Below are 72089 nucleotides of genomic sequence, written 5' to 3' on the forward strand. Positions count from 1 at the left end.
ACATGGAGGAGTTTTCTGCAAATCTGTAAATCCTGGGATAATAGTGTTGGGGAACGTAGCAGAAATTCAAAAATTTTCCTACGAATCACCAAGATCTATCTATGGAGAGACCAGCAACGAGTAGAAAGAGAGTGCATCTACATACCCTTGTAGATTGCTAAGCGGAAGCGTTCAAGTGAACGGGGTTGATGGAGTCGTACTCGTCGTGATTCAGATCACCGATGATCAAGTGCCGAACGGACGGCACCTCCGCGTTCAACACACGTACAGCCCGGTGACGTCTCCCACGCCTTGATCCAGCAAGGAGAGAGGGAGAGGTTGAGGAAGACTCCATCCAACAGCAGCACAACGGCATGGTGGTGGTGGAGGAGCGTGGCAATCCCGCAGGGCTTCGCCAAACACTATGGGAGAGGAGGAGGTGTCACGGGAGGGAGGGAGGCGCCAAGGGCTCAGGTATGGATGCCCTCCCTCCCCTCCACTATATATAGGGGCAAGGGAGAGGGGGGAGGCGCAGCCTTGCCCCTTACTCCAAGAAAGGGGTGCGGCCAAGAGGGGGGGAGGAGTCCATCCTCCCCAAGGCACCTCGGAGGTGCCTTCCCCCTTGAGGACTCTTCCCTCTAGGGTTCCCTAGGCGCATGGGCCTCTTGGGGCTGGTGCCCTTGGCCCATGTAGGCCAAGGCGCACCCCCTACAGCCCATGTGGCCCCCCAAGGCAGGTGGCCCCACCCGGTGGGCCCCCGGGACCCTTCCGGTGGTCCCGGTACAATACCGATGACCCCGAAACTTGTCCCGATGGCCGAAACAGGACTTCCTATATATAAATCTTTACCTCCAGACCATTCCGGAACTCCTCGTGACGTCCGGGATCTCATCCGGGACTCCGAACAACATTCGGTAACCACATACAAGTTTCCTTTATAACCCTAGCATCATCGAACCTTAAGTGTGTAGACCCTACGGGTTCGGGAGACATGCAGACATGACCGAGACGATCTCCGGTCAATAACCAACAGCGGGATCTGGATACCCATGTTGGCTCCCACATGTTCCACGATGATCTCATCAGATGAACCACGATGTCAAGGACTCAATCGATCCCGTATACAATTCCCTTTGTCTATCGGTATGTTACTTGCCCGAGATTCGATCGTCGGTATCCAATACCTTGTTCAATCTCGTTACCGGCAAGTCACTTTACTCGTTCCGTAACACATCATCCCGTGATCAACTCCTTGGTCACATTGCGCATATGATGATGTCCTACCGAGTGGGCCCAGAGATACCTCTCCGTTTACACGGAGTGACAAATCCCAGTCTCGATCCGCATAAAACAATAGGTACTTTCGGAGATACCTGTAGTGCACCTTTATAGTCACCCAGTTACGTTGTGACGTTTGATACACCCAAAGCACTCCTACGGTATCCAGGAGTTACACGATCTCATGGTCAAAGGAAGAGATACTTGACATTGGCAAAGCTCTAGCAAACGAACTACACGATCTTTGTGCTATGCTTAGGATTGGGTCTTGTCCATCACATCATTCTCCTAATGATGTGATCCCGTTATCAACGACATCCAATGTCCATAGCCAGGAAACCATGACTATCTGTCGATCACAACGAGCTAGTCAACTAGAGGCTCACTAGGGACATATTGTGGTCTATGTATTCACACGTGTATTACGATTTCCGGATAATACAGTTATAGCATGAATAAAAGACAATTATCATGAACAAGGAAATATAATAATAATACTTTTATTATTGCCTCTAGGGCATATTTCCAACAGTCTCCCACTTGCACTAGAGTCAATAATCTAGTTCACACCGCCATGTGATTAACACTCACAGGTCACATCGCCATGTGACTAATACCCAAGAGTTTACTAGAGTCAGTAGTCTAGTTCACATCACTATGTGATTAATACTCAATGAGTTTTTATGTTTGATCATGTTGCTTGTGAGAGAGGTTTTAGTCAACAGGTCTGAACCTTTCAGATCCGTGTGTGCTTTACAAATCTCTATGTCATCTCCTAGATGCAGCTACCACGCTCTATTTGGAGCCATTCCAAATAACTGTTCCACTTGGAGCTATCCAAAATTGTTGCTCCATTATACGTATCCGGTATCTCTACTCAGAGCTATCCGGATAGGTGTTAAGCTTGCATCGTCGTAACTCTTTACGTCGAACTCTTTATCACCTCCATAACCGAGAAAATTCCTTAGTCCACTAGTTACTAAGGATAACTTTGACCGCTGTCCTGTGATCTATTCATGGATCACTCTTGTACCCCTTGACTGACTCATGGCAAGGCACACTTCAGGTGCGGTACGCAGCATAGCATACTGAAGAGCCTACGTCTTAAGCATAGGGGACGACATTCGTCCTTTCTCTCTATTCTGCCGTGGTCGAGCTTTAAGTCTTAACTTCGTACCTTAAAACTCAGGCAAGAACTCCTTCTTTGACTGGTCCATCTTGAACACCTTCAAGATCATGTCAAGGTATGTGCTCCTTTGAAAGTATTATTAAGCATTTTGATCTATCCTTATAGATCTTGATGCTCAATGTTCAAGTAGCTTAATCCAGGCTTTCCATTGAAAAACACTTTCAAAATAACCCTATATGCTTTCCAGAAATTCTACGTCATTTCTGATCAACAATATGTCAACAACATATACTCATCAGAAATTCTATAGTGCTCCCACTCACTTCTTTGGAAATACAAGTTTCTCATAAACTTTGTACAAACCCAAATTTTTTGATCATCATCAAAGCATACATTCCAACTCCGAGATGCTCACTCCAGTCCTTAGAAGGATTGCTGGAGCTTTGCATACTTATTAGCATCTTTCGGGATTGACAAAACCTTCCGGTTGTATCACATACAACCTTTCCTCATTAAAATCGTCGAGGAAACAATGTTTTGACATCCTATCTGCAAGATTTCATAAATAATGCAGTAATCGCTAATATAATTCCAACAGACTCTTAGCATCGCTACGAGTGAGAAAATCTCATCGTAGTCAACTCCTTGAACTTGTCGGAAAACATCTTAATGACAAGTCGAGCTTTCTTAATGGTGACATTTACCATCATTGTCCGTCTTCCTTTTGAAATCCATATGTACTCATTATCCTTACGACCATCGAGCCGTTCTGCCAAAGTCTACACTTTGTTTTCATACATGGATCCTCTCTCGAATTTTATGGCCTCAAGCCATTTATCGGAATCCGGGCCCACCATCGCTTCTCCATAGCTCGTAGGTTCATTGTTGTCTAGCAACATGACCTTCAAGACAGGATCACCTTACCACTCCGAAGTGGTACGTGTCCTTGTCGTCCTACGAGGTTTGGTAGTGACTTGATCCGAAGCTTCATGATCAATATCATAAGCTTCCACTTCAATTGGTGTAGGTGCCACAGGAACAACTTCCCCCTGCCACACACTAGTTGAAGAGACGGTTCAATAACCTCATCAAGTTTCCACCATCCTCCCACTCAACTCTTTTGAGAGAAACCTTTCCTCGAGAAAGGACCCGATTGTAGATACAATTCATATTGCTTTCGGATCTGAATTAGGAGGTATACCCAACTGTTTTGGGTTTCCTATGAAGATGCATTTTATCCGCTTTGGGTTCGAGCTTATCAACCTGAAACTTTTTCATATAAGCGTCGCAGCCCCAAACTTTTAAGAAACGACAACTTAGGTTTCTCTAAACCATAATTCATACGGTGTCATCTCATCGGAATTACGTGGTGCCCTATTTAAAGTGAATGTGGTTGTCTCTAATGCCTAACCCATGAACGATAGTGGTAATTCGATAAGAGACATCATGGTACGCACCATATCCAATAGGGTGCAACTATGATGTTCGGACACACCATCACACTATGGTGTTCCAGGCGGTATTAATTATGAAACAATTTCCACAATGTCTTAATTGTGTGCCAAAACTCGTAACTCAGATATTCATCTCTATGATCATATCATAGACATTTTATCCTCTTGTCACAATGATCTTCTACTTCACTCTGAAATTACTTGAACCATTCAATAATTCAGACTCGTGATTCATCAAGTAAATATACTCAACATCTACTCAAATCATCTGTGAAGTAAGAACATAACGATATTCACTGCATGCCTCAGCACTCATTGGACTGCACACATCAAAATGTGTTACTTCCAACGAGTTGCTATCTTGTTTCATCTTACTGAAAATGAGGCTTTTCAGTCATCTTGCCCATGTGGTATGATTTGCATATCTCAAGTGATTCAAAATCAAGTGAGTCCGAACGATCCATTTGCATGGAGTTTCTTCATGCATATTCACCAATAGACATGGTTCGCATGTCTCAAACTTTTCAAAAACGAGTGAGTCCAAAGATCCATCATCATGGAGCTTCTTCATGCGTTTTATACCATTATGACTTACATGGCAGTGCCACAAGTAAGTGGTACTATCATTACTATCTTATATCTTTTGGCATGAAAATGTGTATCCCTACGATCAAGATTCAATAAACCATTCCTTTAGGTGCAAGAGCACTTATTCAGGTTTAATACTAATCTTGATGGTAGAGGGAGCGTGCGATGTTAGATCAAACTTGGAAACACTTCCAACACATATCGTCAGCTCACCTTTAGCTAGTCTCCGTTTCATTCCGTAGCTTTTATTTCGAGTTACCAACACTTAGCAACCGAACCGGTATCTAATACCCTGGTGCTACTAGGAGTACTAGTAAAGTACACATTAACATAATGTATATCCAATATACTTCTATCGACCTTGCCAGCCTTCTCATCTACCAAGTATCTAGGGTAATCCTGCTCCAGTGGTTGTTCCCCTTATTACAGAAGCACTTAGTCTCGGGTTTGGGTTCAACCTCGGGTTTCTTCATTGGTGCAGCAGCTGATTTGCCGTTTCATGAAGTATCCCTTCGTGCCCTTGCCCTTCTTGAAACTAGTGGTTTCATCAACCATCAACAATTGATGCTCCTTCTTGATTTCTACTTTCGCGATGTCAAACAACGCGAATACCTCAAGGATCATCATCTCTATCCTTGATATGTTATAGTTCATCACGAAGCTCTAGCAGCTTGGTGGCAATGACTTCGGGAAAACATCACTATCTCATCTGGAAGATCAACTCCCACTCGATTCAAGTGATTGTTGCACTCAGACAATCTGAGCACAAGCTCAACGATTGAGCTTTTCTCCCTTAGTTTGCAGGCTAAGAAAATCGTCGGAGGTCTCATACCTCTTGACGTGGGCACGAGCCTGAAATCCTGATTTCAGCCCTCGAAACATCTCATATGTTTCGCGACGTTTCAAAACGTCTTTGGTGCCTCTACTTAAACCATTGAACTATCACGTAGTTATCAAAACGTGTATGTCTGATGTTCGCAACATCGACAAACGACGTTGGGGTTCAGCACACTGAGCGGTGCATTAAGGACATAAGCTTTCTACTGATCGCATAATCGCTACTATCAACTTTCAACTATATTTTCTCTAGGAACATATCTAAACAGTGGAACTAAAGCGCGAGCTTACGACATAATTTGTAAAAGGTCTTTTGACTATGTTCAGGATAATTAAGTTCATCTTATGAACTCCCACTCAGATAGACATCCCTCTAGTCATCTAAGTGATTACATGATCCGAGTCAACTAGGCCGTGTCCGATCATCACGTGAGACGGACTAGTTAACGTCGGTGAACATCTTCATGTTGATCGTATCTACTATACGACTCATGCTCGACCTTTCGGTCTCCGTGTTCCGAGGCCATGTCTGCACATGCTAGGCTCGTCAAGTTAACCCTAAGTGTTTTCGCTGTGTAAAACTGTCTTACACCCGTTGTATGTGAACGTAAGAATCCATCACACCCGATCATCACGTGGTGCTTAGAAGCGACGAACTGTAGCAACGGTGCACAGTTAGGGGAGAACACTTCTTGAAATTTTGTAAGGGATCATCTTATTTACTACCGTCGTCCTAAGTAAACAAGATGCATAAACATGATAAACATCACATGCAATCAAATAGTGACATGATATGGCCAATATCATTTTGCTCCTTTTGATCTTCATCTTCGGGGCTCCATGATCATCATCGTCACCGGCATGACACCATGATCTCCATCATCATGATCTCCATCATCGTGTCTTCATGAAGTTGTCACGCCAACGACTACTTCTACTTCTATGGCTAACGCGTTTAGCAATAAAGTAAAGTAAATTACATGGCATTCTTCAATGACACGCAGGTCATACAAAAAATAAAGACAACTCCTATGGCTCCTGCCGGTTGTCATACTCATCGACATGCAAGTCATGAATCCTATTACAAGAACATGATCAATCTCATACATCACATATCATTCATCACATTCTTCTTGGCCATATCACATCACATAGCATACCCTGCAAAAACAAGTTAGACGTCCTCTAATTGTTGTTGCATGTTTTACGTGGCTGCTATGGGTTTCTAGCAAGAACGTTTCTTACCTACGCAAGACCACAACGTGATATGCCAATTGCTATTTACCCTTCATAAGGACCCTTTTCATCGAATCCGTTCCGACTAAAGTGGGAGAGACTGGCACCCGCTAGCCACCTTATGCACCAAGTGCATGTCAATCGGTGGAACCTGTCTCACGTAAGAGTACGTGTAAGGTCGGTCCGGGCCGCTTCATCCCACAATACCGTCGAAACAAGATTGGACTAGTAACGGTAAGCATATTGAACAACATCAACGCCCACAACTACTTTGTGTTCTACTCGTGCAAAGAATCTACGCAATAGACCTAGCTCTGATACCACTGTTGGGGAACGTAGCAGAAATTCAAAAATTTTCCTACGAATCACCAAGATCTATCTATGGAGAGACCAGCAACGAGTAGAAAGAGAGTGCATCTACATACCCTTGTAGATCGCTAAGCGGAAGCGTTCAAGTGAACGGGGTTGATGGAGTCGTACTCGTCGTGATTCAGATCACCGATGATCAAGTGCCGAACGGACGGCACCTCCGCGTTCAACACACGTACAGCCCGGTGACGTCTCCCACGCCTTGATCCAGCAAGGAGAGAGGGAGAGGTTGAGGAAGACTCCATCCAACAGCAGCACAACGGCGTGGTGGTGGTGGAGGAGTGTGGCAATCCCGCAGGGCTTCGCCAAGCACTATGGGAGAGGAGGAGGTGTCACGGGAGGGAGGGAGGCGCCAAGGGCTCAGGTATGGATGCCCTCCCTCCCCTCCACTATATATAGGGGCAAGGGAGAGGGGGGAGGCGCAGCCTTGCCCCTTACTCCAAGAAAGGGGTGCGGCCAAGAGGGGGGGAGGAGTCCATCCTCCCCAAGGCACCTCGGAGGTGCCTTCCCCCTTGAGGACTCTTCCCTCTAGGGTTCCCTAGGTGCATGGGCCTCTTGGGGCTGGTGCCCTTGGCCCATGTAGGCCAAGGCGCACCCCCTACAGCCCATGTGGCCCCCCAGGGCAGGTGGCCCCACCCGGTGGGCCCCCGGGACCCTTCCGGTGGTCCCGGTACAATACCGATGACCCCGAAACTTGTCCCGATGGCCGAAACAGGACTTCCTATATATAAATCTTTACCTCCGGACCATTCCGGAACTCCTCGTGACGTCCGGGATCTCATCCGGGACTCCGAACAACATTCGGTAACCACATACAAGTTTCCTTTATAACCCTAGCGTCATCGAACCTTAAGTGTGTAGACCCTACGGGTTCGGGAGACATGCAGACATGACCGAGACGATCTCCGGTCAATAACCAACAGCGGGATCTGGATACCCATGTTGGCTCCCACATGTTCCACGATGATCTCATCAGATGAACCACGATGTCAAGGACTCAATCGATCCCGTATACAATTCCCTTTGTCTATCGGTATGTTACTTGCCCGAGATTCGATCGTCGGTATCCAATACCTTGTTCAATCTCGTTACCGGCAAGTCACTTTACTCGTTCCGTAACACATCATCCTGTGATCAACTCCTTGGTCACATTGCGCATATGATGATGTCCTACCGAGTGGGCCTAGAGATACCTCTCCGTTTACACGGAGTGACAAATCCCAGTCTCGATCCGCATAAAACAATAGGTACTTTCGGAGATACCTGTAGTGCACCTTTATAGTCACCCAGTTACGTTGTGACGTTTGATACACCCAAAGCACTCCTACGGTATCCAGGAGTTACACGATCTGATGGTCAAAGGAAGAGATACTTGACATTGGCAAAGCTCTAGAAAACGAACTACACGATCTTTGTGCTATGCTTAGGATTGGGTCTTGTCCATCACATCATTCTCCTAATGATGTGATCCCGTTATCAACGACATCCAATGTCCATAGCCAGGAAACCATGACTATCTGTTGATCACAACGAGCTAGTCAACTAGAGGCTCACTAGGGACATATTGTGGTCTATGTATTCACACGTGTATTACGATTTCCGGATAATACAGTTATAGCATGAATAAAAGACAATTATCATGAACAAGGAAATATAATAATAATACTTTTATTATTGCCTCTAGGGCATATTTCCAACAAATAGCTAAATTGCAGCAGCAGGAAAAAAATACACAAGGGCTCAATCTGGTTGGCCCAATCGACGGAAAAAAAACAGAGGGCGCTAGGGGGCTGCTCACCCATGGGCCAGGCCCAGTCGGTGAAGAGGCTGAGGCGAGGCGCGGCCCAGTCACGAGATCGCGAGGCGTGGTCAACGGGCTAGCGAACCGGGCGAGGGGCTCGTCTCCCTTGCACATGAGGTAGCAGGTAACAGCGGCAGTGCTCCGGCTTGGCGTCCATGGCAGCAGGGGGCTCAGGAACGGCGAAATCGAGTGCGGAGGAGGCCAGGAGGCGCGGGGACGGCGGATCCAGGCAGCGGCGCCATGGATGTGGGCGATGCTGCTCCTTCCTGTTCAACATGGAAGGGGAGAGCAGGGGAGGTCAGAGAGGGCAAGAGAGAGAGAGACGGGGACGCGCGACGGCGGGGTCTCACCGGCGAGGTCCGGCGTGGGACGGTGCGGACGGGAGGCCATGTGGACTGGGAGTGGCTGGGCTGTGGTCGGCGGAAGGCGGACTCTGCGAGAGCTCCCGGCGATGAGGCGTGATGCGGGGAAGGGAGGCGAGGTCCCGTACGGGCGACGGCTTGGCGAGGCGAAGCAGAGGGCCGCGGGTGCTGGGACTTGGCGATGCAGAAGACCACGGCAGCGGCGGCTACTGGCGCGGTGGTGAGGAATGGAAGGCGGCGGCAACGAGAGGACGATGCTCCTGCGGGTTTCCTGGAGAAGAGAGAGCAGGTGAGAGCGGGATCCAGAGGGAACGGGGGAAGAGACGGGAAGGAGAAGCAGCAAGCGGGGCGGAGCCGTGACCGGAGTTGGAGATGAGGTGGAGCGGCACTGATCTCCAGCGAGGTTGCTGCAGAATCAGGCGGGGACGGCGAGCTTGGCGCGCGAGGAGGCTCGGAGCATGAGCAGGGGATGCTGTGCATCGAGGCAAAGTGCTCGATCCGTCGAGATGCTCGGGCGGTTGCGCGGAAAACCAGGGATCTGGTCGGAGGCTGCGGTTGGTGGGGATGGATCCCGAGGGGAAGAATGAGAGTGGTGGCGGCGCAGATGGGACTGGGTGGATGGGACGGCTAGGTCTAGGTTTGCCCCGATATTTATATCAGATGAATTTAGGTTAGGGCATCCCTACTATCGTAATCGGAGGGTTGAGAAAATATATGTGTAGGAAGTCTAAATAAGAAAACGGAGATGTTTTATAGATGTTGGGGGATGATCCGAATCTAACGGTGATGACTGAGCGGGTCAGGTTCGGGGCAAGTTTCGGACGCGCACGCGAGGAGTTCTGAGAGAGGTCGACAAAGACAGGGGGGCTGACAAAAGGTTAACGGAGACAAAGCGAGGAGCGGCAACTACGAGCAGATGCAAGTTTTATGAAAACATGCAGAAGCAATGCGGATGATGCGATGAGATGAGATGCATGACATGAACAAAATGCAAAACAAAAAAAATAAAAACCCAACCATGAAGGAAAATAACATATCGCATCTCCGGAAAAGGCAAGAGTTGGAGTTACGAATATGGAAAGTTGTATCCGGGGCGTTACACCACTCCACCACTACGAGAGGATCTCGTCCCGAGATCTAGGATGGCGCCGGAGAGAAACGGAAGAGGAAGAGAAGAGGTAAAACTAAGTTGCTTCTTCGACAAACTAGTGAAACCATGAACCTTGAGAGGTTGAGCAAAATGAAAGAAAGAACACAACGAAGATGAACAAAGTTGAAAACACTCCATTAGAAAAGAGGAACAAGGGATACGACGAGAACCAAGAGGTTTTGTGATAAGATAGATATTGAAACCACTCCGGTTAAAACTAGATAGAGAAGGAATAAGATTGATATAATTTGGGCAGCACTCTGACTGAAAGAAGAAGGAAAACTTGATAAGATGAAAAGCACTTGAAGAGATGACACAACACTCCGGTTAAATGGATAAGCATGAAAAGAACACGATCCTCACAAAACGAGGTGATGGGTGAAGAGCACAACATCACAATGCCTCCGTAACGAAAGAATAGAAGTTAGATCGTTGGGATAAAGGTGACAACTTTTGCCACAAGTGAGCTTGGAAAGCATCCTTGCAAAGAAGAATCGAGCGGAGTTGTTGGAAAATCAACAACAAGAAGCCCAAGCTTGTTGTGGGCTTATGGAAAACATCTCGAGACTATGAGGTGACAACCGGCCACTAATGGAAACCATTGATTTGATTGAGAGCACCAAAGAGATGAAAAACTTCTTCACTGAGATGAGAAGGAGAAAATTGGATCATTGATAAGCACCACAAATAGCTACATTCCTTAGGGAAGGTTGTAGGTGAGATATAACCCAATATAACTCCAACAAAAGATTGATGGATTTAAACTACCTCATTCTTGACAACATATGAATCATGAAACATGAAGGAAATTGTCAAGAGTGACATAACACCACCTCAAAAGATAAGGTAGAAAGAATTGCACTTTGGAATGCAAGATGAAGAATACTTGAGCTCCTCAAAACAAAACATGTGTTGAGCACCATGTTTAATTTTGAGTATAGCTTGGCGGATCATAAATTTGAGAGAAAACTTGAGGAACAATGGAAGAATGAAAGAATCCTTGACGAACCACCATGTAGAGCCTCCATGAAGAACTCCGGTAATAAAAGGATGATAAAAAGAAAGAGAACTTGAAAACACAAGGTGAAGCCTTGCGATGATTTAGATGGAGCTTCCCGACGAGATAATGCGGAAAACTTGGAACTCCGGAAAAAGAATAGATGAAACACTAGAACCGAGAATTACTTCATCATGAACAATCTCTTGAAGAAAAGAATTGAATCACCTAGAGGAAATAAGAATAAGATTTATTGTATGCTTATCCTTCATCAAATTAAATTGATGACAAGTAATGGATTTGGCATACTACTTATTCCCGTATAAAGTATTAAGAGGGATATAGCGTAAACTTGAGAAGATATTGATGGAACCACCGGTGGGATTTGGAAACAACGATTGAATTGATACGGTAGCAAAGGAAGAGGAATCTTGAACGAACCACCGTAAGAATTGAAAATGAAAGTAGCAAAGGCACAATTCACCGGGAAGAATTGGCAAACAAATGAAATACTTGAGGGGATTTAGATACATGAGAACGAAGAGGCCATGAACTGATTAGAGGTTATTTGAACGAAGCGCCGGTAAGATTTGGAGAATGATAGCTACACGCTGAGAATGAAGAATTATGACATGATGGCCTTCGGATGATCGAGAAAGGAAGCAACTCCTGAAATGCTCCGGATGGTAAGAAAAGAATTGCCACAATCGAAAACAATTATGAGAGGATGGCATCAAACTTGGACTACGCATCTTTGGAAGAACGGGTAAGGATTTAAGAGGAACTCTTCTTCGGTCTTCAAAATACAAGAATGACGAGGAGAAACAACACCAAAATTGTTGAGATACTCCGGGAGAATGAAAAACAAAGAGGTTGAGACAACAATGAAAAACAATTTGAAATGGATCTTGGAAAACATCTGACCGATGAGATTTATTCTTACGTCAAACTTCGAAAAGAATTTGGGAATGGCTCTGGGATAATTAGAAGAGTCAGGTAAGATCCTGGGAAAAGACCTGTGGGTTAGGGCCCACTCAAAAGAAAACACCGTTGAAATAATTTTGAAGAGAGATTGCACCGGTTGAATTAAATGGCTTGAATGAGATAACAACCTCGAAATATCTTGAACGGATTGAGAATGGAAACACAAGTCTTGTGAGATATCTTTAGCACTCCGGATACGAATAGAGAGAGGTGAACGATTATGGGATGCACCGGCATGGGATAACATTTGAAACGAGGAAAGGGACATGAACAACACCGAAAGCTTGAGTTGGATCCATCGGAGAAGAAACAACAATGAAGGATGATGAACTTGAAACTGTTGAGCATCTTCATGGGAACTCACCGGATAAGAACATTGAAAGAAAAGAATGAAGAGACTTCCCACAAATAAAAGGATACATGATTAAGAAATCTGAGTCCTTGAAGAAAAAGGGTGGGAGGGCGGGAAAACAAAGGCAACTTGGGAAGATGAAACTGATACCGTTGAGAAAACTTAGAATTGATCTCACAAATGTTGAAATGATCGGATCCACTTGAAGAGAAGCACGCCGGTTGGAAAGAATTGACATGACAATCTCGATGATCAAAAGGATTAGTACTCCCATAGAAATATGAGAACACCGCTTGAACGGTATGGAATCAACACTTGACATTGAAGCAACTCAAATACCACAACTCAAAACAAAACAAAGGATTGGCTTGCAGAAATAAGCCGGAACAAATACATGTGATAGAGATTTACCCAATCCCATATCATGCATTTGTCGGAAAGATATTCTAGGAGCTCCTTGAATTCCCACCTATAAACTCCCGAAACTTTCTGGTTATGCAATCTGGTGTTGGGGATACAGGGGAAGCAATATATCTCACCCAAACTAACAATACCTACATCCAAGTTGTATCCATCCGTCAACACATAACCAAGAAAACTCCGGAAATCATGTACCTCAACCAACTTGTCACGCCCAATATGCGACCCTATCCAAAAGGAACTCGAAGGTCCCACCAAGGATAGACCCGCATATTGAAACGCTTTTGCAAGGTGGATATCATTACATCAACATTACATAATAGATGGGGATACATACAAAAAGCATACAATGCCACACGAATACAACATCATCTTACATAAGAGCACAATCCGACTACGGATGAATCACAAACATAAACTCAAACGACATCCACCCTGCTAGCCCAGGCTGCCGACCTGGAACCTATCCCCTGATAGAAGAAGAAGCAGAAGAAGAACTCCAAAACAAGGAACATCGCTCTCGCGTCAAGATCATCACAACCTGTACCTGCAACTGTTGTTGTAGTAATCTGTGAGCCACGAGGACTCAGCAATCCCATTACCATGGGTATCAAGACTAGCAAAGCTTAAAGGGAAAGGAAGGGGTAAAGTGGTGAGGTTGCAGCAGCAACTAAGCACGATATAGTGGCTAACATACGCAAATGAAAGCGAGAAGAGGAGCAAAGGAACGGTCGTCAACTAGTAATGATCAAGAGGTGATCCTGAACACCTACTTACGTCAAACATAACCCAGAAACCGTATTCACTTTCCGGACTCCGCCGAGAAGAGACCATCACGGCTACACACGCGGTTGATGCATTTTAATTCGGACCTGGTGTCAAGTTATCTACAACCGGACATTAACAAATTCCCATCTGCCACATAACCGCGGGCACGGCTCTCGAAAGTTTATACCCTGCAGGGGTGTCCCAACTTAGCCCATGATAAGCTCTCGCGATCAGCGAAGGATATTCCTTCTCCCAGGAAGACCCGATCAGTCTCGGAATCCCGGTTACAATACATTTCGACAATGGTAAAACAAGACCAGCAAAGCCGCCCGATGCGCCGACAATCCCGATAGGAGCTACACATATCTCGTTCTCAGGGCAACACCGGATAAGTCAAGCTACGAGTAAAACCAGACCTCGAGTTGCCCCGAGGTGGCCCCGCAGGCTGCTCGGTTCGGACCAACACTTAGAGAAGCACTGGCCCAGGGGGGCTAAAATAAAGATGACCCTTGGGTTAATTACTCCCAAGGGAAAAGTAGGTGGTGGTGAGGCAAATGGTAAAACCAAGGTTGGGCCTTGCCGGAGGAGTTTTATTCAAAGCGAACTGTTAAGGGGGTCCCATAAATCACCCGACCGCGTAAGGAACGCAAAATCCGGGAACATAACACCGGTATGACGGAAACTAGGGCGGCAAGAGTGGAACAAAACACCAGGCATAAGGCCGAGTCTTCCACCCTTTACCAAGTATATAGATGCATTAATTAAATAAGAGATATTGTGATATCCCAACCGTAATCCTGTCCACCATGGAGCAATCTTCAACTTCACCTGCAACTAACAACGCTATAAGAGGGGCTGAGCAAAGCGGTAACATAGCCAAGCAACAGTTTGCTAGGAAGGGTGAAAAGGTTAGAGGCTGACATGGCAATTTGGGAGGCTTGAACAATAAGGGATAGGTAGGGCAACAAAGTGATAGAACAAAGCAACTAGCATAGCAATGATAGTAGTGAGATCCAAGGTGACGGTCATCTTGCCTGAAATCCCGCTAGGAAGAAGAACGAGTCCATGAAGAAGACGAACGGGAGTAGTCGAACGAATCCTCACAATCGCAACATTACCGGCACTAAGAAGCAACACCGGAAAGAAACAAACAACATGATAAATGCACAAGCATAAACATGGCATGATGCACAACCAAGTATGATGCATGTCCGGTTTAATGAGGCATGGCATGGCAAAGTGCAACACATAATACTACAAATTAAGTGGAGCTCAATATGCAACGAGTTACACATTGACGAAACACCACATTCATTTATTTAGTTCTCTCCCGTTTATGCTACTCATTAATATTAAATGTTGTTAAACATGGCAAGAGGTGAAGCATAATAAAACTACCTATCTAGGCAAGTTTAAATGAGGCCGGAACAACAAACAACAATTCCGGAAAATCCCCATGTGCATAATATGAATTTGGTATTGTTCTGCCCCAAACACAATTTTAATGTTGTTAAACAGGAAAATAAAGTGGACCATGTTAAACTAGGCATTTTCCACCCCATTTACATATAAAGTTTATTAAAATCGGAGCTACGGTTAATTAGTTATGAAATAAATCATTTTAGTATGGCATTTGAGCAAATTTAAACAAACAACATCTTAAACATGTTTAACATGGAAGAAAGTAGCAGATCATGAAACTAGATGAAAAACTAAGCATTTTTCATATATAAAACATTTTAATCTGATGCACGGTTAATTAATTATTATATGCATGAACATGGAGGAGTTTTCTACAAATCTGTAAATCCTGGGATAATAGCTAAATTGCAGCAGCAGGAAAAAAATACACAAGGGCTAAATCTGGTTGGCCCAATCAACGGAAAAAAACAGAGGGCGCTGGGGGGCTGCTCACCCATGGGCCAGGCCCAGTCGGTGGAGAGGCTGAGGCGAGGCGCGACCTAGTCACGGGATCGCGAGGCGTGGTCAACGGGCGAGCGAACCGGGCGAGGGGCTCGTCTCCCTTGCACATGAGGTAGCAGGCAACAACGGCAGTGCTCCGGCTTGGTGTCCATGGCAGCAGGGGGCTCGGGAACGGCGAAATCGAGTGTGGAGGAGGTCAGGAGGCGCGGGGACGGCGGATCCAGGCAGCGGCGCCATGGATGTGGGCGATGCTGCTCCTTCCTGTTCAACAGGGAAGGGGAGAGCAGGGGAGGTCAGAGAGGGCAAGAGAGAGAGAGACGGGGACGCGCGACGGCGGGGTCTCACCGGCGAGGTCCGGCGTGGGACGGTGCGGACGGGAGGCCATGTGGACTGGGAGTGGCTGGGCTGTGGTCGGCGGAAGGCGGACTCTGCGAGAGCTCCCGGCGATGAGGCGTGATGCGGGGAAGGCAGGCGAGGTCCCGTACGAGCGACGGCTTGGCGAGGCGAAGCAGAGGGCCGCGGGTGCTGGGACTTGGCGATGCAGAAGACCACGGCAGCGGCGGCTACTGGCGCGGTGGCGAGGAATGGAAGGCGGCGGCAACGAGAGGATCCAGAGGGAACGGGGGAAGAGACGGGAAGGAGAAGCAGCGGGCGGGGCGGAGCCATGACCAGAGTTGGAGACGAGGTGGAGCGGCACTGGTCTCCAGCGAGGTTGCTGCAGAATCAGGCGGGGACGGCGAGCTTGGCGCGCGAGGAGGCTCGGAGCATGAGCAGGGGATGCTGTGCATCGAGGCAAAGTGCTCGATCCGTCGAGATGCTCGGGCGGTTGCGCGGAAAACCAGGGATCTGGTCGGAGGCTGCGGTTGGTGGGGATGGATCCCGAGGGGAAGAATGAGAGTGGTGGCGGCGCAGATGGGACTGGGTGGATGGGACGGCTAGGTCTAGGTTTGCCCCGATATTTATATCAGATGAATTTAGGTTAGGGCATCCCTACTATCGTAATCGGAGGGTTGAGAAAATATATGTGTAGGAAGTCTAAATAAGAAAACGGAGATGTTTTATAGATGTTGGGGGATGATCCGAATCCAATGGTGATGACTGAGCGGGTCAGGTTCGGGGCAAGTTTCGGACGCGCACGCGAGGGGGTCTGAGAGAGGTCGACAAAGACAGGGGGCCTGACAAAAGGTTAACGGAGACAAAGCGAGGAGCGGCAACTACGAGTAGATGCAAGTTTTATGAAAACATGCAGAAGCAATGCGGATGATGCGATGAGATCAGATGCATGACATGAACAAAATGCAAAACAAAAAAACAAAAACCCAACCACGGAGGAAAATAACATATCGCATCTCCGGAAAAGGCAAGAGTTGGAGTTACGAATATGGAAAGTTGTATCCGGGGCGTTACAATACAAGTGGTTGAAAGAATTAGAACCAGAGACTTGGGTCAGGGCATTCCAAAGTGACATGCCAAAGTGTGATATTTTGCTGAATAACCTATGTGAGGTCTTCAACAAGTAAGAAACTAATGATTTCCTTCCTAGTTTGTGCTTGAGATACTAATGATCCTAGTTTGACACACTAATGATTTCCTTCCCATGTGTCCTGCTTGCAGGTATATCCTAGAAGCCAGAGAATTGCCAATCCTATCAATGTTTGAGAGGATCAAACAACAGTGGACTAGTAGGCATTACACCAAACAACTTGAGGGTGAGAAGATGCAAGGAGTTACATGCCCTAAGATAAAGAAGATGGTTGAGAAGCTCAAAGATCTAGCAAACACTTGTTATGTATATGAGTCAGGAGATGGAGTATTTCAAGTAGGTGATAGAGGAACAGACTACATTGTGCACATACACACCAAGTCTTGCAGCTGCATGAGATGGCAAAAAAATGGAGTCACATGTATACATGTCATTGCATGCTGCAGAAATGAGAGAGTTGACCCCATAAAATTGGTGGATAATTGCTACTCCGTGGCAATGTTCAAGAAGGCCTACAGCAACATAATTTATCCTTGCAAAGATATCACAGAGTGGGAGAAGATGAATGGCCCCACAATATTGCCACCAGAGTACACAAAACATGTGGGAAGACCTTGCAAGAGTAGAAGGAAATCACCAGAAGAGATCATATGCAGTAATGGAGGGAAGAGAATGTCCAGACATGGTGTCATAATGCATTGCTCCTACTGTGGTGACCCAGACCACAACAGAAAGGGTTGTAAATATCTTAAGGCTGGCCTACCACCTCCAAATAGACAAGTTGAAGCAGAAGCAACACAAGAGAATGTTCAACATGCAAATACTAATGTGCAAGAAGAGGGACCAGTGAGAACCCAGGTATAGTATGAATTTTATCTCTTGTTTTGCTAATGATAGCCTCTATTCTTGTTTTAATATCAAATGTACTGATCACTTCCCTTCCATACTGATTAGAACCATGAGGAAGCATCAACACAGAGAGCCCCACCAGTGGATGATCTTATGATAGACTCTATTCTTGAGTAGGTACTACTGTATTCTTGACATGTGCAGAGGCCTTTGCCAACAATCATAATACTAAAACTTTTTCACTACATGTGCAGAGGCCTTTGCCAAGAATCATACAGCAAACACCAGTACCAGAGTCTGCATTCTTAGTCAATGCACAGTCTGTGCTCAACCACTCCCAGCCAAGCAGCAACACAGTCACTCATGGTGATCTTGCTAGGAAGCTGCTAGCCATGAAGACACAAAGAGAGAAGGAGCTGGAGGACAAGAAGCAAGCTGTTCTAGCAGCTAGAAGGGAAGCAGAAATGAAGAAAGCAGAAGAAGCTGCCAGGAAGAGGCATGTGCTAGCAGAAAAGAAAGCACAAGAAGCAGAAAGGAAGAAGGAGGCAGCTGCTCAGAGAAGAGAAGTTCAGGCCATCCTAAAGCAGGCAGCTGCAGAGACAAGGCAAATTATCCAAGCGACACATAGGCAAATTGCTGTAGAGCAAAAGGAGAAACTAGCTGCTGAGAAGTTAGCCCAGAAACAGGCTACTGCAAAGAAGCTTGTAGAGAGAGAAGCAGCTAATGCAAAAAAAGAACAAGCCAGGCAAGCAGCACCTGCAAAGAAGCTGGCAGAGAAACAAGCAGCTGTTGCTGCAAAGAAAAAACTGATAAACAGAACAGTTCAAGAGGAGCATCATAGCTCAGGGCTTGAGAAGAATGGAAGCATTTTTGACATCTTCGGGGACTAGTGCTAGAAATGTTAGGCAACTAGTCCTTTTGGCCATCTTATGTAAAATAGCATCTTCAGCAACTAGTCATTTTGCTTTCTGTCAAGTTATGTCTTTTGGAACATGTACTTCAGGAACTAGTCATTTGGCCATCTTCAGGCTCATGGTGATCTTTTGGCCATCTTAAAAACCAATGATCATTTGACCATCATTTGGAACATGTACTCCAGGATCATCTTATTTGGATCATTTTGTTCATTTTAGTTGGATCATTTTTGTTCATTTTACTTGGAACATCTTACTTGGATCATTTTGTTCATACTGACATACTTGGAACAGTTTACTTGACATCATAGTGACATACTACTAAAATTGACACTGATTTTAGTTCATACAACATAACAATTTATTGAACTTCAGAGACAAACCATCATACAAAAGGTTCATACATCAACTCTTACAGCCATCATACTGACATTTCACTTCTTAATCAACTACCACTAGGTCTACTACTAGTACCACACTTCTTCATCAACTACTAGTACCACTAGGTCTAATTGAAGCTACCACACTTCTTCAATTTTTTCATCAACACCAGTTTCATTTCTTCAACAGCAGCATGACACATAGCACAACAAGCACCAATACACCACCAAGTAGCAGTTTCAACAGTAACATCATGTGCACACCTAAATTAAGAAGTGCACGAGCTTCTGCCCTGGTGATGTTCATGCTAGCTCCAGGCTGTTCTTGCATCTGCATACTTATCCTCTGACATGCATTTCTCTCTGCAACCCTTCTTCTTCCTTCTGTTTCTCTCTCAAGCTGTTCCCTCCTATCTTCTGTTGCTCCAATTGCATCAACAACTTCATGCCCAACAAGATAACGATGATCTACAAGGTAGGTCACGTATTCCCTCTCCCAATGCCAGAAAACACATCCTTGCCACAAGCTCAAAACCAAGAAAAATCAGAAATTTTGCACAAACTCAAACTCAAAACTCAAAGCCAACAAGCACCAATGTCAATCAGGTCAAGGATGCTTACGCTTACGGTCACACATCTGTAGAACACCCATCCGTCATGCTCCTCCGTGTTGGACACGTAGAACCTCACTTGGCAGCCGCAGCGAGGGCATGAGATGAGCAGCACCACCACTGTCCTCCCGCGGCGTCCAGATCGGGCAGAACTGCTGCTGGACATGGTGGGTGACGAGGACGAAGGCAATGGGCGGCGGCGAGCGCAGGGCGATGGCGACGACGAGCGGTGGGCGGCGGCGGCAGCGACGAGCGCTGCGAGGGGAACAAAACTAGGGATTTTGGATAACAGGGGAACTGCGAGGGGAACGAGCTGACTGCATTTTTACACATAAACCCTCCTAATTTGCTGTTCAAATAAGTAATCCCCCCCCCACGCCTACGTGGCAAGCGTGGACTGGTCAAAACGGTGGCGTACCGGCTCAATACGGTGAACAGTGACCGTACAATCACGTCGCAAACGTAATGAACCAAAGGCCCCCGAGCTCGCGGCGCAAGTTCAAGTACCTGTAGTGCATTTTAGGCTGGTTGTAATGGGTAGTATCATAAGTTAGTATCATGCATATGATACTAGTGTATGATACTACCTCCCTAATGCATAGTATCATATGTTAGTATCATAGATGACTTTATTTATTGCCATGCATGACACATACTAGTGTAGCATTTATTATGATACGGTATCATGATATGATACTCAACCCTCTCTTACTTCATTTAATTCTATGCCACATCATCAAAGTTGGCTAGTTGGCATGCATGATACTAGCTATGAGGCTAGTTCCAATGCATTGGTGCTTACATGAGGTGCTAAGCACATTAAAAACTTTAGCAACTAAAGCCCCCAATGCATAGGTGCTTAACTTGTTGGTGCTAAGCATCCTTCATTTAATGCTTTTGCAACTAAAGTTTTTCATCCATTGGTGGGATCCTTCCAATTTAAGTCTTTTGCCTAGGTTCTCGCGCTTGTCATTGTTTCTTCCTGGGGTCACCATACTCATCTCTCTCCTCTTAATTGCCTTGTCACATCAGACTTTTTGCCTACATGACAGCCTTAGCACCTGTACAAGGTGGAGCATTGGGAGGGACCTGATACTCCCATTACAACCAGCCTTACTCTTTTTGGAATGCACCAACTGCTTCCTTTGTCTTTCGTGTGTTGCGAACCGGCGTGAACCTCGAAATTCCAACGCACCTCAACGCGTTTTGCGACACGGTAGTTGTACAAACATTAATTGAAGTACAACGCGGGCCCTACCTTCGGAATAATCGGGGCCACTTGTAAGTTGACCTTTCGGCCCACCTCGCAGCCTCCCCGTCCCGTCTCTCCTTTCCCCGCCAGCAAGAAAAGCACACGCGCACTACCGTCCGGCCGACACGTGGGACCCACCCGTCACCCCCCGTCAACAAAGCCGCCTCCAGCAACAACCGCCGAGATTTTGCAATCCGGTCCTCCACTTCGTCCGTCCCCAGCCCAGAAACCCTAGACCGTCGCTCGCCTGCTTCCTTCACCGACGCGACAGGCGAATCCAAGGTGAGTTCCGCCGGATCCGCCCTCTCAGCGCCCGCTTCCCCGCGCTCCCCGCCTCACGACGCGCCGGCCGGTGCAGGTTTCGCGGCGGTTGCGGCCCTAGCACGCGCTGGATCTGACGCGGCAGCTCCCGGCGGCCGCGTACTACTGCCTGCTCTTCGCTGCGTCGGCGGCTGTCCTCGGGCTCCTCGGCGGCGTCGCGCGCTATATGCTTCCCCGGAAGCGGGAGATCGTCGCCGGCGAGGTCGAGGACTTGCAGAAGAAGACCCGCGCCGGGGAGGGGGAGGTCACTAGGGAGGAAGGAGACGCAGCCATGGCAGGGAGGGGGAACGAGATCGACGAGGACCTGCACAGCCGCCAGCTCGCCGTCTATGGGCGCGAGACCATGAAGCGCCTCTTCGGCTCCAACGTCCTCGTCTCTGGACTCCAGGGTCTCGGTGCTGAGATCGGTACGTGCAGTCCAGGCGCTCTTCTAATGGAGATGGGCTTTTACTCTTTTTTGTTTAATATATAATCTCTTTCCTTGATTTGTTACCTTTTATATGTGGAAGTAGGTTAGCTGCAAAAAAGGAAATTAGTAATTACCACCCCTTGCTCGATCTGATGTAGCTTAGCGACCTAGGAATTCCTATTATGTTTCTCGTACACAAATTTACTGCTCGTAATTGCTGTCTTGAGCTCTTGGTTTAGCTCTGGCTCAGCTGATGTTGCTGCTAGTTTGACCAAACACACTGATGGGGATCACCCTATTAGCTAGATGGGCTCTTATTATTGTGTCTTATGATTTGAGTTCAAATCACCAAGCCAAAACTTTTGTCTACCTACGTTTTGTAACTACTGTACTATCTAAACCATCAAACCAAAACTTTTATTTGTGTGGTGAAATGAGTGTCTTTTGTGTGACCCTATCAGTGCCCCTTACACATAATAATGCTAGTGTACGCATTATGATGGGTGAACTTCTGCACTGCACCACATTGCACATAGTTATTCACTGACATTTTGCCAATAAGCCCACTGTAGTTTTGGTCCGTGATACCAAGTCGAGACATGACACCTTAAAGGTTAAAGGCGTATTTTTTTTTGTTGCTGCTGGCCAGTTGTATTATTGGATTCATCTGAGATGTCTGTTACTCATTATCACACCATACGAGTATTTGGGTATAAAAACAAATCATAAGCTTAGTTAGGAGCTTGGCAGTCAGTAAAAACTGAACTTTTAAAACTTGGATGAGGTTTTGACAGTCTGTAATTAAGCTTTACGCTTACAATTGATTTAATACTTATGTATTCCTGCAGCAAAGAACCTTGTCCTTGCGGGTGTCAAGTCTGTAACCTTGCATGATGATGGTAACGTGGAGCTGTGGGACTTATCAAGCAACTTCTTCCTCTCGGAGAATGATGTTGGGCAAAACCGTGCTCAAGCTTGTGTACAGAAGCTACAAGAGCTGAACAATGCTGTCCTCGTCTCTGCCTTAACCGGTGATTTGACCAAGGAGCACCTTTCTAAATTCCAGGTGCACCAGCATGACATTGATCTGTGATCTTCTACCTTGCTATTTCAATTTTTTCTACATCTATGTGTCTTCCATTTAAGGTTTTACATTATGCTTGTACTTTCTGTCCATGTGACTTCAACAAGCAGGCTATCCATCTTCCTATTTGATTTTGGTATAGAAATTTCATGCCAGTTTTCCAAAGAACTAGCATTTCAAAAGAAGCGATGTACCACAATCCTAGCATTTACAGAACATCACTTTTAACAATACTAATAAAGTAATGCAGTCAAGTACTTGAAATATTTGGCCATGATCTCGTCATAATCAAGGTGTGTTGAGGTGTGTGTACTGTAAAATTGTATGAAGTATAAGATGAACCCTGCATATCGTGGATTGCTCTGAGATTCTAAAAGGCTTCATCTGCTTGACTGTTTGGACTAGGTTAGGTTTGTACAGTCTTTCTGTATATCTGTGCTCTGTTCATTGCCTGATTTTACCTGCAATTTCGTTGTATGATTTTGGTGCCTAAATCGAATTTTATTAAACTGTCGATTTTGTTCTGACAACGTGTATTCTGGTAAGTAAGTGTTGGCCTTGGTGATATTATTGCAAACTAGCTAATTGCCCGTGTGTTGTAATGGATGCATACATATTTTAGTGGTTCACATTAATTCTGTCTCCCATATACCTTCCACTCAGTATGTCCGCCTCCCCGATCCACATATGTCAATGGCTCATTCGGTCACAGTCCCCCTTCCACTATCACCCGTACACTTTGGACAAATAAAATTGGAAATAAATCAGTGGGAGTACTATGTTTCCAATTTACGAAACAAAAAATAATTAGTTTTCATATTGCTGGCGGAAGGAGATGTGATGCCGGACAAATTAGTTTGGAAATAAATCGGTGGGTGGGGATGTGAATTGATAGGAGATGTGATGTTGCGCAAATAAAATTATAAATAAATCAGTGGGGTTACTGTGTTCTGAATTTGCCAAATGGAAAAATGATTAGTTCCCATATCATGGAAGGAAGGAGAGGTGATGCCAGACAACTAAAATCGGAAATAAATATGTGGGAAAGGGTGGAATCGGAGGAGAGAGAGAAAACCTGGAGACGAGGAAGCGAACGACCTATTCCTGTATTCTGTTAACTGTGCTGTGCGAACTGGTGAGAAGATAAATTGACTATGAAACTGCAAAAACATCCTTGGCATCTTTATAGTGACACATAATTTGTTCACTATAATTTCACACATGCTCTGTTGTGCCAGTCCCACAAATGGATCTGTTTGTCAAATGCAACTGAAATTCCAAATCCATGTTCTTCAGTTTGCAGTATATGAGTTTTTAGGAGGATTAGATGACTCCTCACACACATTTTATTTATATGCTTCTTGATTTACACTGGTTAAATTTGGTCATTTATCATTTCTCAGAACAAATTTCATATGTACTTGCAGGCCGTTGTCTTCACTGATATCAGCTTAGATAAAGCAATTGAATTTGATGATTACTGCCACAGCCAACAGCCACCCATTGCGTTCATCAAGTCTGAAGTTCGTGGTCTTTTTGGCAGTGTTTTTTGTGACTTTGGTCCTGAATTTACTGTTTTGGATGTGGATGGAGAGGAACCACATACAGGAATTGTTGCATCAATCAGCAATGACAATCCAGCACTTGTATCTTGTGTGGACGATGAGCGTCTGGAGTTCCAGGATGGTGATCTAGTTGTTTTCTCTGAAGTCCATGGAATGACTGAGCTGAATGATGGAAAACCAAGAAAAGTTAAGAATGCAAGGCCTTACTCTTTCTTCTTGGAAGAAGACACTTCCTCATTTGGCGCATATGTTAGAGGTGGTATTGTCACACAGGTCAAGCCACCGAAGGTTATTAAATTCAAACCCTTGAAAGAGGCCATGTCAGAGCCGGGAGAATTTCTCATGAGTGATTTCTCCAAATTTGAGCGGCCACCTCTTCTGCATTTGGCATTCCAAGCTTTGGATAAGTTTAGGACTGAGTTGAGCAGATTCCCTGTTGCTGGGTCCACTGATGATGTGCAAAGGGTGATAGAGTATGCTATTAGCATTAATGATACTCTGGGAGATAGGAAACTTGAAGAAATTGACAAAAAGCTCCTGCATCATTTTGCCAGTGGTTCCAGGGCTGTTCTGAATCCTATGGCTGCGATGTTTGGTGGTATTGTGGGTCAGGAGGTAGTGAAAGCTTGCTCAGGGAAATTTCATCCACTTTATCAGGTTAGGATCTACTGTCTCTTGTCTTCAGTATATAATAATTACATTTATCTGCAGTAATTTTAACATTAGTTGTTTTGATTTTGTAGTTCTTCTATTTTGATTCTGTCGAGTCTCTCCCTGTTGACCCCTTGGAGCCTGGTGATTTGAAGCCGAAGAACAGTAGATATGATGCTCAAATCAGCGTATTTGGATCTAAGCTTCAAAACAAACTGGAGGAAGCAAAAATCTTTATGGTCGGTTCTGGGGCACTTGGATGTGAGTTCTTGAAGAACCTGGCACTAATGGGTATTTCTTGCAGCCAGAATGGAAATCTGACTCTGACAGATGATGATGTCATTGAAAAGAGTAATCTGAGCCGCCAATTTCTTTTCCGTGACTGGAACATTGGGCAACCTAAGTCCACAGTTGCTGCTACAGCTGCTATGGTAATTAATCCTAAACTTCATGTCGAGGCCCTTCAGAACAGAGCAAGTCCTGAGACTGAAAATGTGTTTAATGATGCCTTCTGGGAGAACCTTGATGCTGTTGTCAATGCCCTTGACAATGTTACTGCAAGAATGTACATAGACTCCAGATGTGTATATTTCCAGAAGCCACTTTTGGAATCTGGGACTCTGGGTGCTAAATGCAATACACAGATGGTCATCCCTCACCTAACAGAGAACTATGGGGCTTCAAGGGATCCACCTGAAAAGCAGGCACCTATGTGCACTGTACATTCATTTCCTCATAACATTGATCATTGCCTAACCTGGGCTAGGTCTGAGTTTGAGGGTTTACTTGAGAAGACTCCCACTGAAGTAAATGCTTTCCTGTCAAATCCTACTACATACATAAGTGCAGCAAGAACTGCTGGTGATGCACAGGCTAGAGATCAGCTTGAACGTGTTATTGAGTGTCTTGACAGAGACAAGTGCGAGACGTTCCAGGATTCTATTACCTGGGCCCGGCTTAAGTAAGTTTAGCTCCTCTCCTCTGCCTCCTTGCCCTCTTCACAATTAGGTTAATATTCCTTGGTGTTACTGTGTACATGCTTTGTTTATATTTATTTCACTTGCTTCCAATGTTACTCACCCTACTGTTTTTCCTGGTGGTTTATCTTAGGTTTGAGGATTACTTCTCCAACCGTGTGAAGCAGCTGACGTTCACTTTCCCAGAAGACTCGATGACCAGCTCTGGTGCTCCTTTCTGGTCTGCTCCAAAGCGGTTCCCACGACCTGTGGAGTTCTCGTCCAGTGATCAGAGTCAGCTTAGCTTTATTTTGGCTGCTGCAATATTGAGGGCAGAGACTTTTGGAATACCCATACCTGAGTGGGCCAAAACCCCAAACAAGCTGGCTGCTGAAGCTGTCGACAAGGTGATTGTCCCGGATTTTCAACCAAAGCAGGGGGTTAAGATAGTTACAGATGAGAAGGCCACTAGTCTGTCCTCTGCATCTGTTGACGACGCTGCTGTCATTGAAGAGCTTATTGCCAAGTTAGAAGAAGTTTCCAAAACACTGCCATCAGGGTTCCACATGAACCCAATACAGTTTGAGAAGGTCAGCATGCCGTCACATTTTCTTTCTCTGAACTTAAGTGATTTGCTCTGAATTTTTCCTGTCGACATATATATGGCACCTTTCCTGCGAAATGCTTAATTTCATTTCGAACACATGCCTACTTTCCTCCCATTTTCCCCTTGGGTATGCAGCCTTGCATATCTAGAAACAACACTTGTAAGCCTCCTAAAGTTTCATTCAAGAAGAATTTTGCTGAGCTGCTTTCTGTACTTGCAGGATGATGACACAAACTTCCATATGGATGTGATAGCTGGTTTTGCCAACATGAGGGCAAGGAACTACAGCATTCCTGAAGTGGACAAGCTCAAGGCCAAGTTTATAGCCGGCAGGATCATCCCAGCTATCGCCACCTCCACCGCGATGGCCACTGGCCTCGTCTGCCTTGAGCTTTACAAAGCCCTTGCTGGTGGACACAAGGTTGAAGACTACCGCAACACGTTTGCAAACCTCGCTATCCCTCTCTTCTCCATTGCTGAACCAGTTCCACCCAAGACCATCAAGCACCAGGAGTTGTCGTGGACGGTCTGGGACCGGTGGACTGTGACGGGCAACATCACGCTGAGGGAGCTCCTGGAGTGGCTCAAGGAGAAGGGCCTGAACGCTTACAGCATATCCTGTGGCACCTCGCTGCTGTACAACTCCATGTTCCCCAGGCACAAGGAACGGCTTGACAGGAAGGTAGTTGATGTTGCCAGGGAGGTGGCCAAGATGGAGGTGCCCTCTTACCGGCGTCATCTCGACGTCGTGGTGGCGTGTGAGGATGACGACGACAATGATGTCGACATCCCACTTGTGTCGGTCTACTTCCGCTGAAGAAGCGCTCCTTCTGCGTTTAAATGATCTTGTGGTTGGTCATGCTTGATCTACTGATATGTTATGAGTGGGGGCTTAAGCCACATTACCGACTGATTTTCCTTTCTACCATCTTTGATGTCGATCGGATCATTGGGGGCTGATCTCGGGTTGTTACCAGACATCATGATTCACGAGACTAGGCACAACATCATCTTGATAATTGTTGCATGATGCGTTTACAGCTAAAATTGATCGTTGTGGGATTGAATGCATGTCTTAATCTGTTTGTCCTTTTTCTGCGCCACGGCGCACTATTCGTAGCGTGTGTGTGTTGTGAATTGCGATCAGCTTTGTTGCCTTTACTTGTTCAATTCAATCTCGTAAATAGGGGCCTTTTCATCTAAAAGAACTCTACGCCTTCGTGATTACGGCTTGCGAGCCAAATCGGATCTCTGAGTAAAGTTGCATCTTGGGCACATTGTGGAGAAGGCGGTTGGTGTTCATGTTGGGCACATGAATGCGAATGCCAGATGGACAACTTTATTTTTTTTTTTAAAACAGAAGCAAAAGACTTGCCTCATTCATTAATAAAGGAGGAGAGTTTTAGAGTACATAAAAGTGGCTCCACAACATAGCCCGTCCATCAACAAAATGAAAACAATAACTACTCTCGCGGCATGATAATGCTCAGGTGCGTAGCTCCTGCCGTGACCCAAAGTTTGGCTTCATCTTGTATTAGTTTTAGAATGTAGAAAGGCGGCGTTGATTTCTTCTTAAAAACTCTAGCGTTTCTCTCGTTCCAAATGGCCCAACCAACAAGCATAGTAAGGGAAGCCATGGCCTTCCGATTCGCCGTGTTGGGTTTCGACATGTTTGTCCACCAATGCTTGATATTGCGCTCCGCCTGCCATTGATGGATCTCGAGAGCCCCTAGGCCAAGCCACTCCTTTACCAATCTCCACACGCGCAAGGTGAACCTGCACCGAAAGAAGAGGTGCGCGGACGTCTCGTTTGCCCTTCTGCAGAGGGTGCATAGTCCGCAATTCTCCCAACCTCGCTTCTCCAATCTATCCGCCGTCCATATTCTGTTTTGAATCGCTAGCCAGGAGAAGAACTTGACCTTGAGGGGTGCCCAAACCTTCTAAATAGTCTTGTTCATGGTCGTCGTCATGGAGCCCAAGAACTGGACCCTGTAAGCAGAGGCCGCCGAATACTCACCGTTTGCCTCAAATTTCCAGGATATGTCGTCATCAATCTCTGGTGAAAGCTCGAATTGTTCCAGGTGGACCCAAAGGTCCACGAACTCCACGATGTGGTTGGTCGTTAAGTTGATGGAAGGGTTGATCTGGCGCACCCAAGCATTGTCTCGCAGTGCATCCCTCAGCACCCACTTCTTCCGCTTGGAGGCTGCGAAGATTAGGGGGGCGATATCTTTCGGTTTTTTCCCTCTCAACCATGGTGCCTCCCAGAAGGGCGTCTTCCCTCCATTTCCCACGGTGATGACGGTGGATGCGTAGAAGAGGTCCATATCCACCGATGAGCACGGGTTTTCTAAGCCCACCCACAATCTAGTCGGGTCCTTCCACTCTACCCACGCCCATCTCAATCTTAGAGCTCTTGCAAATTTCCCCAAGTGTAGGACTCCAAGCCCACCGAGATGCGTAGGGCGACAAACAGTCTCCCAGTTGACCTTGCATTTTGCACCTGAAGTTTGACTCTGAGCTGACCAGAGGAAAGCACGCTCAATTCTATTGACATTGTGTAGCACGCCGGTGGGGACGTTCAGGGATGTGATGTGGTAGACGACTTGAGAAGTGAGGACCGATTTGACCAAGGCCGCTCGGCCAATTGTGGTGATGTTTCTCCCTTGCCAAGGAGGGAGCTTCGCAGCCACCTTGATGGACAACTTTATCGATGATGTTACCTGTTCAATGCGAGGGTAACATGCACGGATTGGCGTATGTTGCATCCCGTTCTGCGCGAGAGGCTGACGCCAGTGGTGCAAATGCTTGAAAGTTATTAGAGGCAAGTGCCAGAATGGAATGATTTTTTTTTTGAACGACAACTTGAACGAAAATACTCCTTCCGTCTTTATATATACAAGTCACTTTGCTTTCCGTGCAAAACCTTGATTCATAATTTTGGTCAATAAAATATAGGGCAACGCTATGCGCCGGCCAGCGGATAATGCTAATAGATCCGCCGCCTCGCTGACCATTGGATAGACATATTATTGGCTAATTGATCTGCACACATAAGCTCTTTGCAATTAGAGTGGTGTTGCAGAAAGCTCACTGCAACATGGTGCTTGTTACAATCACCTCGAAGTGTTTTTTTTCTTTTCTAGAAAATCTTTGAATATTTGCAACAAAGGATGTGTTGCAGAAACATTGTTGACCGATTTCTGCCGTAATTTTTGCAACAAAGCCCGTGTTATGAAAAACCTTTTGCAACATCGGACATATTGCAGAAAGCATTTTAGTGATAGTTGCGTGCAGCTTTTCAGAGAAGCTCGTCAGAGAAGCTTGTTGGTGCCAATCACAGATAGCGATGGTCGGAGTAGCGCGGGGGGGGGGGGGGGGTGACAACTCGTCATCGGTGGCGGCAGTTGGAGCGGCGCGGGGAGGTGGCAACTCGACGGGAGCTCAGGGTAGTTGAAGCAATGCAGGGAGGCGACGGCTCACAAGAACTCACGAGGAGCACAAGGGATGACTTTTCTCAAGGATCCAGATCCCGCAACAGACCCGTTGTTGCGATGAGAGATATTGCAAGAACGGACTAGTTGCAAAACTAGTGGTGCTAGTGATAGGGCACGTGGCGTGCGGAGAAGGCGGCGCACGCATGGCTACCGTCCGCTGGGTGATTTAAAGGGTTTTTCATAAAATATGGGTTATATATGTCATCAAATATATGTTAAGGGAAAGTTCTTTGAAATGTGCATCCAATGACATTCATATTTTGTTGGTAAAATTAATGGTTAAAGCTAGACATAAAATATATGTACAAATGACCATTTGAATTTATAGGGGAACATATTTGTTAAACTTAAAAAAAAGAGGGGTGTTCCGAGAATCGAACTCGGGACCTGGGTTTTTCATAAAATATGGGTTATATATGTCATCAAATATATGTTAAGGGAAAGTTCTTTGAAATGTGCATCCAATGACATTCATATTTTGTTGGTAAAATTAATGGTTAAAGCTAGACATAAAATATATGTACAAATGACCATTTGAATTTATAGGGGAACATATTTGTTAAACTTAAAAAAAAGAGGGGTGTTCCGAGAATCGAACTCGGGACCTGTGCATCCAATGACATTCATATTTTGTTGGTAAAATTAATGGTTAAAGCTAGACATAAAATATATGTACAAATGACCATTTGAATTTATAGGGGAACATATTTGTTAAACTAAAAAAAAAGAGGGGTGTTCCGAGAATCGAACTCGGGACCTGTGCATCCAATGACATTCATATTTTGTTGGTAAAATTAATGGTTAAAGCTAGACATAAAATATATGTACAAATGACCATTTGAATTTATAGGGGAACATATTTGTTAAACTAAAAATAAAGAGGGGTGTTCCGAGAATCGAACTCGGGACCTCTCGCACCCGAAGCGAGAATCATACCACTAGACCAAACACCCGCTGTGTCAGTTTGATTATGGAAACTTATATATACTTGCACTTACGGGCCAATTCAAGCTGGACGTTAATTTGCAAGCAATTGGAAAAAGTTGTTGTGGTGTCTGCATCAGAGATGTACTGTAAACGACCAAATAGCTACGCAGTTAGCATCATGAAGGCCAATGGTGACTCTTAACAATAACATGGGCTATGCTGTCAACTGAAACCAAAACACTGACGATGTTTGCCTCTATAGCTAGGCTGGGACCAGGGGCCATTACTCCTCCTCATTCCTCAACAACAAACCGCCCCAAAGTTCCGTTTAAAAAAAAATCTTGATGCTCGGACACGTCACAGGCGAATCTCCTAATCGAGCAGAGCAGGTGTTGCTTTGCACCATGCTCTGGGCGAGGGCGACGGGTGGGTTCATCGTTGCAGAGAGAAAGCGAGTGCGCGGGGGACCAGTGTCGTGTCCACTCGTTCGGCGACTGCAGGACGGAGTGGACATGGCATCCACGACATAGCACGACGGAGAAAGATGCATGGCGCGCGGCGTAGCGTATGGCTCGAGGCGAGGGGTCGCCCAACGCCGCAGGACTAGCTACTAGCCACGCAAATTTTCTAGGAATGAAGAAATTCCCTCTTTTCTTTTGAGAGAATCAGTTTTCTAGGACGACCTTGGCGAGTCATGACTAGAACGGGCCACCGTACGTGAGGTCACGAAAGCCACACCAACTCCCTTTCTGATACCTACAGCCTACAGGCCAGCCAGTGCTGCAGGCATAGGCTTGGCTTGGTCTCCCCCTCCCCGTTGTGTGTGTCGTTCGTAGCAGCACAAGTGGGCGAAGCGACGATCGAGGAGAAGCCATCTACCGGAAGAGTTCAAAGGGATGGATGATCACCAAATCAATCTGTGAACAACGCAACGCAACGCAATGGAAGGGCAGAGCGTACAGGTGCACGTGTGCACGCGTGCCCGGTCGATCGGCCCACGGAGCAAGAAACGATCGATTCCCGACTAGCCACCTAAAGCGTGCCCACCCACATGCGAGCCACGCCCGGATGCTATGAACTCCACGTGCTCTGTCTTCCCGTACCGGTCGCTCGTGCCACTGGGATATACTACTAGTACAGTACTATGCACCAGCACGCACGTTCTCTAAGCACACATACATGTACGCATCTAACCAGAAAGAAATCATCCTTGAAATCTCGCAAACTTACATAACTAGGATTCGAATCGTTGTATGTACTCCTATATGTCAAGCCTGAGCACTGGTATTTGAGTTCTGGGTCGATGAAATGTCACACGTCCATGACTAAACCACTCCTGATTGTTTTCGCAAGTCGTGTGGTAAACCACGGAACATTCTCATCCAATACACCTGTCACCGTTGTAGTTGTTGGGGCCATACGTTACAGGACAAGGGCAAGCTACCAAAGGGGAGTATACTGCATAATAATCAAACAAACAAGCAAGGAGAGCCAAACACGCACGCCATTACGTGGCAATGGCACGTAGGTTGAACTTGACACGACACGAGACCTGTGTCCAGTACGTCCTCCTGTTACAGGACGGCCTTTGATGTCGACACTCCATCAATTTCTTCCAACAACTAGAAATACAATTAGTACATGACCGAACATGATATGGCTAGACCTTGCTTGTCTGGGGTTTGGAGCAACTTTTTCTATAAAAACAAGGAATCAAACCAGCCATGCACAGGATAAACGGCAGCACAGCCACTGGACGTAGATCACTCTGTGCATTTGAAAACCGAACCGAAAAACCATACCGAAAATAAACCGAACGGAACCGATTTTATGGTTTTTATGGTTTCTGGTTTCGGTATGGTATGAACTTTTCATACCGATTGGAACTTTGGTTTTTATGGTATATACCGGAAAAACGAACGGTTAACCGAATAAACCGAAGTAAAAAATAAATTTATATTTTTTGAGATGAGCAACCATAAAAGTTGTCATTTTTCTTGTACACGAGTTAAATTCACTACGAAGCACGTAAATTTTTCTTATAACATAGTCATTTTTCTCCTTTTAAAATGCTAAGCACATCCATAACCATCAACAGATGAATCAAAGCATTCATATATACTTATATATGTAGTTATATACTATTTGTGTAAAATAGTATGTGTTTTGAGTCATAAATTTGCAAATTATTATTACGTCATTTTTAAATTCGCGTAAACTTTGGTTTTTATGGTATATACCGAAACCATACCGAAATAATTTGAAATATACCGAAACCGAACCGTATTTATTTTCATACCGTATTTACCGAAGTATTAATACTGTACAAACCGAAAAACAGTATAAACCGAACCATGTAAACCGAATAAACCGAACGCACAGGGTGAGACGTAGATGCAGTATCGTATCCAAATCGGACAGCAAGTGTTTCGTAGTAATTTCGTAATAAAAAATGGGCTTTAGACCCACTATTTTATGAGCGAATCGAGTTAACGGGTTCACTCACTATCTCGCAAAAAAAAACGGGTTCACTCATTGATTTATTTTGGAATTTTAGTATGCCTTAATTAATTATGATGTCCAATTTCACACGATCATATAACGGAACCATAGCACCCAAAGACAGCGTACCAAAGAGAAATATGATAGCCCTTATATTGTATACAATGAAAACAAAATACAACATCATTTGCACATTTTTTTTGCAAGATATACCAGTTAGGTGAAATTATAAAAGTCTCTTGTTTACATATTGTGAGTACGATAGTACCAAAATAACTTCATAGCTTCAGGTGCGGCCTCTCCTTCCCAAAACACATGTAAAAATGCCAAGTTAGTTTGACCAATGTATAATACCATCAATCAAAAGAAGCATGCACAACCACTCACATTTTACAGTCCCCCCTTTCGGCCGTTCTAGCCACTCCAACTTGCCACCCCCCCACTGTGATCTGTGAAGAGGTGGCAACACAAATAATAAATGGATCATCTTAATATTATTTCTCAATATAGAAGTCTTCATAAGACTACAGTTGATGCACTTTACCTACATCTAACAGGTGGCCTTGAAGTGCCAACATCATAACCTGAATTTTGTGATTAGTTTGTAGACAATACATGTGGGCAAACAATTTGGAGAATCCAACATATGAGAAGTTGGATCAAGTTCTAGCCATAGTCGAATGAGAACACAAATTCCCTGGAACGATGCGAGCATTACAAAGGGGGCTATCAGATCATACCCCCCCTCCTTATTGACTCCGGCGACGTGTCTCACGTTGGTAACAAAACCATTTTCTCGTTGGAACTATGAAAGGGAATATTTCTTATAATTGGTGGCCAGATAGTGGGGTAAAGAAAACCGAGGGGAGTCGAATGTGGAAAGGTGGCGGTTTAAATCCGGCATCTAAGACAATTCTAGCGGGGTTGGGCTACAAATGCGAGTGAGATTTAGAAAGTGGAAAAAAGAATGACTTCTCAGTCTTATTAACGAATTTGATATAAAAGCTTAAATGAATCCTCTTGATGTGGATGACAACATGGCTAAAAGTGAGGCTGAGGAGAAGCTTGCCAAGCTTCTTAGAGAGGAAGAGATAAAATGGGCACAAAGCGCTAATGTACAAGAGGTAGTACAAGGGGATAATAACACTCAGTTCTTCTATCTAAGTGCGAATGGAAAGCACATGAAAAACAAAATTATCCAACTTGAACAGGATGAGGGTTCAATACTAGGTCACGGAAACCTTAAATTATACATCTCAAATTTCTATAAAAGCTCTTTCAGGCTCCGATTGAGAATTTTGTGTCCTTAGATGAGGGAATAGTGGGGGGGGGGGTATCCCACAACTTTGTGCAGAAGAGAATGAGGTGCTCAATGCTGCTTTTACGGAAGAGGGGGTGTTTGAGGCCATCACACATATGAAGAATAATAAGGTGCTAGGTCCGGACGGATTCTCGACGGAATTTTATCGGAGGTGATAGGGGAATATTTAGGAAGACTATTTGCCCATGTTTCATGATCTTTTCAATAGCCAACTTCAGTTTCATGATCTTTTCAATGGCCAACTTCAGTTATTTAAGATTAACTTTGGGACTATTACTTTGCTACCTAAGAAGAAAGTGTTGGGGAACGTAGTAATTCAAAAAATATCCTACAATTACGCAAGATCTATCTAGGAGAAGCATATCAACGAGACGGGAGAGTGTGTCCATGTACCCTCGTAGACCGAAAGCGGAAGCGTTTAGTAACGTAGTTGATGTAGTCGAACATCTTCACGATCCAACCGATCCAAGTACCGAACGTACGGCACCTCTGTGTTCAGCACACGTTCAGCACGATGACATCCCTCGAGTTCTTGATTCAGTAGAGGGTCGAGGGAGAGTTCCGTTAGCATGACGGCATGGCGATGGTGTTGATGAAGTTACCAGCACAGGGCTTCGCCTAAGCACTACGACAATATGATCGAGGTGTTAAACTATGGAGGGGGGCACCGCTCATGGCTAAGAGATTGTCTGTTGTGCTTTGGGGTGCCCCTGCCCCCGTATATAAAGGAGGGAGGGAGGAGGACGGCGACCAGGAGGGGCGCGCCTATAAGGGGAGTCCAACTAGGATTCCCAATCCTAGTTGGAGTCCCCTTCCTTTTTCCAATAGGGAAGAGAGGGAACGAGTAGGAGAGGGAGAAGGAAAGAGGGGGGGCACCGCCCCTCCCTAGTCCAATTCGGACCTGCCATGGGGGGGGGGGGGCGGCCACCCTGCGACGCTCCTCTCCTTTCCACTAAAGTCCATTAAGGCCCACTACTTCCCCCGGGGGTTCCAGTAACCTCTCGGTACTCCGAAAAATGTCCGAACTCTTCCGAAACCTTTCCGGTGTCCGAACATAACCTTCCAATATATCAATCTTTATGTCTCAACCATTTAGAGACTCCTCGCCATTTCCGTGATCTCATCCGGGACTCTGAACAAACTTCGGTCATCAAATCACACAACTCATAATACAAATCATCATCGAACGTTAAGCGTGCGAACCCTACGGGTTCGGGAACTATGTAGACATGATCGAGACACATCTCCGATAAATAACCAATAGCGGAACCTGGATGCTCATATTGGCTCCTACATATTCTACGAAGATCTTTATCGGTCAAACCGCACAACAACATACGTTGTTCCCTTTGTCATCGGTATGTTACTTACCCGAGATTCGATCGTTAGTATCATCATACCTAGTTCAATCTCGTTACCGGCAAGTTTCTTTACTCATTCCGTAATATTTTATCCCGCAAATAATTCATTATTCACATTGCTTGCAAGGCTTATAGTGATGAGCATTACTAAGAGGGCCCAGAGATACCTCTCCGATACACGGAGTGACAAATCCTAATCTCGATCTATGCCAACCCAACAAACACCTTCGGAGACACCTATAGAGTATCTTTACAATCACCCAGTTACGTTGTGCTATTTGATAGCACACAAGGTGTTCCTCCGGTATTCGGGAGTTGCATAATCTCATAGTCTGAGGAACATGTATGAGTCATGAAGAAAGCAGTAGCAATGAAACTGTAACGATCATAATGCTAAGCTAACGGATGGGTTTTGTCCATCACATCATTCTCATAATGATGTGATCCCGTTCATCAAATGACAACACATGTCTATGGTTAGGAACATAACCATCTTTGATTAACGAGCTAGTCAAGTAGAGGCATACTAGGGACACTATGTATTGTCTATGTATTCACACATGTACCAAGTTTCTGGTTTAACACAATTCTAGCATGAATAATAAACATTTATCATGATATAAGGAAATATAAATAACAACTTTATTATTGCCTCTAGGGCATATTTCCTTCAATCTCCCACTTGCACCAGAGTCAATAATCTAGATTATAGAGTAATGGTTCTAACACCCATGGAGTCTTGGTGATGATCATGTTTTGCTCGTGGAAGAGGCTTAGTCAACGGGTCTGCAACATTCAGATCCGTATGTATTTTGAAAATCTCTATGTCTCCCTCCATGACTTGATGCCGGATGGAATTGAAGCGTCTCTTGATGTTTTTGGTTCTCTTGTGAAATCTGGATTCCTTTGCCAAGGCAATTGCACCAGTATTGTCACAAAAAAATTTCATTAGACCCAATGCACTAGGTATTACACCTAGATCAGATATGAACTCCTTCATCCAGACTCCTTCATTTGCTGGTTCCGAAGCAGCTATGTAGTCCGCTTCACACGTAGATCCCGCCACGACGCTGTACTTGGAACTGCACCAACTGACAGCTCCACCATTCAATATAAATACATATCCAGATTGCGACCTAGAGTCATCCGGATCAGTGTCAAAGTTTGCATCGACGTAACCATTTACGATGAGCTTTTTGTCACCTCCATAAACGAGAAACATATCCTTAGTACTTTTCAGGTATTTCAGGATGTACTTGACCGCTGTCTAGTGCTCCACTCCTGGATTACTTTGGTACCTCCCTGCTATACTTATAGCAAGGCACACATCAGGTCTGGTACACAACATTGCATACATGATAGAACCTATGGCTGAGGCATAGGTAATGACTTTCATTTTCTCTCTATCTTCTGCAGTGGTCGGGCATTGAGTCTGACTCAACTTCACACCTTGTAACATAGGCAAGAACCCTTTCTTTGACTGATCCATTTTGAACTTCTTCAAAGCTTTATCAAGGTATGTGCTTTGTGAAAGTCCAATTAAGCGTCTTGATCTATCTCTATAGATCTTGATGCCCAATATGTAAGCAGTTTCACCGAGGTCTTTCAATGAAAAATTCTTATTCAAGTATTCTTTTATGCTATCCAGAAATTCTATATTATTTCCAATCAACAATATGTCATCCACATATAATATTAAAATTGCTACAGAGCTCCTACTCACTTTCTTGTAAATACATGCTTCTCCAAACATCTGTATAAAACCATGTGCTTTGATCACACTATCAAAGCGTATAATCCAACTCCGAGAGGCTTGCACCAGTCCATAAATGGATCGTTGGAGCTTGCACACTTTGTTAGCACCTTTTGGACCGACAAAACCTTCTGGTTGCATCATATACAACTCTTCTTTAAGAAATCCATTAAGGAATGCAATTTTGACATCCATTTGCCAAATTTCATAATCATAAAATGTGGCAATTGCTAACATGATTTGGACAGACTTAAGCATTGCTACGGATGAGAAGGTCTCATCGTAGTCAACTCCTTGAACTTGTCGAAAAGCTTTCGCAACAAGTCGAGCTTTGTAGACAGTAACATTACTGTTAGCGTCAGTCTTCTTCTTGAAGATCCATTTATTTTCTATGGTTTGTCGATTATTGGGCAAGTCCACCAAAGTACGGTTATGATGTTCGGACACACCATTACGCTGTGGTGTTCCAGGTGGCGTGAGTTGCGAAACTATTCCACATTGTTTCAAATGAAGACCAAACTCATAACTCAAATATTCGCCTCCACGATCAGATCGTAGAAACTTTATTTTCTTGTTACGATAATTTTCCACTTCACTCTGAAATTCTTTGAACTTTTCAAATGTTTCAGACTTATGTTTCATTAAGTAGATATACCCATATCTGCTCAAATCATCTGTGAAGGTCAGAAAATAACGATACCCGCCATGAGCCTCAACACTCATTGGTCCGCATACATCGGTATGTATTATTTCCAATAAGTCAGTAGCTCGTTCCATTGTTCCGGAGAATGGAGTTTTAGTCATCTTGCCCATGAGGCATGGTTCGCAAGCACCAAGTGATTTATAGTCAAGTGATTCCAAAAGCCCGTCAACATGGAGTTTCTTCATGCACTTTACACAAATATGACCTAAACGGTAGTGCCATTGATAAGTTGCACTATCATTATCAACTTTGCATCTTTTGGCTTCAATATTATGAACACGTGTATCACCACGATCGAGATTCAACAAAAATAGACCACTCAACAAGGGTGCATGACCATAAAAGATATTACTCATATAAATAGAACAACCATTATTCTCTGATTTAAATGAATAACCGTCTCGCATCAAACAAGATCCATATATAATGTTCAGACTCAACGCTGGCACCAAATAACAATTATTCAGGTCTAAAACTAATCCCAAAGGTAGATGTAGAGGTAGCATGCCGACGGCGATCACATCGACCTTGGAACCATTTCCGACGTGCATCATCACCTCGTCCTTATCCAATCTTCGTTTAATCCGTAGCCCCTATTTCGAGTTGCAAATATGAGCAACAAAACCAGTATCAAATACCCAGGCGTTACTACGAGCATTAGTAAGGTACACATCAATAACATGTATATCAAATATACCTTTCACTTTGCCATCCTTCTTATCCGCCAAATACTTGGGGCAGTTCCGCTTCTAGTGACCAGTCCCTTTGAAGTAGAAGCACTCAGTTTCAGGCTTAGGTCTAGACTTGGGCTTCTCCCCGGGAGTACCAACTTGCTTGCTATTCTTCTTGAAGTTCCCCTTCTTCCCTTTGCCCTTTTTCTTGAAACTAGTGGTCTTGTTAACCATCAACACTTGATGCTCCTTCTTGATTTCTACCTCCGCAGCCTTTAGCATTGCGAAGAGCTCGGGAATCATTTTCGTCATCCCTTGCATATTATAGTTCATCACGAAGCCTTTATAGCTTGGTGGCAGTGATTGAAGATCTTTGTCAATGACACTATCATCAGGAAGATTAACTCCCAGCTGAGTCAAGTGGTTATGGTACCCAGATATTCTGAGTATGTGTTCACTGACATAACTATTCTCCATTTTGCAGCTATAGAACTTGTTGGAGACTTCATATCTCTCAACTCGGGCATTTGCTTGAAATATTAACTTCAACTCTTGGAACATCTCATATGCTCCATGGCGTTCAAAACGTCTTTGAAGTCCCGATTGTAAGCCGTAAAGCATGGCACATTGAACTATCGAGTAGTCATCAGCTTTGCTCTGCCAGACGTTCATAACGTCCACAGTTGCTCCTGCAGCAGGCCTTGCACCTAGCGATGCTTTCAGCACATAATTCTTGTGTGCAGCAATGAGGATAATCCTCAAGTTATGGACCCAGTCCGTGTAATTACTACCATCATCTTTCAAGTTAGCTTTCTCTAGGAACGCATTAAAATTCAAGGGAACGGTAGCACGGGCCATTGATCCTCGACAACATAGACATGCAAAAACTATCAGGACTAAGTTCATGATAAATTAAAGTTCAATTAATCATATTACTTAAGAACTCCCACTTAGATAGACATCCCTCTAGTCATCTAAATGATCACACGATCCAAATCAACTAAACCAGTTTTCAATGGTGAACATCACTATGATGATCATATCTACTATATGATTTACGTTCGACCTTTCGGTCTTAGTGTTTCGAGGCCATATCTGCATATGCTAGGCTCGTCGAGTTTAACCCGAGTATTTTGCACGGGCAAAACTAGCTTGCACCCGTTGTATGTGAACGTAGAGCTTATCACACCCGATCACCACATGGTGTCTCGGCACGACGAACTATAGCAATGGTGCATACTCAGGGAGAACACTCATACCTTGAAATTTAGTAAGGGATCATCTTATAATGCTACCGCCGTACTAAGCAAAATAAGATGCATAAAAGATAAACATCACATGCAATTAAAATATGTGACGTGATATGGCCATCATCATCTTGTGCTCATGATCTCCATCACCGAAGCATTGTCATGATCTCCATCATCACCGGCTTGACACCTTGATCTCCATCGTAGCATCGCTGTCGTCTCGCCAACTATTGCTACTACGACAATCGCTACCGCTTAGTGATAAAGTAAAGCAATTACATGGCGATTGCATTTCATACAATAAAGCGACAACCATATGGCTCCTGCCAGTTGCCGATAACTCTGTTACAAAACATGATCATCTCATACAACAATTTATATCACATCATGTCTTGACCATATCACATCACAACAAGCGCTGAAAAAACAAGTTAGACGTCCTCTACTTTGTTGTTGCAAGCTTTACGTGGCTGCTACGGGCTTCTAGCAAGAACCGTTCTTACCTACGCATCAAAACCACAACGATTTTTCATCAAGTGTGTTGTTTTAACCTTCAACAAGGACCGGCCATAGTCAAACTCGATTCAACTAAAGTTGGAGAAATAGACACCTGCCAGCCACCTATGTGCAAAGCATGTCAGTAGAACCAGTCTCATGAATGAGGTCATGTAATGTCGGTCCGGGCCGCTTCATCCAACAATACCGCCAAATCAAAGTAAGATGTTGGTGGTAAGAAGTATGACTATTATCACCCACAGCTCTTTATGTTCTACTCGTGCATATAACATCTACACATAGACCTGGCTCGGATGCCACTGTTGGGGAACGTAGTAATTAAAAAAAATCCTACGATCATGCAAGATCTATCTAGGAGAAGCATACCAACGAGATGGGAGAGTGTGTCCACGTACCCTCGTAGACAAGCGTTTAGTAACGCGGTTGATGTAGTCGAACGTCTTCACGATCCAACCGATCCAAGTACCGAACGTACGACACCTCCGTGTTCAGCACACGTTCAGCACGATGACGTCCCTCGGGCTCTTGATCCTGTAGAGGGTCGAGGGAGAGTTCCATCAGCACGACGGCATGGCAACGGTGTTGACGAAGTTACCGGCGTAGGGCTTCGCCTAAGCACTACAACGATATGACCAAGGTGTTAAACTGTGGAGGGGGGCACCGCACACGGCTAAGAGATTGTCTGTTGTGCTTTGGGGTGCCCCTGCCCCCGTACATAAAGGAGGGAGGGAGGAGACCGGTGGCCAGGAGGGGCGCGCCTATAGGGGGAGTCCAACTAGGATTCCCAATCCTAGTTGGAGTCCCCTTCCTTTTTCCAAGAGGGGAGAGAGGTAAGGAGTAGGAGAGGGAGAAGGAAAGAGGGGGGCGCCGCCCCTCCCTAGTCCAATTTGTACCTGCCAGGGGGGGGGGGCACCCTGCGGCCCTCCTCTCCTTTCCACCAAAGCCCATTAAGGCCCACTACTTCCCCCGGGGGGTTTCGGTAACCTCTCGGTACTTCGAAAAATGTCCGAACTCTTCCGAAACCTTTCCGGTGTCCGAACATAACCTTTCAATATATCAATATTTATGTCTCAACCATTTCGAGACTCCTCGTCATGTCCATGATCTCATCCGGGACTCCGAACAAACTTCGGTCATCAAATCACATAACTCATAATACAAATCATCATCGAACATTAAGCGTGCGTACCCTACGAGTTCGAGAACTATGTAGACATGATCGTGACACATCTCCGATCATTAACCAATAGCGGAACCTGGATGCTCATATTGGCTCCTACATATTCTACAAAGATCTTTATCGGTCAAGACGCACAACAACATACGTTGTTCCCTTTGTCATCGGTATGTTATTTGCCCGAGATTCGATCTTCGGTATCATCATACCTAGTTCAATCTCGTTACCGGCAAGTCTCTTTACTCATTCCGTAATACTTCATCCCACAAATAACTCATTAGTCACACTGCTTGCAAGGCTTATAGTGATGAGCATTACCGAGAGGGCCCAGAGATACCTCTCCGATACACGGAGTGACAAATCCTAATGTCGATATGCCAACCCAACAAACACTTTCGGAGACACTTGTAGAGCATCTTTATAACCACCCAGTTACGTTGTGACGTTTGATAGCACACAAGGTGTTCCTCCGGTATTCGGGAGTTGCATAATCTCATAGTTAGAGGAACATGTATAAGTCATGAAGAAAGTAGTAGCAATGAAACTGTAAGGATCATAATTCTTAAGCTAACGGATGGGTCTTGTCCATCACATCATTCTCGTAATGATGTGATCCCGTTCATCGAATGACAACACATGTCTATGGTTAGGAAACATAACCATCTTTCATTAACGAGCTAGTCAGGTAGAGGCATACTAGGGACACTATGTATTGTCTATGTATTCACACATGTACTAAGTTTCCGGTTTAATACAATTCTAGCATGAATAATAAACATTTATCATGATATAAGGAATTATAAATAACAACTTTATTATTGGCTCTAGGGCATATTTCTTTCAGTCTCCCACTTGCACTAGAGTCAATAATCAAGATTACAGAGTAATGATTCTAATACCCATGGAGTCTTGGTGCTGACCATGTTTTGCTCGTGGAAGAGGCTTAGTCAACGGGTCTGCAACATTCAGATCTGTATGTATTTGGATCGACAAAAGCTTGCACACTTTGTTAGCACGTTTTGGATTGACAAAACCTTCTGGTTGCATCATATACAACTCTTCTTTAAGAAATCCATTAAGGAATGCAGTTTTGACATCCATTTGCCAAATTTCATAGTCATAAAATGCGGCAATTGCTAACATGATTCGGACAGACTCAAGCATTGCTATGGGTGAGAAGGTCTCATCCTAGTCAACTCCTTGAACTTGTCGAAAACCTTTCACAATAAGTCGAGCTTTGTAGACAGTAACATTACCGTCAGCGTCGGTCTTCTTCTTGAAGATCCATTTATTTTCTATGGCTTGCCAATCATCGGGCAAGTCCACCAAAGTCCACACTTTGTTCTCATACATGGATCCCATCTCAGATTTCATGGCCTCAAGCCATTTCGCAGAATCTGGGCTCATCATCGCTTCCTCATAGTTCATAGGTTCATCATGGTCTAGTAACATGACTTCCAGAACAGGCTTACCATACCACTCTAGTGCGGACCGTACTCTGGATGACCTACGAGGTTCGGTAATAACTTGATCTGAAGTTTCATGATCATCATCATTATCTTCCTCACTAATTGGTGTAGGAATCACTCAAACTAATTTATATGATGAACTACTCTCCAATTCGGGAGAAGGTACTATTACCTCTTCAAGTTCTACTTCCCTCCCACTCACTTCTGTCGAGAGAAACTCCTTCTCTAGAAAGGATCCATTCTTAGCAACGAATATCTTGCCTTCGGATCTGTGATAGAAGGTGTACCCAACAGTTTCCTTTGGGTATCCTATGAAGACGCACTTCTCTGATTTGGGTTCGAGCTTATCAGGTTGAAGATTTTTCACATAAGCATCGCAGCCCCAAACTTTAAGAAATGACAACTTGGGTTTCTTGCCAAACCACAGTTCATATGGTGTTGTCTCAACGGATTTCGATGGTGCCCTATGTAAAGTGAATGCAACCGTCTCCAAAGAATAACCCCAAAATGATAGCGGTAAATCAGTAAGAGACATCATAGATCGCACCATATCCACTAAAGTACGGTTACGACATTTGGACACACCATTACGCTTTGGTGTTCCAGGTGTCGTGAGTTGCGAAACTATTCCACATTGTTTCAAATGAAGACGAAACTCGTAACTCAAATATTCGCCTCCACGATCAGATCGTAGAAACTTTATTTTCTCGTTACGATGATTTTCTACTTCGCTCTGAAATTCTTTGAACTTTTCAAATGTTTCAGACTTATGTTTCATTAAGTAGATATACCCATATCTGCTCAAATCATCTGTGAAGGTAAGAAAATAACGATACCCGCCACGAGCCTCAACACTCATTGGTCCGCATACATCGGTATGTATTATTTCCAATAAGTCAGTATCTCATTCCTTTGTTCTGGAGAACGGAGTTTTAGTCATCTTTCCCATGAGGCATGGTTCGCAAGCACAAAGTGTTTCATAATCAAGTGATTCCAAAAGCCCATCAGCATGGAGTTTCTTCATGCGCTTTTCACCAATATGACCTAAACGGCAGTGCCATAAATAATTTGCACTATCATTATCAACTTTGCATCTTTTGGCTACAATATTATGAAGTGTATCACCACGATCGAGATTCAACAAAATAGACTACTAAACAAGGGTGCATGACTATAAAAGATATTACTCATATAAATAGAACAACCATTATTCTCCGATTTAAATGAATAACCGTCTCGCATCAAACAAGATCTAGATATAATGTTCATGCTCAACGCTGGCACCAAATAACAATTATTCAGGTCTAAAACTAATCCCAAAGTTAGATGTAGAGGTAGCATGCCGATAGCGATCACATCGACCTTGGAACCATTTCTGACGCGCATCGTAACCTCGTCCTTAGCCAATCTTCGTTTAATCCGTTGCCCCTGTTTCGAGTTGCAAATATGAGCAACAGAACCAGTATCAAATACCCAAGCGTTACTACGAGCATTAGTAAGGTACACATCACTAACATGTATATCAAATATACCTTTCACTTTGCCATCCTTCTTATCCGCCAAATACTTGGGGCAGTCCCGCTTCCAATGACTTGTCCCTTTGCAGTAGAAGCACTCAGTTGCAGGCTTAGGTCCAGACTTGGGCTTCTCCTCAGGAGTAGCAACTTTCTTGCTATTCTTCCCGAAGTTCCCCTTCTTCCCTTTGCCCTTTTTCTTGAAACTAGTGGTCTTGTTAACCATCAACACTTGATGCTTCTTCTTGATTTCTACCTCCGCAGCCTTTCGCATTGCGAAGAACTCGGGAATCGTTTTCGTCATCCCTTGCATATTATATTTCATCACAAAGCCTTTATAGCTTGGTGGCAGTGATTTAAGAAGTCTGTCAATGATACTATCATCAAGAAGATTAACTCCCAGCTGAGTCAAGTGGTTATGGTACCCAGACATTCTGAGTATGTGTTCAATGACAGAACTATTCTCCTCCATTTTGCAGCTATAGAACTTGTTGGAGGCTTCATATCTCTCAACTCGGGCATTTGCTTGAAATATTAACTTCAACTCTTGGAACATCTCGTATGCTCCATGACGTTCAAAACATTTGAAGTCCCGATTCTAAGCCGTAAAGCATGGCACACTAAACTATCGAGTAGTCATCAGCTTTGCTCTGCCAGACATTCATAACGTCCGCAGTTGCTCCTGTAGAAGGCCTTACACCTAGCGGTGTTTCCAGGACGTAATTATTTTGTGCAGCGACGAGGATAATCCTCAAGTTATGGACCCAGTCCGTGTAATTGCTACCACCATCTTTCAACTTAGCTTTCTCTAGGAACGCATTAAAATTCAAGGGAACGGTAGCATGGGCCATTGATCCTCGAACACATAGACATGCAAAAACTATCAGGACTAAGTTCATGATAAATTAGAGTTCAATTAATCATATTACTTAAGAACTCCCACTTAGATAGACATCCCTCTAGTCATCTAAATGATCACATGATCCAAATCAACTAAACCATGTCGAATCATCACGTGAGATGGAGGAGTTTTCAATGGTGAACATCACTATGTTAATCATATCTACTATATGACGCACGTTCGACCTTTCGGTCTTAGTGTTCCGAGGCCATATTTGCATATCTAGGGTCGCCAAGTTTAACCTGAGTATTTTGCATGGGAAAAACTGGCTTGCACCTGTTGTATGTGAACGTAGAGCTTATCACACCCGATCACCACATGGTGTCTCGGCACGACAAACTGTAGCAATGGTGCATACTCAGGGAGAACACTCATACCTTGAAATTTAGTAAGAAATCATCTTATAATGCTACTGCCGTACTAAGCAAAATAAGATGCATAAAAGATAAACATCACATGCAATCAAAATATGTGACATGATATGGCCATCATCATCTTGTGCTCATGATCTCCATCACCAAAGCATCGTCGTGATCTCCATCGTCACTGGCTTGACACCTTGATGTTCACCGTAGCATCGTTGTTGTCTCGCCAACTATTGCTACTACAACAATCGCTACTGCTTAGTGATAAAGTAAAGCAATTACATGGCGATTGCATTTCATATAATAAAGCGACAACCATATGGCTCCTGCCAGTTGCCGATAACTCTGTTACAAAACATGATCATCTCATACAACAATTCATATCACATCATGTCTTGACTATATCACATCACAACAAGCCCTGCAAAAACAAGTTAGACGTCCTCTACTTTGTTGTTGCAAGTTTTACGTGGATGCTACGGGCTTCTAGCAAGAACCGTTCTTAACTACGCATCAAAACCACAACGATTTTTCGTCAAGTGTGCTGTTTTAACCTTCAACAAGGACCGGCCGTAGTCAAACTCGATTCAACTAAAGTTGGAGAAATAGACACCTGCCAGCCACCTATGTGCAAAGCACGTCGGTAGAACCAGTCTCATGAATGCGGTCATGTAATGTTGGTCCGGGCCGCTTCATCCAACAATACCGCCGAATGAAAGTAAGACGTTGGTGGTTAGTAGTATGACTATTATTGCCCACAACTCTTTGTGTTCTACTTGTCCATATAACATCTACGCATAGATCTGGCTCGGATGCCACTGTTGGGGAACGTAGTAATTCAAAAAAATTCCTACGATCATGCAAGTTCTATCTAGGAGAAGCATAACAACGAGACGGGAGAGTGTGTCCACGTACCCTCGTAGACCGAAAGCGGAAGCGTTTAGTAACATGGTTGATGTAGTCGAACATATTCACGATCTAACCGATCCAAGTACCAAACATACGACACCTTCGTGTTCAGCACATGTTCAACACAATGACGTCCCTCGAGCTCTTGATCCAATAGAGGGTCGAGGGAGAGTTCCGTCAGCACGACGGCGTGGTGACGGTGTGGATGCAGTTACCGGCGCAGAGCTTTGCCTAAGCACTACGAAGATATGATCTAGGTGTTAAACTATGGAGGGGGGAACCACACACGGCTAAGAGATTGTCTGTTGTGCTTTGGGGTGCCCCTTCCCTCGTATATAAAGGAGGGAGGGAGGAGGCCGGCGGCCAGGAGGGGCACGCCTATAGGGGGATTCCAACTAGGATTCCAAATCCTAGTTGGAGTCCCCTTCCTTTTCCAAGAGGGGAGAGAGGTAAGGAGTAGGAGAAGGAGAAGGAAAGAGGGGTGCGCTGTCGGTGTCAAAACCGGCGGATCTCGGGTAGGGGGTCCCGATCTGTGCGTCTTAGGCTGATGGTAACAGGAGGCAAGGGACACAATGTTTACCCAGGTTCGGGCCCTCTCGATGGAGGTAAAACCCTACTTCCTGCTTGATTGATATTGATGATATGAGTACAAGAGTAGATCTACCACGAGATCGTAGAGGCTAAACCCTAGAAGCTAGCCTATGACGATTATGATTGTGATCGTCCTTCTAAGGACCAACCTCTCCGGTTTATATAGACACTGGAGAGGGCTAGGGTTTACATGGAGTCGGTTACAAGGAAGTAAATATAATATCCGGATCACCAATCTTGTCTTCCACGCGAAGGAGAGTCCCATTCGGACATGGGGCGGAGTCTTGAGTCTTGTATCTTCACGCTCCAATAGTCCGGACGAAGCATATAGTCCGACTGTCCGGATACCCCCTAATCCAGGACTCCCTCAGTAGCCCCTGAACCAGGCTTCAACGATGATGAGTCCGGCGCGCAGTCTTGTCTTCGGCATTGCAATGCGGGTTCCATCTCCGAATACTCCAAAGTAATTATCGAACACTTAGACCGTGTCCAGATCTGCGAGATGATCCTCACATACCATCGTAGGGAGCATGGCATAAATGTGATCTGCTGGCAATCTTCGTACGTCGTGCCCTTGCATCGTGGCCCGGCCCAACATGAACCGGTGTTTCTTGGCCCACCTCGACTCGTGTTGCGAGGCGGTTTTATTGGCACGCCCCACCGAAGCAGAGATCGTGTTCCCCTTATTATGAGATCTTCCATCAATACGGGCGTGCGCCACCCCATGACGACTGTTGGTATGACTCCGTGTTTTTAGATAAGTCTCGAGCAGTCACGCTGAGGACTCTTGATATTCACCCCCTTTATAAAGGGGTCGAGGCCTACACCTCTTTTCCACCACCCTTGCGCCCTTTCGCATCTCGAGCTCTAACACCCGAGACTCAAACTCAAACACCCCAGATCCTTCAATATGTCCGGATCCAACCTTCAAGGCCGGTGGGTGGCCTCCTCGATCAAAGAGGAGGACATTGCGAGGCTTAGGAAGGTCGGATATCTGACTGCCGACATCCAGCACAGGCTTCCTGCTCCAAGGCAGGTCATCCCTACCCCCGAGCCTAATGAGAGCGTCGTATTTGTTCCTCACTTCCTCCGCGGCTTGGGCCTCACCCTTGATTCCTTTGTGAGGGGGCTCATGTTCTATTACGGGTTGGATTTTCATGATCTAGCTCCGGACGCTATCCTCCATATCTCGTCGTTCATCATTGTGTGCGAGGCTTTTCTCCACGTCACTCCACACTTCGGCTTATGGCTCAAGACCTTCAATGTGAAGCCGAAGATGATCGAGGGGCGACATGCGGAGTGCGGAGGTGCCATAATAAGCAGGAATGCTGATGCCCTATGGCCAGAGGGTTCTTTCCCAGAGGTATCCGATGTATGGCAGCGGAGGTGGTTTTACGTCATGGCTCCCAGAGGCACAAAGTGGGTGGCCGCCCCCGATTTCCGCTCGGGCCCTCCGTCACAACTGGCGTCATGGACCAACGTAGGACGGAATTGGGGGCCCGCTAGTGATGTACCAACACTACAGAGCCGTATCCGGGAGCTTCTTGAAAGGGACATTAACTGTCAGCATAATTCAGGTAATGCTAATCCGACGGATGTTGCCGTGCCAACGCCGGCCTCTCCGGATGTGGGAATTCAAGTCAGAGGGTCCGCGGACTATTAAGCACTTCTTCAACCTAAAGCTCGAAGGGATGTGTAAATTATTCTTCGGACCACAAGTAAAGTGTCCGGACACCACCGAGGATGCAATCGCCTAGATACCCAAGTAAGTAACCCTGAAACCGGACACTTCGTTTATATTTGTGATAGTCATTATTCTGAAAATCCTCTGTGGCCAGGAATGGCTCAGCAAGGCAGAGAGAATCAGGTGTCTGGCGCCCCTTCCTGAAGGCTCGCCTGGTCCAACTATAGCCAAGATGCTTGGCCGGGTGCTCAGCAAGATACCCTCAGGGAAAGACGAAGGGAAGAACCGAGAAGCCTAACTTCACACACTGCGCATCCAAACCGGGGGAATTGCTACCTCCCCTAAGGAGGGTAGTCGGGAAGGGGAGTCTAAAGCCTCCTCCCCGCGCGGGAAGAAGAGGGCCGCCTCCGAAGACTTGGAGACGGAGGTGCCTAAGCAGGGGAAGAAAATGTCACCAGGGGGCCCTGCCCCCAAGGGCGTCCTTACCGCGTCATGCCCGCCGACGGGCCAGCCCTCAGCCGAGCTGTGAGTATCGTAGATTCGAAGGTACTGTATTTCTCTGAGGACAATAACCAGGACTCATTTTTTTGCAGTCCGGCTAGCAGCTCTTCTCAACAGAGTTCGTCTTCGGGGGATCTCCCTTCGGAGATGATGGAAAGTGAGACCCCACCAACCTCTCCGCCTCATGAGGCGGGCGACACCAAGGTGTCGTCATGGAGGAGTCCGGATCTGCCGAAGCCAGAGGCTAATCCTTCGGCCGCCCTGAGCCCGGAGTGTTCAGCTCCCACGGGGGGCGATGAGAAGGGTCCGACACAATTTGGTGTCCGGCCAGACATACTGACGGGCCTTCTAAAGCGGGCCGCACTCTCGGAGGAGCACCGCTCATTAATGAGCACGGTGCTCAAGAAGATTTCATCCGCCACAAGCGGTTTGAATGAAGCGTTTACGAGCCTGCTTAGAGGCTTTGAGGTATGTAATGAAAAATACATAATTTTTGGCTGTGAGGCACGCGCTAGGTGTGCTCCATATGGATAGTAGCCCCTGAGACTCTGGTTGCCCGCCCTAGGCGGCAAACGGAGGATCGTAATGTGTAAGTAATGATTGCATTGTATATATGCACAGGTGTCTAAGGATCCGGCAGCCGACCAGCCATTGAAGTTGCCGAACTAAGGAGGCAGATTGGATCTATTGATGCCGATATCACGCTGGTGAACGAGCGGCTGAACGAGTCACAAGGTATGTGTTCTACTTTCCTTATTATGTTGTATAGGAAAAGATGAGAGGGGCACAATATTAATGCGACATGCTTGGACTGCAGACGGTGCTGCTGCTGTGGAAGCCCTGAGGGTGGAACTTGCCCAGGCCAAGGAACAAGCTCGGGCTAGCAATGCGGCTGTCCAAAAGGCGGCCAAAGAGTTGAGAGCCAAACGGGCTGCTCATCGCCGAAGCGAAGACAAGATAGCCAAAATGGCTGTGGAATTGAAAAATGCCGCCGACCGGTATGAGCTCCTTGAAAAGGAGAATCAGGTTAATTCAGCTGACCTGAACAAGGCACTTAATGCGGCCAAGGAGATGCGGACCAAAATCAGGGATGTGCGGGTGGAGCTTCGACAGGCCGGAAAAATCGTGGCTGGGAGCCCCTACTTGTTGCGGATGAGGTTTTTGGATCCGAAGTATGCTCCCCTGGATCAACGCTGGAGTCCTGTAGACGCTTATGTGGACTTGGCGAAGAGTACCGCTGATGCCGCCAAGTTTTTCGAGGATCAAGGTGATAAAGAAGTGGAGAAGCTGTTCTGGTCCCAATTCAATGCTCCCGCGCATCCATTGCCGTTGAGTGAGAAGATGGCTGCTTTGGCGGAGCTTCATAGGTTGTCCGGGCTTGCCATGCGGTCTGTAATAGACCATCTTTGGACGAAGGGGCCTAAGCTGGATAATTATTTTGGTTTGGTGCTACAATTCCTCGGTGCCGCATCTCAGATCGATGCCATGAGGAGGTTGGCGTGTATAGAGGGAGCACGGATGGCACTTGCCCGTGTTAAAGCATATTGGACAGATATGGAGGCCACCATCATTGCGACCCAGAATCCGGCGGGAGGCCAGCATCCGGCCGAGCGCTACTTGGAGCAGGTAACAGAAGGTGCTCGCTTAATAGAGGCTCAGTGCTCGAAGAATGTAATGTTCGAGTGACAAATCGTGTCATTGTAAAAACAATGTTATTTTGATTATGAGGCCATATTTATACTTTGTGCCCGAAAGTATTATTTGTGCCTCCTGTGCGGCCGTTTTTATGTATATGTGTAATTCTAAAAGTTGGCAGTCGTTGGCTTCAGCCCCCACGCATACAATGTGGGGGTGTTCGAAAAAAATATGCGTAATTACACTTGATCCAACGTCTTGGTCCATTAAGGAGGTGATCACAGGTCGAACTAGGCAACCGGACTATATAGCTGTAACACTTTCACTTAGCCATAGGAGTTTGACAGTGGGGCTACTATGTAGCCCCTAGTACTTTTGCGTGCATCCGAATACGGGCGCGTATGTACATGACCGGGAAACAGCCCTTCGTTAATGCGTAGGAATCCTAAAGATTCCAGTAAGTCTTCGAGTGGTTGAACAATCTCTCGCTGTATGATGACAGTCAGTTTTCGGCTTTCTCTACTGAGGTGCTCATCCGGAATACCAGGGCACAATCACAGTAGTTCTCCTTTGGCGGCCTTAGCCAATAAGAACGGAACGTAAGACGGCAAACCCAGGAGCCGGGCAAACCAAACATTTGACCAAAGACATGATTCGGAGCTGATGCATATAAGGCCAAACTCGTGACGCCGAACACTCCCGAAGGTATTCAGACTTTGTAACAGAAAATTGGCTGAAGAATGCCCTTTCATTATAAACCATGTATTTCCAGGTACGTGCATTAGTCTGTCGTGGTGAAATGTCAATAACGGTAGTATCCTCCATGGGTATAGTACCCATGGGATGTGTAAACAACAAGAGGCAATAGAAAAGGTTTACCCAGGGGCTTAATCTAAAGAGAAACCTTTGAGCGGGGCCCTGCTGCACGTCTATGCCTTTGTCTCCATTGTGTCGTATCCTGGAAGGGTATCGCGCGAATGTTGTCTGTAAAAAAGAAAACTCGTGTAGAAGAGTACAACATAAGCATGCGATGGATAGTAAACGTGTAAGACGTTGGCCTGCCAATAAGGTTGAGGCAAGAGTGGGGTTGTATTAAATGTTTATAGCCCCTGGTGTCCTCTATGGGATTACATATACGGCGCCCTGGCTCAGTTTTATCCGGGCTGTCGGACTCGTCTAACCGTGTCCGTGGTCTTAACGACCAGTCATGCTTTCTGGTAATGGAGGTCGCTTAGAGTCCGGCCGCTGGGGCCGTCGTGTGTTCCTCCGCGCGTGAAGAGCGCTCTGTGTTTCCGTTAACGGTGATGATGCCTCGTGGACTAGGCATCTTGAGTGTGAGGTAGGCGTAATGCGGTACTGCATTGAAGCGGGCGAAGGCCGTTCTCCCAAGCAATGCGTGATGGCCGCTCTGGAAGGGTGCGATGGTGAATAGTAGTTCTTCGCTTCTGGAGTTGCCTGGGGAGCCGAATGTTACCTCCAGTATGACGGAGTCCCTGCTGTAGGCTTCAACGCCTGGTATCACCCCTTCAAAGGTGGTGTTGCTTTGGTTGATTCTGGATGAGTCTATCCCCATCCTGTGGGCAGTGTCCTGGTATTTTAAATTGAGACTACTGCCTCCGTCCATAAGGACGCGGGTAAGATGGTATCCGTCAATTGTTGGGTCGAGCACCAAGGCATCTAATCCTCCGCGCCGAATACTAGTCAGGTAGTCCGTGTGATCAAAGGTGATCGGACAAGCCGACCAGTGGTCAGGTGTGGGTACGACGGGCTTTATAGCGTATGCGTCTCCGAGTGCGCATTCGTGCCTTCTCGTGGGTGGGTGAGTTGCGTGGATCATGTTTACCATTTTTACCTCTGGTGGGAATTTTTTCTGTCCCCTAGTGTTCGGCTGGCGAGGTTCATCTTCGTCTTCACTTGGTGTTTCCCTTCCCTTGTGTTCGGCATTTAATTTGTCGGCCTGCTTGAAGACCCAGCATTCTCTGTGAGTGTGGTTCGCAGGTTTGTCAGGGGTGCCATGAATTTGGCACAGTCTGTCCAGGACTTTGTTCAGATCGGACGGTCCCTCTTTACTGCCTTTAAATGGCTTCTTTTGCTGACCAGGTCGAGAGCCCATGAATCCGGCGTTGACCGTTATGTTGTCCGGGCTCTCTTCCTTGTCTTGACATTTGTTTTTATTCCGCTGTGGCTTCCCGTTTCCATCCCTTATTTCGGATGTGCTTGGGTCGCTGGTGCCTTTACGGGCCAACCAGCTATCTTCACCCGCGCAAAAGCGGGTCATAAGGCTCGTTAAGGCTGCCATTGTCCTTGGATTTTCCTGCCCAAGGTGTGTGGCGAACCACTTGTCTCGGATACTGTGTTTGAAGGCCGCTAAGGCTTTGGCATCCGGACAATCGACAATTTGATTTTTCTTAGTGAGGAATCTGTTCCAAAGCTTGCGGGCAGACTCTCCGGGTTGTTGGATTATGTGACTTAAATCGTCCGCATCCGGAGGTCGGACATAAGTCCCTTGAAAATTGGCCCTGAAAGTGTCCTCAAGTTCCTCCCAACTTCCGATTGAATTTTCGGGGAGGCTTTTCAACCAGTGTCGAGCTGGTCCCTTCAACTTAAGGGGAAGGTATTTGATGGCGCGGAGGTCATCTCCACGAGCCATGTGTATATGCAGGATAAAATCCATGATCCAGACCCCTGGGTCTGTCGTTCCGTCGTATGCCTCTATGTTCACAGGTTTAAAACCCTGTGGAAATTCATGGTCCAGTACTTCTTCGATGAAGCACAGGGGGTGAGCAGCCCCTTTGTATCTGGACGTGCTGTGGCATGCCATCGGTTGTTGTTGTGTCCGGTGTTTATGCAGAACTGGTATCCGATCGGTATGATCGTTTTGGTGACCATAGTCCCGCACCGGGGTGTGTCCTTTAGATCCGTAGATGGACCTAGCCGCGCCGGCTTTCTTATCCAGGAGCTCGTGTAAATCGTGTTCGGCATCGGTAGCTGCTCTATTGCGGTTATGAAGTGGTTCGTCTGGCCTTCTGGGCGCATTGTTCTTTGGTGGAACAGCCTCGTCGTCGAATTCTGGCAGCAGCTTGCATTTTGGATAGCTCTTTGTATGGCGATCGTCGCCATACCTTTCTTCAGTGTCTAGCACTTTATTCCATCTGCGATTGAGCGTTTCCTGTGCGGCCTTTAGCCGTTGCTTCTACTTCTTTAGACTTCTCGCGGTGACCATAAGCCTTCTGTGGAGGTTATCTCGTTCCACGCGTGTTTCCGGGATGATGAATGCATCGTCATCTGGACTATGTTCTTGTCCTGGGGCAGTTTGATGAACTCGTCCCTCGGGATCATTGTGATCGGGCGTCTGCTTCGAACTGTGTTCAGCGTGGCCTGGCTCATCCTGCTCCATCGCTGGGTCCATATGGTCGTTGTTGGCTTCAGATTTGACTAGGGTGTTGATCTTTCTAGCGCTCTTGTCGCTATTTTTACTGTTGCTGGACTTGGAGCAGTGTCTGTGCCGTCGTTTTGGCTTTTGCCCGGGGGTTTTATCCTCCGGATTGTCGCCGTCGTCCTCCTTGGGCGTATCCACCATGTATATATCATATGACAAGGTGGTAGTACAGCGCCCGAGTGATTCTGAATCTTCTCCTGCATCGTCGTCCATACCGTCAATGTCTTCAGAGTCAAAGTCAAGCACGTCGGTTGAATCATCAACCGTGGCATGAAGTGGGTGGTGGGTGGGCAACGAATCCCTTCGGCGCCTGCTTCCCACTCAAGCCGGACATAGTTCGGCCAAGAGTCTCCTGACAAAGAGAGAGACTTCAATGAGTCCAACACGTCGCCAAAGGGCGAGTGCTGGAAGATATCCGCGGCAGTGAACTCCATTACAGGAGCCCAACCAGGTTCGGCGGGCTCAGCAGCGTGCGGACTCGAACCTACAGCCGGATACGAGTCCGGGGGTCCGGTGTCACAGGCTTCTTCGGGGGTGAGGCCTGTGTTCGGCTCTACCGCTGATGGGTGTGTGGCCCGCGGGACAGGGTCCATCCACCCGTCCTTGGGCAACGCAATCTGCTCCAGATTTAGGTCCGGGGCTACTGCGGGGGTGATATCCTAAGCATTGTCCGACAACAGGTCTAGCCGTGCTCATCGTGACTGTCCGGCGCTCCTGGCACGTGCCCGAATCCATTGAAGATCAAGTCGCCGCGGATATCCGCCGTGTAGTTCAAGTTTCCGAACCTGACCTGGTGGCCAGGGGCGTAGCTTTCGATCTGCTCCAGTTGGCCAAGCGAATTGGCCCGCAGTGCGAAGCCGCCGAACACAAAGATCTGTCTGGGGAGAAAAGTCTCACCCTGGATCGTGTTGTTGACGATTGAAGGAGCCATCAAGCCTTGCAGTGACGACACAGAGGAACTCTCAATGAAAGCACCAATGTCGGTGTCAAAACCGGCGGATCTCGGGTAGGGGGTCCCGATCTGTGCATCTTAGGCTGATGGTAATAGGAGGCAAGGGACACAATGTTTACCCAGGTTCGGGCCCTCTCGATGGAGGTAAAACCCTAGTTCCTGCTTGATTAATATTGATGATATGAGTAGTACAAGAGTAGATCTACCACGAGATTGTAGAGGCTAAACCCTAGAAGCTAGCCTATGATAATTATGATTGTGATCGTCCTTCTAAGGACCAACCTCTCCGGTTTATATAGACATCGGAGAGGGCTAGGGTTTACATGGAGTCGGTTACAAGGAAGAAAATATAATATCCGGCTCGCCAAGCTTGTCTTCCACGCCAAGGAGAGTCCCATCCGGACACGGGACGGAGTCTTGAGTCTTGTATCTTCACGCTCCAATAGTCCGGACGAAGCATATAGTCCGACTATCCGGGTACCCCCTAATCCAGGACTCCCTCAGGCGCCGCCCCCTCCCTAGTCCAATTCGGACCTGCCATGGGGGGGTGGGGCGGCCACCCTGTGGACCTCCTCTCCTTTCCACTAAAGCCCATTAAGGCCCACTACTTCCCTCGGGGGGTTCCGGTGACCTCCCGGTACTCCGAAAATGTCCGAACTCTTCCGAAACCTTTCTGGTGCCCGAACATAACCTTCCAATATACCAATCTTCATGTCTCGACCATTTCGAGCCTCGTCATGTCCGTGATCTCATCCGAGACTTTGAACAAACTTCAGTCATAAAATCACATAACTCATAATACAAATTGTCGTCGAACATTAAGCGTGCGGCCCCTACGGGTTCGAGAACTATGTAGACATGATAGAGACACATCTCCAATCAATAACCAATAGCGGAACCTGGATGCTCATATTGGCTCCTACATATTATATGAAGATCTTTATCGGTCAAACCGCACAACAACATACATTGTTCCCTTTGTCATCGGTATGTTACTTGCCCGAGATTCGATCGTCGGTATCATCATACCTAGTTCAATCTCATTACCGGAAAGTCTCTTTACTCGTTCCGTAATACTTCATCTCGCAACTAACTCATTAGTCACATTGCTTGAGAGGCTTATAGTGATGAGCATTACCGAGAGGGCCCAGAGATACCTCTCCGATACACGGAGTGACAAATCCTAATCTTGATCTATGCCAACCCAAGAAACACCTTTGGAGACACCTGTAGAGCATCTTTAGAATCACCCAGTTACGTTGTGACATTTGATAGCACACAAGGTGTTCCTCCGGTATTCAGGAGTTGCATAATCTCATAGTCTGAGGAACGTGTATAAGTCATGAAGAAAGCAGTAGCAATGAAACTGTAACTATCATAATGCTAAGCTAACGGATGTATCTTTTCCATCACATCATTCTCCTAATGATGTGATCCCGTTCATCAAATGACAACACATGTCTATGGTTAGGAAACATAACCGTCTTTGATTAACAAGCTAGTCAAGTAGAGGCATACTAGGGACACTATGTATTGTCTATGTATTCACACATGTACTAAGTTTCCGGTTTAATACAATTCTAGCATGAATAATAAACATTTATCATGATATAAGGAAATGTAAATAACAACTTTATTATTGCCTCTAGGGCATATTTCCTTCAGAAAGAGGCGGTTGGCATTGAGCATTTCAGGTGATTTGTTTGGTAAATGTTAGTTTTAAGATTTTTACCAAAGCGGGTACAAATCATATTACACAGATTGCGCATACTATGATTAACCGAGATAAACTGTTTTCATTCCTAGGTGCCACATTCTATAGGGTGTTATGGTTCTACATGAAACTTTACACAAAATTCATTTGAAGAAACTTGATGGAGTCATCTTAAAAGTGAATTTTGAAAAGTCCTACGATAGATTTAAGTGGTATTTTCTGCAGCAAGCTCTGCGTATGAAGGGCTTCGACTCTACTTGGAGGAAGCAGGCCGAGACTTCTGTACAATGAGGCAGTGTTGATGTCAAGGCAAATGATCAAGTGCTCAATTGCTCAAATGCTTGATAATATTGCACCAAAACCCTCAAACACTTTCTCCACTTCATATATGTCCAAACCCTAAAAAGCCAACTCGGTCCCACCAAAAGCATTCCCTACGGGCCCACCGAGATGATCCTATATACCGCAAAGCCAAACCCTAGAATTTTGGTCTCACCTAGATTCCGATCGGTCTCACCGAGTTGCTGTGACCAAGTTTCTGTAATCTAATTCATTCACTTCAAAATCACCGAGTGGAACTGATCAGAACTATAGAAACGAAGTCCTCCCTAGGTTATCGCGTTTTGGCTTGTCCAAGAATTCCACTTCGGTCCCACTGAAAAGACCAACGTTCATATCTATTACACATGTTGGTCTCAGCGAGTTTTTGGACCAGTGTCACCGAGTTGAGTCAAAAGTGTGTAATGGTTGGATTTTGGGTGAAGGCTATAAATACCCCTCCACCCCCACCTACTCTCTAAGAGATCCATCAGAACGAATCTACACTTCCACCATTCAGTTTCTAAGATAGAACCACCTACTCATGTGTCGAGATCAAGAGATTCCAATCCAACCATTTGAACCTTGATTTCTAGCCTCCTCAAGTTGCTTTCTACTCCAATCCTTCTCCTACCCAAGCCAAATCTATGAGAGTGTGATTGAATGTTGAGGAGACTATCATTTGAAGCACAAGAGCAAGGAGTTCATCATCAACAACACCGTCTATTACCTTTTGGAGAGTGGTGTCTCCTAGATTGGTGAGGTGTCACTTGGGAGCCTCTGAGATATTGTGGAGTTGAACCAAGGAGTTTGTAAGGGCAAGGAGATCGCCTACTTGGTGAAGATCTACCCTGAGTGAGGCTAGACCTTTGTGGACATAAACCATGGTGGAAAAGAGAAGGTTGCTTCTTTGTGGACCCTTCGTGGGTAGAGACCTCAGTGGTTTAAAGTCTCCATCAACATGGAAGCTAGTACGATAGCACCACCAACAGAACCACGCCAAAAATCACTGTCTTCATTGCATTTGATTTCTTTGATCCCTCCTTTATGTTCATATGCAAAGTCTTTACTTTCCGCTGCTCAACTCTTGGACTTTCATGTGTAGGGTGTTACTTGACTTGGTAGAATTGCTAAAACTTGCCTACAACTAAAATTGGAAAAAGGATAAATTTTTATTTGGTCAAGTAGTCTAATCACTCCCTTCTAGACATACTTTCGATCCTACAAGTGGTATCAGAGCTTTGGTCTCCATTGCATTGGTTTCACAACCTAGGAGAGTATAGCTTCTAGTGAGGGTAATTATCACCGTAGAGGTCCATATTTTGATGGTACAAACTTTGCTAGTTGGAAGCATAAGATGAAAATGCATATCCTTGGTCATAACCCGCCGTTTGGGCTGTTGTTCGTGTTGGCTTGAAAAGTGAATTCTTTGAGGATGGTAAGGAACTATATCATGAAGCAACCACAAAAGAATTGATTATGTTGCAATACAATGCTCACGCATGCGACATTCTCTTCAATGGTTTGTGCCCCGAGGAGTTAAACAAGATTAGCCGCCTCGTGAATGCATAGGAAATTTGGGATACTTTGGTTGATATGCACGAAGGCACCAAGTCTGTCAAGGAATCCAAGTTGGATGTGCTTAAAAGTCAACTTGACAAGTTCAAGATGAAGGATGGTGAAGGAGTCACCGAAATGACCTCTAGGATTGCTTTCATCACAAATGAGATTGCCGGCTTAGGAAGTGAATAGATGACCGACAAGTTCATCATCAAGAAGATCCTTTGATCCTTGGACGGAAAATATGGAACCATGTGCACATTGATCCAAATGATGCCCAACTACAAATATATCAAGCCCACGAAAGTCATTGGAAGAATTGTTGCTCATGAGATGTCACTTAAGGACAAGAAGGAGCTGCACAACAAGTCAAGTGGTGCATACCAAGCCTCAAGCGATTCTCCTACAACATCAAGTGATAAGCTAGCATCCACTGAGGAGATAAGCCTAATGGTGAATAACTTCAACAACTTCTACAAGAATACAAGCAAAGAGAGAAGCTCTAACTCAAGACACTATGAGCAAAGATCATCAAGTGATGACCGTAATTGCTACAATTGTGGAAGACCCGGACACTACTCCAATGAGTGTACGACAACTCACAAGAAAAGTGACGAATCACCTAGAAGGAAGAGTAGAAGAGATGAATCACCTCGTAGAGAGAGAAGGAGTAGAGATGATCGCTATGAATGAAGACCTTCTCTAAGAAACAAGGATTCAAAAAGGAAAGACAAGTCGACCAAGAGATACTCTAGAAGAAGACATCAAGCTCATGTTGGTGAAAGGGTTTCCGACTCCGACTCTGACAGTCACTCTAAGAGAAGTTATCACTTCGACTCCAACTATAGTCAAGATGAAGGTGTTGTCGGACTTGCTCTCATATCCTCCAAGTCCTATGACATATTTGATTCACCAAATGAATGAATTGGAAGATGCTTCATGGCTAAAGGCCGCAAGGTATCACACCTCGAGTATCTTGATTTCAATAGTGATGAGGATGATTTGCTAGGTGATGATGATTTGCTCGTTGATACAACTAGTGATGTGAGCTATAATGACCTAGATAATAATCATGATAGTCAAGATGAAACGAATGACAATGCTAAGGAGATGAGTGTTTAACTAAAGAACTAAATACTCTTAAGTTAGGTCATGAAACAACTCAAGAAGATCATATAGAACTCCTAAGAACTCATGAGAAGCTATGACTCAAGAACCTAAATTTAGAGCAAGAGCATGTGCTTCTGAAAGAAATCAATGAAAGAAGAGTTCTTCTTACATTTCCAAACATCTTCTCTTCTCTACTTTTATGCCACAAGTTAAATCTATGCAAACTAGTAACAATAGTAAGAAATGTTCTACCTCTAGTAGTAACAATAACAATGCTAAATCCAATGTTGTTGCTTCTAGTAGTTCTATTGATTCCACTAATGATTTTCTTAGCCAAGTTACACTTGAGCAAGAAAAAAAAATATTGAAAGGAATTATAGAAAATGGTGTCTACAAGATCCTTGCCGGAAGTAAGCAATTTGAGGAAATCGTACGCAAGCAAGGAAGGCATCGAAAGAACCAAGGTGTTGGTTTTGAACGAAAGTTCAATGCCAATGGGGTTGAGTGGGAAGAAGATCAACACCCAAGGCAAAGTTTGTTCCTCAACAAGAGAAGTATGATCCTACTTCCGTCGAGGGGACACAAGCTCAAGATGATCTTCCAGAACAAGAACACAAGCTGAAAGGCAAGGACAATCTTCAAGAAGAGATTGACTCATTTGAAGAACCACCTCAATCCTTGGTCAAGTGGATTCGAAAGACTTAATTAAGTACAACTACAACTCCGAGGATTCCCATCAAGTTGATGTGGGTCCCAAAGAAGAAGAACTAGAAGGGTGACTCCGCTAACAAACTTTACTCATATTCATTCACGGCAAGGACTTATTCAACCAACTTCAACATCTTGCACTAGTTCATGGAGACACAAACTCTCTATCTGGTAAGACAAGGGACAAGGTATTCAATGCATCCATGGACATCATCTTGTGTGCATTTCACTCTATGTCTATGGATACCCTTGTTTGTTCTTTGAGGGACTAACCCGTGTAGGTACTGAAAGAGCTTAACTCAAAGGATTGCTCGTAACTCTTGATGGTCTACATCAACATTGGGCATTCACATCTACAACATCTACATGAAGTTATCATCGACAAAATCCAACGTTAGTTCATCCCTATTTGGGGGGATATCACATCTAGGGGGATCTTTGCTCTAAAAATTGAGCTAAAGCAACTCTAATGGTGTGAACACATTAATGCTTTATGTAAAAGTGGCAACCCCACTTGTTCTTAAATGATGAGTAAGACCTATGATAAAATACTCATTTGGATCAGAAGTCAATATACTCATATATAGATGACTATGTCATCACCCATTGTTTGATAGTTGCTAGAATTGGTTGTGCATGTTTGGCATATTTCATTTGCTATCTTATTCCGTGAGCATGTTGCAATGCATATTTCTTATTCAAGGACACCCAATTGTAGTTTGATTGATTTGGTTTCTTTTGGCCAACTGGATGTACAAGAATTCCTAATAATCTTATCTAGCTATCTATCTCACCTTGTCTCAAATTCTTTCCTGCTATATCATAAAACTTGAACAAGTTCCTACCAGACCCTCCGGAAGAGGAGCACTCAGAGCCACCGATCTGATTAGGGCTGACCTGCAAAACCTTCTAAGTGTTTTTGGTAAGAGCAATCCACTCCTATTTTGTCTCACCGATTGCATTTAGACTGATCTTTCCATCTCGGTAAGACCAATCTAAAAATCTCGGCGCCACCGATACACTCTGTCACTGGCAGTTATGCACTTCGGTGAGACCGAGTTCTTTCGTTCAGTACTATCGATAGCTAAAGGGTATATAGATTGATACGGACCATACATTGAAAATTTCTTCAAACATTTCTCCCTCGGACCCCTTTGCAGCCGGTGCCCCTTGTCTACGGATCGTTGTTGTCGTCTCCAGCACACCCTCGCCATCGGATTCCTCCATCATTAATGGAATTCTTCACTGTCGTTGCCGCCGTTGCGGTTCTCCACCAAATTAGGGTGAGATTTGACCCTCCTAGTGCTTCTCCATCCGATTCAATGCACTAGAGTTTTGCGCCTACAACATTGGCACCATTTGAGATTTCCTGTCCAACAACGAATTCGTAGAAGTAGGTGTGAGCAAAAACCGTAGAACTCATCTCGGAGCGACCGAATTGAACCAACTCGGAGTCACTGATTTGGCTTCGCCATTGCACTTAGTACATCTCGCTGAAACCGAAATGTGCTAACTGATGAGACCAAGTTAGTTTCTCTGCCCTACCATCTGTGCTTCGATGAAATTAAGATTCACTTCGGTCTGACCAAAATGTGAAACCCTAGTTTCAGTTGCTCCCTCGGTACTTCCAAAAATTTCAAATTGGTAATTCTGAAATGCTTTCTGTGAAAACCTAAAACTGAGGTTTGAACTCAAATTTTCAAAATCTAGCTGTGTTTCGTGATGCTCATCTATTCCACTCTACCTATTCTACTTTACATGGTCAGTTTTAGCATGTCAGACACAGAGGACAGCCGGAACATGTCAGTTGAGCCAAGTGCTGACTTGAAGGCAGTAACAAGTACAGAAGCAACTTCTGAGGACCCTGGCACCCCCAATTCTCATGGCCTTCCTAGAGCTTCTACTAGGTCAGGAAGAAGAAAAACTCTAATGATGAAGATGAGGATTTCATGCCAGATGAGGTTACTTTCTAGAGGAAGAAATTTGTTGTTGCCAAATAATTTGGCACTGCACAAAAGGAGAGGCCTAGTGCAAAGTAAGTTTCTGAGCCTATGGCTGCTAGCTCAAAGTAAAGTCAATGCAAGTCTATGGCCAATGTGGTAGGCAAGAAGAGAGAGAGAGAGAGAGAGAGAGAGAGAGAGAGAGAGAGAGAGAGAGAGAGAGCAGACTGCCCATGTGGTGTTCAAGCTCTCATCCATGAGGAGGGAGGATGAGCCAGTTGCTGATGAGCCACCTCCTAAGCAAAAAAAATCTGATGGCAGATGCTATGCCTAAGAAGGCAGCCACTACCCCCAAGCCTAAGGGGAAGATGACAAAAAACATTTCAGCTGCTGAGAAGAACAAGTCCTCAGTGCCTGAGAGAGTTGGAGATGATGATGATGATGATGCCATAGTACTGAATAAATTGAGAGCAAGATTGCCAGAGCATGATGATACACATCCTGTTGCTAAGAAACTTGAAAGAGAGAAAGGACAAGGGTGTGAGAAAGTGGAGGGAATCATATCCCTATTCAGTGAGGAGGAGGACCACTGTTGACTACCGCTTTCACACCAAGGAACAACATGACTTCTATGAGACAATGCTTCTTGACAAGAAGCCAGTGGTCAGTGACATGAGATGGGTGGACTGGAAGTAAATTGATGCAAATGAAGATCATTTTCCCCATGTCCACGAGAGCTTCAAGCTAGTTGAGATTCATGAATTTATAGGGAAGAATTTGACTGCATGGAACGATCATATGATCATGCAATTTTACTCAACTGCACACTTCTACCCCAATGGTAGGATTGTTTGGATGGCAGAGGGAGTCAGGTACCAGTCCAACATTGTTGAATGGGCTGCATTGCTAGGTGTTCTGGAGGCTGGTGAGAATTAAATTGATGTCTATGCCAAGCCCAAGATGGATCACAATTCTATGAAGAACATGTACACTGCCAGTCCCAAGAATTACTTGGAGTCTTACAAGCTTGGGTTTGTATATCATCTTTTGGCAGGACTTGTTAACTCCAAACTATCATCAAGTCATGACCGTAATTGCTCCAATTGTGGAAGACCCGGGCAGTACTCCAATGAGTGTACAACACCTCACAAGAAAATAGATGAATCACCTAGAAGGAAGAGTGGTAGAGATGAATTACCTCATAGAGAGAGAAGGGGTAGATATGATCGTTATGAACTAAGACCTTCTCGAAAAAATAAGGATTCAGAAAGGAAAGACAAGTATACCAAGAGATACTCTAGAAGAAGGCATCAAGCTCATGTTGGTGAATGGGTTTCTGGCTCCAACTCCAACAATCACTCTGATAGAAGTTATCACTATGACTTTGACTATAGTCAAGATGAAGGTCTTGCCAGACTTGCTCTCGTATCCTCCAACTCCTATATATGACCTATTTGATTCACCAAATGAAGGAATTAGAAGATGCTTCATGGCTAAAGTCCCCAAGGTATCACACCCCGAGTATCTTGATTTCAATAGGGATGAGGATGATTTGTTTGTTGATAAAACTAGTGATGTGAGCTATAATGAACTTGATAATAATCATGATAGTCAAGATGAAATGATTGACAATGCTAAGAAGGTGATTGAGCATTGATACGTCCCAAATGTATCTACTTTTTTGAACACTTTTGCTCTTGTTTTGGACTCTAATTTGCATGATTTGAATGGAACTAACCCGGACTGACACTGCTTTCAACAGAATTGCCATGGTGTTATTTTTGTGTGCAGAAATAAAAGTTCTCGGATTGAGTTGAAAAATTATGGAGAATTATTTTAGAATATATAAAAAATATCGGCGAAGGAAGTTACCAGAGGGGTCCCACTAGGGTGCCACAATCATGGGGTGTGGCCACCCCCCGGCGCGCGCCTTGCAGGCTTGTGGGCCCTTGGCAGCCCCCACAACCCTTACTCCAACTCCATAAGTACCTATTTGCCAAGAAAAAAATCAGAGAGAAGGAATCATCATGTTTTACGGTATGGAGCCGTCGCCACCTCCTGTTCTTCATCAGGAGGGCTGATCTGGAGTCTGTTCTGGGCTCCGGAGAGGGGGATTCAATGCCGTCGTCATCATCAACCTTCCTCCATCACCAATTTCATGATTATCACCCCGGGAGTGAGTAATTCCTTCGTAGGCTTGCTGGACGGTGATGGGTTGGATGAGATTTATGATGTAATCGAGTTAGTTTTGTTAGGGCTTGATCCCTAGTATCCACTATATTCTGAAATTGGTGTTGCCATGACTTTGCTTATGCTTAATGCTTGTCACTAGGGCCCGAGTGCCATCTGAACCCTTTATGTTTTCATGGATATATTTGTGTTCTTGATCCTATCTTGCAAGTTGTATGCACCTATTACGTGTTATGATCCGCATACCCCAAGGTGACAATAATTGGGGTTCTTTACGGTGATTACCGTAGTTTGATGAGTTCATGTATTCACTATGTGTTAATGCTTTGTTCCGGCTCTCTATTAGAAGGAGGCCTTAATATCCCTTAGTTTCTTATGGACCCCTCTGCCATGGGAAGGTGGGACAAAAGATGTTATGCAAGTTCTTATCGCATGCATGTATGACTATATACGGAATACATGCCTACATTACATTGATGAATTGGAGCTAGTTCTGTGTCGCCCTAGGTTATAACTGTTACATGATGAATGCTATCCAACATAATTATCCATCACCGATCCAATGCCTATGAGCTTTTCACATATTGATCTTTGCTAAGTTACTACTGTTGTTGCTGCTGCCACAGTTGCTACAAAATTACTCCTACTGCTATTACTGTTACTATTGCTATTGTTACCACTGCTATCAAACTATCATATTATTGTGCTATTGATCACTCTACTGTAGATATTTAGTTCTCCAGGTGTGGTTGAATTGACAGCTGGACTACTAATACTTTCAAATATTCTTTGGTTCCCCTTGTGTCGAATCAATAAATGGGTTGAATACTCTACCCTCAAAGACTATTGTAATCCCCTATACTTGTGGGTTATCAAGCGTTTGACTAAACACCTAAACACTCTTAAGTTAGCTCATGAAACAACTCAAGAAGATCATAGAGAGCTCCTAAGAACTCATGAGAAGCTACACTTCGAGAATGTAAATTTAGAGCAAGAGTATGAGCTTCTAAAAGCAATCAATGTCGATCTTGGAAAGAAGAGTTCTTCTTACGTTGCCAAACATCTTCTCTTGTCTACGTTTATGCCACACGTTAAATCTATGCAAACTAGTAACAAGAGTAAGAAAGGTTCTACCTCCAGTAGTAACAATAACATTGCTAAATCCAATGCTGTTGCTTCTAGTAGTTCTATTGATTCCACTAATGATTCTCTTAGCCAAGTTACGTTTGAGCAATAGAACAATTTATTGAAAGGAATCATAGAAAAGGGTGTCTACAAGAGCCTAGCCGGGAGTAAGCAATTTGAGGAAATTGTACGCAAGCAAGGAAGGCACCGGAAGATCCAAGGTGTTGGTTTTGAACGAAGGTTCAATGCCAATGGAGTTGAGTGGGAAGAAGTTCAATACCCGAAGACGAAGTTTGTTACTCAATAAGAGAAGTATGACCCTACTTCCTTCGAGGGGACACAAGGTCAATATGATTTTCCAACACAAGACCACAAGCTAAATGGAAAGGACAAGCTTCAAGAAAAGATTGGCTCATTTGAAGAACTGCCTAAAGCCTTGGTCAAGTGGATTCTAAAGGCTTCATCAAGTACAACTACAACTCAAAGGATTCCCATCAAGTTGATGTGGGTCCCAAAGAAGAAGAACTATAAAGTTCTTGAGGGTGACTCCACCAACAAACTTCACTCATATTCATTCATGGCAAGGACTTGTGCAACCAACTTCTTGCACTAGTTCATGGAGTCACAAACTCTCTTGTTGGTAATACAAGGGACAAGGTATTCAATCCATTCATGGAAATCATCTTGTGTGCACTTCACTCTATGTCTAAGGATATCCTTGTTCGTTCCTTGTGGGACTAACCCATGTAGGTATTGAAAGTGCTTAACTCAAATGATTGCTCCCAACTCTTGATGGTCTACATCAATATTGAGCATCCACATGTACAACATCTACATGAAGTCATCATCGACAAAAACAAAGGTTAGTTCATCCCTCTTTGGGGGGATATCACATCTAGGGGAGCTTTGCTCAAAAAATTGAGCTAAAGCAACTCTAATGGTGTGAACACAATAATGCTTTATGTAAAAGTGGCAACCCTACTTGTGCTTCAACAATGAGTATGACCTATGATCAAATGTTCTCATATGACTCCTAAGTCAATATACTCATATATAGATGACTATGTCATCACCCATTGTTTGATAGTTGCTAGAATTAGTTGTGCAAGTTTGGCATATTTCATTTGCTATCTTATTGCGTGAGCATGTTGCAACGCATATTTCTCATTCAAGGACAATCAATTGTAGTTTGATTGATTTTTCTTCATATGGCCAATTGGATGTACAAGAATGCCTAAGAACCTTCTCTAGATATCTATATCAACTTGTCTCAAATTATTTCTTGTTATATCACAAAACTTGAACAAGTTCCTATCGGAACCTCCAGGCGAGGAACACTCGAAGCCACCGATCTGATTAGTGATGACCTCCAAAACCTTCTGAGTGTTTTTCGGTAAGACCAATCCACTCCTATTTGGTCTCACCGGTTGCATTTAGATTGATCTCCATTTGCATCTCGGTAGGATCGATATGAAAATCTCGGTGCCACCGACACGCTTTGTCACTGGTAGTTATGCACTTCGGTGAGACATATTTCTTTTGTTTGGTATTACCGACAACTAAAGGGTACATATATTGCTGCGGACCGTACGTTGAAAATTTCTTCAAACATTTTGCCCTCAGATCCCTTTGCTATTGCCGCCACTGGTCTAAGGATCATCACCGTCATCTCCAGCGCACCCTCGCCGCCGGATTCCTGTGCCATCAACGACATTCTTCACCGCCATTGCCGCCGTAGCGGATCCCCACCAAGTTAGGGTGAGATTTGACCCCCTAGTTCTTCTCTATCTGATTCAATGCACTAGAGTTTTGCGCTCACAACATTGCCACCGTTTGAGATTTCCTATCCAACAACGAATTCGTAGAAGTAGGTTTGAGCAAAAAAATTAGGTTTAGGGTTCCACATAACTCATCTCAAAGCGACCGAATTGAACCAACTTGGAGTTACTGATTTGGCTTCGGCCATTGCACTTAGTACAACTCGGTGAAACCGAAATGTGCTAATCGATGAGACGGGGTTAGTTTTTCTGTAGTACCATGTGCGCTTCGGTGAAATTGCGATCCACTTTCGTATGACCAGAATGTGAAACCCCAGTTTCTGTTGTTGCCTCGGTGCTTCTGGAAATTTCAAATCAGTAATTTTGAAATGCTTTGTGTGAAAAATCTAAAACTAAAGTTTGAATTCAAAGTTTTCAAAATCCAGTTGTGTTTTGTGATGCTCATCTATTCCACTCTACGTATTCTACTTCACAAGGTCAGTTTTCAGCATGTCAGGCGCAGAGGACAGCCAGGACATGTCAGTTGAGCCACGTGTTGACTTGGAGGCAGGAACAAGTCCAGAAGCAAGTTCTGAGGAACCTGACACCCCTAGTTCTCATGGCCTTCCTAAAGTTGCTACTAGGGCCAAGAAGGAGAAAAACTCTGATGATGAGGATTTCATGCCATATGAGGTTACTTCCAAGAGGAAGAAAATTGTTGTTGCCAAATAATATGTCACTGCACAAAAGGAGAGGCGTGGTGCAAAGCTAGTTTCTGAGCCTACGACTGCTAGCTCAAAGTAGAGTCAAGGCAAGTCTATGGCCAAAGTGGCTGGCAAGAAGAGAGAGAGAAAGTAGACTGCGCATGTGGTGTTCAAGCCCACATCCATGAGAAGGGAGGATGAACCAGTTGCTAATGAGCCACCTCCCAAGCAACAAAAGTTGATGGCGGATGCTATACCTAAGAAGGCATCCACTACCCCCAAGCCTAAGGGGAAGACGACAAGAAACATTTGAGGTGCTGAGAAGAACAAGGCCCCACTGCTTGAGAGAGCTGTAGACGACGATGATGATGAGGCCATAGTGCTGAAGAAACTGAGACAAGATTGCTAGAGCATGATGATACACATCATGTTGCTGAGAACATGAAGGAGAGGAAGGACAAGGGTCTGAGAAAGTGGAGGGAATCAGATCCCTATTCAGTTTGGAGGAGGACTGTTGTTGACTACCACTTTCACACCAAGGAACAACAAAACTTCTATGAGATAGTGCCCAGTGGTCAGTGACATGAGATGGGTGGACTAGAAGTAAATTGATGCAAATGAAGATCATTTTCCCCATGTCCAAGAGAGCTTAAGGATAGTTGAGGATAATGAATTCATAGGGAAGAAATTGACTGCATGGAACGATGAGATGATCATGCAATTTCATTAGGACCGGGAGTATGCTGTCTCCGGTGCCAAGTTCAAGGAACTTCATCAAAGAATATCTGCATTGTAGAGAAGAATGAGCGACATCTATTGAACACATGTACACACGAAGATTGATGTGAAGGAGTTAACCCCTCAAAAGGTTATTGATGATGTGAAGCAATTCGTTCGGTGTCTCAGTCTGAAGAAGATTGACTGCAATGAATGGAAGTCAAAGACAAAGTGAAGACATATTATTCATTTTGTTGTTCTTCTTTCATTCATTTGTGTAATAGGACCTCCGTACTATTAAGAGGGGTATAGGTTCTCGAAGTTTAGATCCGCTGTGATGATTTGCCCAAAACCTATGCGAGACTGAGAGAAATCTCTTTATGTTTTGAATGATTACCTGCCAGCAATAGACACTGTTCTTCATGCTGCAGGAGATATCTTTCAAACTTAGAAGTTAGCATTACTTTCTCTGCAAGGAATGTTACCATTGTGATCAATTTTCGACCGTTGGACTATGTCGTTCGGCCATTGGTTGCTCCAGATGTCCAATTTGGTCTTTTCCCTTCAGGGAAGGCTGCGGCTAGAAATAGCCACCCCGCTCCAACATTGCCCGTTGGCTGCTCTGCTTAATATTTCCGAGAAGATTGATTGAGCATCCCCTCTCTAAGTGATTTGAATTTCATATCCACTGAGAGAAAAATCAAGAGCCCAAACTTAGACAGTGGTTGTGCATCACAGTAGTTCTGAGTTAGAGTTCTTGTACCTATTACTCTTGAGAGTTGCGTGCTCTCTAGACGGATAGGTGTCAGCTCGAGTGTTGAAGAGTTGTTGTCTTCACAGAGCAACATCTTCAGCGACCAAGAGTCATTGTGGTTCGCGAAGAGGGTTTGTAGAAGGTTTGGATATTGCCGACAAGTATCTACCATGAGTGAAATCAACTAGAGCCTGATCAGCTCCAAGTTGAAGGAGAATAGGGCAAAGAGAGTTTATCTTCTGTGTTAAATCACAACCCCTCCAACCAGATGTAGTCCTTTGGCAGAAGGGCAAACTGGTCTACCAAATCCATCTGTCGCCATCGAGCACCACTGGTTCAATTTACTTTACTACATTACCTTCTGCAGTTTACTTTCATGCTCTGTGACGATAGTTTATCTGATCAATATTTGACTGTTGTTCATTCGTGTCTGTTTATCTGTCATTCCCATCGGTTATGTTTGTTGCTCATCTTCTTGCATTCTCATCATTCATGTTAGTGATCCCCGTCGTATGAACTTCTCCTCGCACTTATTCCATTAAGACTGGAGTTTTTTCCCTGTGTTATTGTCTTTCACCTCGTCATTGTTCTTTATTGTATTTTTCCTCATATAAACATATCGTGTTATTTTCTCTCATGCCATTGTATCTGTTCGCATGTTGCATTACCATCGTTGTCATCAAACCCATGGTATCCTACGCTCGGTCTATTATTGCATCCTATCTTGATAGTTCTGTTCCTCAATAACATGCTTGATTGAGTTTGTTTGTATCGAACCTTATTTCTGCTGCTACGTTTGGGATTAGTTCAAAACATTCGCAAGGATCTTTGAATCTCCCATTCACCCCCCTCTGGTCGATATACTCTCGATCCTAATAATTGGTATCAGAGCGGGTACTCCCAGCCTTTGTTTATTAAAGGTCTAATAGCCTTGGAGTTTTGAGTATGTCGTATGTAGTTAGATACTTGCACTCTGAAAGATTTCCTATCTTTGATGGAAATGACTATATCTACTGGAAAGAGAGAATGAGAATCAGACTTCAAGCCACGAACATAGAACTTTGGTAGATTGTGGAAAATGGATACACCATTCAACACCCTGATGCTCCAGCTTCTGTTGACAAAGCTATGCTGCGGTTGAATGC

The 72089-nt window shown here is 45.0% G+C and overlaps 1 protein-coding gene and 1 non-coding gene across 2 annotated transcripts; one reads left to right on the forward strand and one right to left on the reverse strand.

Annotated features, from left to right (window-relative positions):
• Positions 1-21243: 21243 nt before the first annotated feature.
• On the forward strand, positions 21244-27969 carry LOC123111410 (ubiquitin-activating enzyme E1 1). Its single transcript, NM_001405975.1, has 7 exons — positions 21244-21398; positions 21475-21844; positions 22695-22912; positions 24358-25152; positions 25239-26107; positions 26257-26692; positions 26930-27969. Exons 2-7 carry the CDS (start codon positions 21604-21606, stop codon positions 27524-27526), a joined length of 3156 nt encoding a protein of 1051 aa, NP_001392904.1. The 5' UTR covers positions 21244-21398; positions 21475-21603; the 3' UTR covers positions 27527-27969.
• Positions 27970-31087: 3118 nt separating this feature from the next.
• TRNAP-CGG (transfer RNA proline (anticodon CGG)) lies at positions 31088-31159 on the reverse strand. Its single transcript has one exon. It is a non-coding gene; the product is annotated as a tRNA-Pro (tRNA).
• Between the last annotated feature and the right edge of the window lie 40930 nt (positions 31160-72089).

This window comes from Triticum aestivum, chromosome 5B (genome assembly GCF_018294505.1).
Source record: "Triticum aestivum cultivar Chinese Spring chromosome 5B, IWGSC CS RefSeq v2.1, whole genome shotgun sequence".
NCBI lineage: Eukaryota > Viridiplantae > Streptophyta > Magnoliopsida > Poales > Poaceae > Triticum > Triticum aestivum.

What these genes read in the sequence shown, in the direction of transcription:
- LOC123111410 (NM_001405975.1), top strand. Translation starts at nt 21,604, where the DNA reads ATGCTTCCCCGGAAGCGGGAGATCGTCGCCGGCGAGGTCGAGGACTTG. An exon ending in GGGTCTCGGTGCTGAGATCG is followed by an intron (nt 21,845 to 22,694) that starts GTACGTGCAGTC and finishes GTATTCCTGCAG; the next exon opens with CAAAGAACCTTGTCCTTGCG. An exon ending in ATTACCTGGGCCCGGCTTAA is followed by an intron (nt 26,108 to 26,256) that starts GTAAGTTTAGCT and finishes GGTTTATCTTAG; the next exon opens with GTTTGAGGATTACTTCTCCA.